The 72089-nt window shown below is 46.5% G+C and overlaps 1 protein-coding gene and 2 pseudogenes across 1 annotated transcript; all 3 read right to left on the bottom strand.

Annotated features, from left to right (window-relative positions):
- Window positions 1-15437: 15437 nt before the first annotated feature.
- LOC115328142 lies at window positions 15438-16353 on the bottom strand (annotated as a pseudogene).
- A 21155-nt stretch (window positions 16354-37508) lies between these two features.
- Window positions 37509-39323, bottom strand: LOC120842873. Its single transcript, XM_040214060.1, has 2 exons — window positions 38879-39323; window positions 37509-38257 (listed from the first exon to the last, which is right to left on the bottom strand). Exons 1-2 carry the CDS (start codon window positions 39321-39323, stop codon window positions 37509-37511), a joined length of 1194 nt encoding a protein of 397 aa, XP_040069994.1.
- Window positions 39324-58071: 18748 nt separating this feature from the next.
- On the bottom strand, window positions 58072-71555 carry LOC120842880 (annotated as a pseudogene).
- Window positions 71556-72089: the final 534 nt, after the last annotated feature.

Below are 72089 nucleotides of genomic sequence, written 5' to 3'. Positions count from 1 at the left end.
CGCACTTGGCATTCCGATCGCCGGTGTTTTGGCGCTTTGCACTGGCGCTTGTGAGGCTGCCGTGGATCGGGAGATCCAATCGAACGTTCAGTCATCACGCACGGGCGGCATCCCCATGGCATTGCCTTCAGCGGTAACTTTTAGGGAGTCGATACTGACGTGACGTTCGGCAAAGGAGGCGATGGTCCGGTATCGCGTAACAAGCGTAGCTACCAAGACATGTACAACTAACTGAATCTGTGCTTACGTCTGTACAAGTGTCACCTCTGAATAAACAATACCTACACAGAATGAAATGTACATATTAAATGATCCGACGGTGATTTCGACCGTGTTTATTTGAGTTGTACGCCAAAAAAGTAGCAAATCGAATCGACGAGTGTGTCGCTGCGACGAGAGCGTTCGTAACCTCCGCACAACACTTCGAAATTAACGAAGGGACAACGAAGAAATGACTCACTTTTTATCCGGAAATTCAAAGTCAAGCTTCAAGCTCTTCATACGAACGGGGTCCAGTTTAGAAAGAGGGGGTCACGCGAACATTTTCGTTTTACAAGGAAGCCGGTCGTAGGCAGCGGGCGACGAGTGCCATGCCTTGCACGTTGAGTTCGCCTTCGGACCCACAAGTCAATTGAATTATTGTGGCTCCTTCTGGAATCTGTCAATCGATCAGTCTTCATCGAACAGTGTATAGGGTCCGATCGAAGAAAGGTAAACCCAGCTTTTTAACCCGCATAAATAAACTACGCTTAGCAGAAAGCTGAAACTCTGGGAGAAAATGACACTACAAAATGACTCTGGATCAAAACATCTCTTAATATATATCAAAACATGTCTTAATATATATTATTGACCTGGCAGCCTATTTACTAAAAGATTGTGTTCTTTATGCCGACGATACAAATATTTTTATATCTAATGCAAGCGTGACAGAACTATACATGGAAGCTAATAACACTTTAGAAAAGCTAGCTAAATGGCTAACCCATAACAAATCAGTTCCCAATATTGCGAAAACAAACTACATAATTTTTGCCCCGAAAAACAAACTAATTTTAAACACACCTCAGCTTTCGTTTGCAAGTATTAACCTAACTCGAGTGTACCATACTAAATTTTTAGCGCTAACACTTGACCATCAGTTAACATGGCACCAACACGTAAAAGACACAGCTAATAAGATATATCGAAATATACCAATTCTATATAAACTACGGCACATATTTTCCTTACGAACTCTCCAAATGCTTTATCATAGCTTCATTCATACTCACATTTCGTACGGGTTATCCATTTATGGATTGACATATAAAACAACACTAAAACCCATAGAAATCGCCCAGAATACGGCACTACGAGCAATGCTGTTTGTGAATAGGCGCGAAAGTGCTCAATTTGCATACCGCTTCCTCAACATTTTAACAGTTCATCAATGCCTCGATTATCGTGTAGCATTATTAACATTTAAGTTCATCACCAATCAGATAACATGCTCTTCAATTAGTTTTACTCATCAAGATGTCATGTATCCTCTGCGTTCACATTCACAAGCGTCACTGTTTGTACCATGCATACGAACTAATTATGGTGCGTTCACCTTCATTTACATTGCTACTAAAACGTGGAACTCTCTACCACCCTGCCTAACTGCCGTGTCATCATTCTATATCTTTAAACAAGCCATACGTGCACACATACTATCTGCATGATTCATCAACCATTTCTATGCCCCTCCCCCCCCCCCCCCCCCCCCCTCCCCGATTCACTCTTCTCTCCTAGGAACACCTTTCACACAATCACACACACACACACAAACACACTGATATTGTCCTTTTTTCTCGATTTTCTAGCTTTTCTGCTCTCTCTTTTCACTTGGTTTAATATTTTGAATATGTAGATACCACAATTGTGTTTCTTTATTTTTTCTTGTTTTTTTATTTTATATATAATGGTGTTAACTTGATCGCTGACTAACCCTTTATTACCAAGGGGTCCCTTCAACAGTTTTCTTTTGAAAACTTTGGGACCCCCGTCTGAATAAGTGTAATTATCTAACATCTTGTGTACAAATAAAAACACATTTTGACTTGACTTGACTTGACTTGAAATTCTCCATGAGCCAACGTCCAACCCAGCCCAATTTTGTGTATATCGATATGGTAGCTTGTGGGCGCCTGTAACATTTATTCCAGTGAAAAAAGAAATTGCACTGTGATAATAATTGGACAGTTTCCGCGCTGTAACTACCCGTTGCGCTGAGTACTCCAGTTGTACCGCCTTTATCGCGAGCGTCTTACCTTCGAGGACGCTCAAGCGCCTCGGGCGCATCGCCATCAGAGCGCGGCAAAAGGCTCGGAGCCCGTCCAGGAGGCCGGGCGTTCCAAAGACACGCCCTGCCGCTCCCATACGGGCAGTGACTATGTGGAGCGGAAGTTCGTCTGCTTCGTTTCTACGGGTTTGGGTAACATCAGAACGCCGAGCTCTGATTGGCTCCGATTGAAGGATAGCGGGTAGACCTCAAGGCAGCTTGCTGACAAGTCTACCCACTATCTTTCAATCAAAGCCAATCAGAGCTTGGCGTTTTGACGTCACCACACCCTCTGCAAAAGAAGCAGACGAACTTGTGCCCCGCATGGGCAACGCCAACAAGAAGGCCTGCAACCCCGGGAACCAAAGCTAGAAGGCGCTCTGTTAATCCACTGAATATGACGTATAGGGGGGGGGGGGGGGGGGGGGAGAGTAGGACTTGTTTTCCAGGTAGTGTTCACCTGGAGATCGAACCGTGTCGCCACCGTGCGGCCAAAATTGGTAACGTACGGAAAAAGGGGGGGTATAACGTCGGGCGTCGCCTGCTACGGGCGCACGTTCAGACGCATAAATCTCGGCGACGCAAGCCAGTCTCCAGCTGAGCTGTTCCCTCCCGATTAAATGCTCGCTGTTTTTGCTCGTTTATTCTTACTTAATATTGTGCTGTGTTGTTTCACACGGCTGGAAATTCTGCAATTCGGTAAGTACGAAGTTGGATGCTTCCCTAATAATAGTGCTATTGGTTTTTAGAACCGTCCGTACTACATATTTTCTTATCTCGAACAATATACAACTTGCATAACACATTGATTGAAGCTGGGGATTGGTTAAAGAATTAACAGGACTGATCGCCACTATGGCTAACGATAAATCTGTTAGCCATAGCGGAACAACTCTTTTCCAAAAAGCCACAGCAAGCGGCCTCTTTCTGTGTGCTTGCAGGGGACGGGTGAGGGTTAGACCCTTGTCAAGCTGCCTCATATTGCATCCCAGAATTTGAAACGCCATCTATCAGTTAGACAAACTTGAGGCTGCTGAAGACTGTTTATCTGGTTTCAAGTTTACTTGCTGAATGGCGCAGGAGTAAAACTTCAGTTGTAAGTCAGTGCTGTGTCTGTGTGTTTCCTTTGACTGGTCCTTCGTCTTTTTGTGGCTTTAACCGATTCAATATGACCATCAACCAACTCACCCAACTTTAGACCTTGTTGATAGAGAAACCCTGGAACGTTCCCTTCCTACCGCGAGAGGACGGGGAAGACACAGACCATCGGTCACTCCTCAAAAGCGATCCAACCAAGGAACAGAGCCGGGGGCGCCAGACTGCATTCAGATAGGGGTAAGAACAGGCAACGGGCAATTAAATACTCTCCACAGACGCTTCAAAGACCCTAATATCCCCTGAATCAGCTTAGTACCGACTGTAAAAACGAGTTGTGGATGGAAGCTCCACCGGAAAATACGTCAGTCCTAAACGCCAAGTTCAGCGCAATCCTTATGAGCCAAAGACATCCAGAGCAACTCAGTGACAGCAAAGGTAATGAAAACATTTGTGTTATTCCAGGTGATTATCATCGCGACCAGGAACAGCAGACTCGAAAGCTGTATGACCATGACCAATAGGATCAATAATATTGCGACTGGGCATCGAGCACAAGGTACACTCCTGTACATAGCATGGCTTCACGATAAAGCAAAATCATTGAGAATAAGAGAGCACACAGGGCCATAACGGAGACAGCAAAGCCCACCCCATTATATATGGTGTGCAAGTTCGTCTGCTGTATGCGCGCCTCAGAAGTTTCGGTGCCCTCCAGATGAGCCCATATGCTTTTGCTTCCTTCCGGCTTCACCCAAGGATGACGTACGCTTGTTTGCCTTATCTTCCCGCGTGGGCCTTCTTTATGTTTCCCATTGAACGATGTCGGGCGCAGCGCCAAGAGGGCACCGTCCTAGTGCTCTTCGCCTTTGTGTCTTTGCAATCCCGGGTTAAGCAAAACACGCACCCTGAATGCGCTGCATCCCTGCGATTTCTTCCCTGCGTGATTGCTTGAGCCGCTTCTAGCAAACCCACAAGGAAAATGTGTGCCATCACAATGCATTTTTGTCACTCATCAATTGGCTATAACCCGTTGTAGCGTCAGCTGAGATCGAATTAAAACGGAAACAGAGTATAGAATTAACACCTCCTAAATAGCAAGCTCAAGGAGCTCATTTTTATCGGCATCACTTACAAAATTTAGACTCGGGGCAGAGTCTGGACACTTGTGTTGCGCTAGTGTTCGGCGCATTGACTGACCAACAATTTAAGCCGAACGATGACGCGGCGCTCGGGCCCAAACCATGTTCCACCTTTGTCTCCCGTGCGTCAAGCCGAAGGTTCAACGCTTCAACCCTGCTTTCTCGGTAGTGTTGATCTAGTGCGATCGGAGGTGCGCTGATACAGCCTACAGACACGCTCTTGAGGGTCCCTCTCGGAACCTTTTTCGGCCCTTTGTGTACCTAACACCATAGTGCTCCCCAACGCCGGCAAGCGATTCTTGCATTCTCAAAACGGGTTTTGCTATTTCAGAAATCGCAACGTCATTCTCATCCCTCGTGTGCTCGGGTCCTCTTTCAATTAAGCAACGTTTCAATTGCTCGACGTAGGAGATCCTACAGCGGCCGTCGGAATGACATACACAACGCCAACCTGGCATTCTTCGGCGGCTTCCCTGTTGGTGTGGGTTGTTGCAGAATACCTAGAAAACGAGGACTGCGCCTCTCCTCCTCAAGCATCATCTTTAGAGGACCCATGTTGCAGCGCCTAGCATGGGTCACCATCACTGCCGATGCGTCACGCAACGTCTCAGAAAGCGCTACGCTAACACGCGGCGACGCCAAGACGAATGACGCTGTTGCTTCACGGCAACAATGGCCGAGCTTCACCGTGTTCATCACTTGGCGAGGGTCGAGGATCCAACCATCATGGCGTCGAGCGCAAACCTTCCTTTTTTTTTTGGACGGTGTTGGTTTGTCAGTTGTTCATTATCGCGCCTAGACTAAGGAGAGCAGCCAACAACACAACGATCAGCTCTCATTTCTCACGTCCAGGACTCTAGCTAGCTCAAAACTCTAACAAAAATAACATACTGGGGTAATAGTTCACCACCACTATGTCAGTATTTTACGCAATGCCAGCGGATATTTCATATTCCTAAAATAGCGCCATAACTGCACTGAAGAGTATTTGGTTCGCACGGAGATGCAATGCAGAGCCATATATAGAGAGAAAGAAAGAGTCTACACCTCTATTGTCCTCGGTGACCTCTCGCCGTAGCTTCGCTTCCCCTGACTCCTCCCCTAGAAATGACGTCAGACCCAGCAGCCGCCTAGCAACGGAACGTGCCGGGGAACGGCGTGGGCCTACCTCCACCGCCGACCCCAGGCCAACACACGCGTATGCAGGGCCGAAAGGTATCCTCCGTGCAGACGCGTGTTCCTTTAAGTTTTCTGCTGAGAAAATGGTGGGTTTTTGTGCGGTTCGATGTTCCAATCACAGTCGTTAGGGTTTTCGTGTTTTTTTTTTATCTTTTTAAAAGAAATAAAACTTCGCAATATATGATTGATTAAAATCAAGCGCGACAATTGTGGACGCCCACTAAAGGTTCACATCTTTCTGAGGTAAAAATTCTTGCTTCATTTTAAAGCTTTTTTTTACAACGTAGAGTTTTTCTCGCTGTAGCGAGAAAAAGTAGCCAATTAGCTGCTACACAAAGCTCTCATGCAATGTGTACTATGAATAATGGCAGCACGAGGCAGGATAGTCCCATGAAAGTAAAGCTTTTTCCTCTGCCTTCTTCTCCAAAGTGAATGCATTCATTATTGAATTCATGCAATCCAATATATGTTATTTACATGTTCATAAAAAAAAAGCTAGTTTTGTTGTCTGCCTAGAATTAATTTTTATGTAATGATACGACGTTCCATGCTAAGGTCTCAGCGCAATTAGAAACGGCCCATCAATTGAGATTAAATTTATTAAAACGAAGAAGCTAACCATTCGCGAAGAGCCGCATGACGCTGATTCGCTCGATGTTTATTTTGTAACCTTGACGAAAAAGACGGCTCTAACGTTACGACAGATATTAGTACCGGCGGCGTTTTTCATGACATCAAACTTTCACAACCTTGATCTATTTTCTTTCTCTCTTCGACACCTTCCCGCTTCATTAGATGTTCGGAGCACAAGATCACTGTTACATCGCTGAAAGCGTTATGTGACCATCCCACATCAGGAGTACACTCTTAGAAAAAAGGGTATGGATAGTCCTCCCTTAGGGGAGGAACGGTCTTGTAACCTATGTTCCTTTAGAAAGGGAGAAACTTTCGTCCCTGAAGCAGGGGAGCAAAGTTCCTCCGTCGCCTGCATCTCAATATGGCGGCCCCGAATCGAGCAAATCGAGCCCAATAAGGCTTGGCGAGAACGCTACGTCTCTTGTACGGGACGAGAGCAGCAGCAAATGAAAGCGTAACACGAGCTTTCCGCAAACTGTGTTTATTTCCGAAGCCAGATTCCCCCCACAGGTACAAAACTTGCGTTTCGAAAGCAGTTACTCAGTTTTATCGTCGACAGCACTGCGATGTTAAACGGAAACAATTGAGACCCAGTTACTTCCTGCACTTTGCGTCTTACCTTTGGTGTTCCTCGAGTCACAATTCCTTCGTCAACCGCACATCACGGAGAAGGGCAAACTCAATCCGCGAAACCAAAAGCCGCTCTCGAAAGAACGAACTCGAAGCCGCTGTTTATCGCGTAGCGTGAAAGAAGGTTAAATCGCTAACCACCAGATGGCGGGGTCAAGCAGAGTAATTGCAAGTAGCTAGGCTAGGTGGCGCTAGGTACCGCCCAATTCCTGTTGTATAAAAAATAATTTGCTTTTCTCAGCTACTACTGCGCTTGGAGATCCTCTACAGTACATATATTACGCTTATTACAACATCAGGTGAACATACATTGAGCACATACACGGCACACACAAATATCAATACAACCTGAACACCACACTAACCCGAACACTACACCTGTGCTCTGCGTTTCCGTCTTTTATACTGGTCGTTTTGAACGTACGGAACTTTTCGGTGACTCCCTAAGCAATAAAAACTATTCCTAGCACGTTGATATTTTCCCAGCGATGTCATACCTCTGAGAGTATTTTGAATGGCTCAGGGGATGAATCTCTTATTAAAAAGTAAACGCTCCATCATGCCGTAATTATTTGAAAGCCAATAAATCAAGCCGCTCCAATGCAGTTCGAAGCCATGGGTTTGTTTCCCCACACGGCACGTCGTAGCCTGTATTTCTATTGGTTTTTCTATTTGTGCTGTTCGCGCAAAGCTGCAATTGCCGTCTTGACCTAATCTCTGTAGAGCGGATATTCACTCAGCTGGAAGTGATGCTTCACGGACTGAGAAATCGCTTTTCGATCAACTTGAATGCAGTCAAAGCCGCGACTTGCGGCAGGTGTTAAGTGTACGGAGGTACGCCGCGGCGAGCCCGAAAACTTCTAGCGCTCATCCCAGCGCGCCACGGAGGGCAGTTTCTCCAGGAACCGTAGTATATTGAAACAGCAAAATAAAGGGTAGCTTTTTTTTTTCGGTTTTACCTGCTATTGTTTTTTAATGCCGAAATTCCAGGCTGTAAATATACGTACTTTCCGTCACGATTTCGCACTGTTCTGTCCTTGCCCCAGAGCTCAATCGCTCTCGGAGACGAGACAATTCCGACAGTCACATTGGCCACTGTACGATAGGAGCTTCTACTGTTCAGACCAGCGTTTCAACATGACTATCCGCACGTTGATCGATTGCACGTAATCCTTCAACTGTCATTAAACCTTTTAATGTAAAGCGGAATGTCAATCTGCGACGCCCCGCCCCTTCCGATCACGGCCCGTCCAGCGGCATCAATGCCCAACAGTTTACGATCTCATCTTCTTGTTACACCACTGATACGCGAACACACGGTCACATCAGCGATAATTCCAGTCTTCTGTTCACAACCCACAACACTGCCATCACGATGTTGCAGCTATGTTGCTGACACGCACAAACGCAGAACCACGTTGAACGCCTGTTGCACTCGGCATCGGAAAACAGAACCGAACTCAGCACGGAAGGCACCCAGGCAGCCGGCAGCAAAACCTGCCTGTCTCGGACGCAGTTCCTGCGGTTTTAATAAAGTCGAAAGCGTCGACACAGTTCCGCGTGGTTTCGCTACTGTAGTTCCGTGCCGCGCGAGTCCTGCGAGTTCCGCAATCCGGAGACAGCCATCCCCCAGTGTACGTGGCGCTGCTGGCACTGCTCCGGAACTTCGCTGTTTCTAGCGGCTTAGTTTGCTCGTTTGATAAAATTAGTGATAAAAACGTCAATGCAACCGAAATGTTCTGCACGTTTAGACTAGAAGACGGAATTACAGACGGCCTTCGCTGCCGCTGAAGCTCAATCAACTCAACAGCTATTTATTAAACAACGTGCGCGACCTGCTCGAAAAACGAAACCGAAAGAAGATGAGTCGGGAGGGCGAAAGCTTTCTCCCGTCTGCCTGGAGAAGGAGAAAAACGTTTCGTCCCTCCCCTTTTCTCGTGTCCGCTTGGGGGCGCGTCGGTTGAAGGGAGGAAGACGCGCCGTTGCTACTTTTTTCCTCCATTTTTTTTTAGAGTGTAGTGATCGAGTCGCTCAAGCCATCTCGTTTGACACGCTGACGCACGGTCCAGGGCAAACGCAATTAGGAAAAAACAAAGCTCCGGGAAACGTTCCGACGAATGACTTTATCTCACTTTCCAAGCTAACAAGCAATGTTCTTCGAAAACACGAGCAACGATGGCATTCTCTACGCTCTCTCATCAAAACACTCTAAGGAAAGCCCCTCAGTTGCGAATTAGAAGTTGCTATCGTTGCGCACCGCTAAAATAACAAACGACGTCACCTAGAACTGAAAAGTTTAAAATTTACGCTTGTGCCATTTGCGCTACGCACCGAACGTCCGCCAAGCGTATGAAAAGGCTGGCGTCGCGGCGCGTAAGGACGGAGATTAGACAAGGCAACCGGAAACTAACTAAATATATACGTGTCTTCAGAATAGACACGACACAGTCCAAATACTGCTCGCAGATGTTTGAAAACAGTTATACGTCCGACGAAACAGTCAAAGGTCCCCGGCGTCGGCTGGGATCGAAGATGGCGAAATGGGAGCGGCCATGGCGTTTGCGAGGCGTGTCGGTGAGGTATGGATCACGAGCTGTCAACGAGGCCACGCCAGCTGGCCAAACTCTCTCCAATACATGGCTCTGAGGCAGTGTAGACCAGGGATCTCGCTTGTTTCAGTTTTCGACATCATCAACCTGACGCCGTGGCCACATACCTAGTCAAGCATGCCCCACTTGCTACACAAGAAGAGTTTAAACATGTAAAAGACTGCACAAAACCGGTGATATCATGATTCGTCTTGCAACTATGGCCTAAGTGATTGCATATATCGCATTAACTCGTTAAACTTGCATGGGAATGCTTGAGAACGTTCATTTATAACATAGTTTTTTGTTATACTCCTTTCACTGCTAAGTTAAAACTGCAGTGGGGGCTACGTGATCGGCGGACCAATCAGCCGCCTCCCTCTTATCACGTGACCCGGCTCTCTTTGCGCATGAGCGGGGGCGTGGTGACGGGGCGAAAGAGGGGCCCACGACTGATCCAACGAGGACGTAGCTTCCACCGCAGTCTCAGCTTAAGGGTGAACGGCGCATAGTAAGAACAAACTCATTCAAATTTTTTTGCGCTGCATTTAGGCCTTTGGTAGCTATTAACGACCAGTAGTATTATCTCGCTATGCGATATTTTAACTGAAACTTAGATAAAAGTGAACCGCTTTGTAATGCCGACATATTACTTTTTTCCATTTAGTATCAATGTCGACTAACACCTCAGCGTCTCCTTACTTCTCCACTTTCCAACTCCTCTTGAACTAATCTGCAAGCATTATAAATATTTAAAAAGAAATTTTAAAAACAAATATTTACATTATTTCTAGGTCGAACATTGGAGGTACCGAGTGAGAGGGCCTGACAATGGCTTTGCCGAATCCTTCAGCCACTCTCCCGACTACGACGGATTCGTTCGTAAGCGCTCGACTCCGAGTTCCCGCAGACTCCGACGCCCGCGACGCATTTTTCTTCACCTACCCATTTTGGTATTTAGTTTATTCTAAAACAAATTTGCCGATTAAAAGTGTTTCTTTCGGTTTACGCTAGCCGAAACTTTTTGCACCCGCGACAATGTTACAGCTGTCGCTGTATAATACGACCTCGGTCAGCATATTGGCAACCGTTCAATAGAGGATGATGCACAACAGAATGTTGGCTCCCTTAGAGAATACGAAAGTTCGGATCACGTCTGCGAAGAACGTGACACAACCCTTGACTATAAAATCTTCTGGATAATATTTAAGCATAGCGATGATGCAGCGTTTCGTTTGCGAGAGATAAAAACAAGGAAGAAAATAAGGAAAGTGTGGGTCACTGATCTCTATTGTAGTAGGCTGAATCGCGGATCGGGAGCCCGTCGATGTCGCCACCAGCGGCCATTGCTTGACACCAGGCAATTCACGCAAGTTTATGGGAGAAACGCACAAAAGTAAGCATATTGAAGCATGTACGCTGTGCTCGGAGGCGAGTATTTTATGGTGTGCTGTGATCCTTATGTTGGGTGTTTGGAGATCTAATCGGTATTTGCCAAATGTTCGGTCGCCGAATAAAAAAACATCAAACGTACCGGAGCACCTACGGCTGAGCTGGCAAGCTTGCTCTCGTAGTGGAGGAAACAAAAGAACTTGCCGTCAATGAGACCGTCCTCCGGGAAGCCCAGAAGTTGATGAATGACAAAGAAGCTCCATCTCGACAGCGGCTTTCCGGGAGTGAGCGAATTCCGCGTAACAAAGCCTTCGAGCCTGTCGTCTGCTAAACCCAACTCGCCGAAACCGCCACTGACTCCGCGGTAACTCTAGGTAACTCTCGCCTCATTCAGCTGCACTACAGGGGAGTCACTCTCGACCACAAAATATTTATTTACAAGAACTGCGAGGGCTGCCAGTCTTAATGCTTGTACGCAAGCTATTTGACGGCCTTATCGAAAAGCATCCAAAATGTTTCAGTGCCGACAGCTTAGAAACAGGGGAAAACGTCACTTTTTCTCGTTCTTCGCATAGAGTCCCGTGCATTGGCTGGTGTCAATCAATGGCCGCCGGTGGCGACACTCGGCCCCAGCTGCCGAGGCCGCGGTCCGCGGTCCAGCCTACTACAATAGAGATCAGTGGTGTGGGTGTCTGGCATAATGTATAAAGTAATAAAGATAAAACGCAAATATCGTGTTTTAATTATTAGTCGGAATCTCTCTCTCGCTCCTTAACTGAATTCAAAACGTATACGAACAAATTGAACTCCGATTCGAAGAGCTCGAATCGGATTATCTACTTTAATTAATCCTGCGCCCAGGATTAATTAAAGTAGGCGTCACTTTCTTAAATTTGCAAAATGTTGATCCTACTTTATGTTTGAACAACGTGCACCAACTTATTTTTCTAAAAAAAAATAAACTCGTTCGCTCGTTGTTGAGAGCACTTCATCAAGTACCGTAAAAGCATTGACAAGTGCCGCGTCGATATTTTTCATCTAGCATGTTTCATTTCGGCACGATGCCGAAAAACCTCGTCAAAGGTTCTGGTGCGGGCAGAGGGTGTGTCTTTATACACGTGATCAGTTTACCCGAGAGATTGTTTTTAAATTAGAAAATAAAAATACACGTAATACAAACCTTTTCGTGTGAGAGAAATGCTCCGTAAATGTACGAAATAATGACTCTTTTCTCAATTTATAATCTCCGTCCGGCCATATGAACTTTTTTCATTACCCTCAAATTTGTCTGTCAGATTGGCGAGGTTTTGCTTTCTGTGAGGTAATGTGATGAAATCTAATGAGATTTCCCCATCCCCCCCAAATCAGTAGGCACAGACCAGCTCACACTCAGAAAGTCGGCCTACTTTTGCGTTTGGCTGTTTGGATTTTCTGCCGTTTGCCGTTCTCGTACAAACAATGCTGGGTTCGTATGATCCTGCATTGTAGCTTTTGAGCTCTCACGTTGACTACGCTGTCTAAATATACCGAGAGCTTGGGATAAAACGTGTACATTTCTATTGTTCTTGCAAAACTTGGAGCGTCGGCTTTCGTCACCGTACAAGGAGCTTCAGTCGTACCGCCTCCAGCGCCAGCTTCCTACCTTCGACAACGGTCCGGTGTCTCGCTAACCTGGAGTGCGCACGCGCCACTAGAAGCACGGCGGAAGGCTCGGAGTACATGCTGAAGGTCGGGCGCTCGAAAGACAGGCCCTGCTGTTCTTATACTGCCAAAAGCTATAGCTAACACATACAACATAAGCAGCTGTGGATACACGCAGCGACATCTGACTCGCGTTTGTGTCCTTGCCAGCGCGTCTTGCTACGGAGCCTGATGACGCGGGGGGGGGGGGGGGGGGGGGGGGAGGGAGGCAAGGGGAGCAGGACTTGTTTTCCAGGTGGCATGGCGCTCGCACAAGCCCTACATGCTTCCGTCGAGCTTAAGTCGGTTGGCCGCTTGGAGCGAATTAAGGTCCACTAATGATGACGTCAAGCGCAGGAGGCCATCTCTTACAGGTCGTAATGCTGTAGCAGCGCATCGTAGATACGCTTGTCAACGTCTATTCAGCGGAAATAGGCTTTTTTTCTCGTAACGCCCGAAATACAACTGGGGACGTTTCCTGGCGTCGGGCGATAAATATATCTGCGACCACTAGAAACAGCTGCTCCTAACAGCTTGCTTGAATTCAGATTTTTTTTTTTTTTTAGCTTACCTGAGATTGGTTTTCATCGAGGAAGGCACATAGGAATATAGAAATATGCGTGTCTATGAGCTGAAGGAATAACCAAAAAGATTACAAGTTGCGAGCAGTATTTAGATATAGATAGGCAAAGCTCAACTATAATATCTTATGGCACAAGAACGTCTTAAGGAAAACCAGGCAGCAGAAGGGATGTGTTTATTCGTTGCCTTATATGACAAATAATCAAAATCCAGTAAATCATTCTGTTGTAAGATACTTGACCCTTTTGTGAACATTCACTCGAGATACAAATATCGAGCCCTGCCAGGGTGAGGTGCGAGTAATCACACGAATGCACAAATGACAAGGTCTCCTTTATGGGACACTAAAAACAGCCACCATTACAAATAACTACGCGAAAACGCAACTTCGAAAGAACACGCTGACTATTATGTGCAAAATGTTAACACACGCGAGGAGTGCGCAAAATGTTAACACTCGCGTGGAAGAGGGGTCCGTGGACATATAATTGTGTTCCCAAACGAGAAAAACGTCCCCTTAAACATAACAAAAACTAAAATGTGCTTAAAAACAAGGCAATAAGAGAAACATAAGTAACACACCGTTTCTTTTTTTCTTATGAGCAGTAGCATTTAGATTGCATGTGTCTGTTTTAATTAAACGTTAAATTAAAAAAAATGTTCATTCGATGGATTTAGTTAAAATGCGTATAAGAGCAAGGCATCCACTCACTTCGCGCCAAGGCTCAAGCTGGTAAATTTGGGATGAAATAGTTTTAACTAAAATTCATCATCTATAACGTTTCAGCGTGCGGTGTTGTTTCGAGCCACTTAAAGTGTGCTTATTATATAGATAAGCAATAACTCAAAATATCAACAAACATGAAACTTCAAGCAAGCTGAAAGCTTCTAAAGGTGACCTGCCAGTTCGTGCCTTATCTTCCTTCTCTCGTGAAGTATCGCCGACCTTATCTATATACATGTTTCCCAAACATCTCACGTATATTTCATGCGGACATGCTTTGCATCGATTATTTTTATTAGTCGAAAACCTGAAGAGTGCGGGACACCGGTGAGGTACCAAGATATTACGCTTCGTCGATTTCTTTTTGACATTGGAGGACAGTGCCGCATACAGGGACCACCCGAAAAATGTGGCGTTATGTTCAAAATCACTGCAGTTTTAAAAGTGGAAATGTTACACACAGTGATCCGCGAATAAGTAGACACTGCTGTTGGTGTGTGCTGAAGAAAAATCGGAATCTTCAAAGTGACTCTTGTTTTGGAGCGAATAACAGCTGGTCCGTGGCCCAAGCCATTGCAATTCGATCACTGCAAAGGTGTACCTGCCCCAGCAGCGTATTTGTAAACGGTAGGCGATGCCCGGCATGGCTTCGCCGCTCGCGTCGAACGGGCCACTCCCCCCTTCCCGTTGACAGTCTGCGGAGGCTCCTTCACGCGCCCTGCGTTGAACCGGGGGTGGGGATGTAAAGACGCGTCCCAGTGACATGCGAGCAACGCCGAAGCGACGCGAAATTGAAGCCCAGCCAATCCGGTGGGAGCGGCGTTGCCATGCCGCGTATCGACTACCATTTACATGCACACGTCCCGACATCAACTCAACTCAGGGTGCACTTAACACGCTGGAACCTACCGACAAACCTTATCTCTTCAACGTAATATGCGAGGATGATGGCTTCATGACACAAGCTGTTACGTTATCATTTGGGACTTCTTTCCACCTGTCACACGCAAGAAAATACTTCAAGAATTTCTTGCTTGCCCGACATTTTGTCTGCACTCTCAGAAAGAAAGAAGGAGTATGTTATTTCACCCGTTATCCCACATCAGAGACCCTAAAACTTCGGTTCGCTGTTCAACGCACTGACGTCGTAACGACGGAACCAACTTGCGCAAGCGCCTTGAGAGCCGAGCGGTACAACTAATTAAAATAGCTAATGGACGCATCAAAGACTACCAAAAAAAAATATCGGGGCTTTCTTGGCCCTATTGCAAAACCTCAGTGTTTTTTTTGTTTTTTCTTTTTTTTTTGTAGTTTCCGATTCGTTGTTTAGATGTTTAGTAGGTCATCTCGCCCAAGCCCCTCGTAAAAGTTGGGATCGTGTGTTGAAATCCAATGGGCGTTTTGTTGAACTGAATTTCAATTCTGTATATTATGTCACAAAAGGGTGTAAGACTATACACCCTTTTCTTAGGGTGTGGGTATCAACGATGAAGAACCCTACGCCTATTCCTAAGTAAGGCGAGGCCTTGAGCTATCTCTGCTATCTTCTCGAGAATAAAAACTGCGCTAGATAGAAGGATTCCACCCAGCCATAAAACGAAACACGGACGCAGATCATTCAATGTGACTGGTTCTTCGTTAGTCAGAGCTCTAGGCATTTTGAGTTCGCGTGTGCCAAACCGTTTATGATTGGCGAGTGATACAAAGCGTTTAAAAATGCCAGCTTCGAACGCTCGTGAAAAAAGAGTACTTGTGTCGGTAAGGAGAGTTTGTCCCTATCTGAGGTCCAGTAAGAGCCTCCAACCAAACAGACTCTCTGTAGTTCCTGCCGAGAAGTTGGTCCTTGAAGTTGTCGGCTTCTTCATATCCAGAACCAAAGATCAGATAGACGTCCTTGCCGTCATTTTCTTTCTTGATTCTGCCGGATGCTTCGAAACACTCCTTGGACTTCAGGGTTAAATCACCTTCAACCTCTTCGGCTAAAAGTTCACTGAGAATACAAAGCCTAAAACCAGTCCTATGGTTCTTATATGTTGTAGCTGTGATTGCCTCACCCGCAAGAGGGACATTTGAGAAAAGTGAAACAAGAACCCCTTTGTATCCCGTGGCAAGTACAGCCGCAGAAAGAGCGCATGTTCCAAGAATGAATCGCAGCGAAAGAAACCTTTCATTCTCTCGAGAAGTTGGAGGCCCCTGCTGCAACAGCAAAGCTGCAAAGGGTAAAGCCAGGATATGAATATTGGCTCGTTTTTTGTTCAGAAGCTTGGTAATTATGTAGCCAGTGATAAATAAAAACGAAAAAGAAACCAAAATGGCAAGCCAGATGAACCAATCGAACGGCAAAAAGAGAACAGCTTCTTTCAACACGGGCTCACTGTCCTTTCCGTAAAAAATCATATTGACGCTGTCATACGGGAAAGTAGTCGACATTGACGGAAAAAAATCAGTTCTTCTGTCTAAAATGGAAAAGTAAAAAAGAGAACATGGATCACTATAACTTTGCATAAGACTCAGAAATAGTTGGTTAAAAGTAGTTATCTTAGTGACATGAAACGAAGCGTTCCTTTGTTTGACTATGCTATCCAGAGCTTCGAATTGCGCTTTATCACAAAAGTTAGGGTGCTGGCAATTCATTTTGACTGCGATTCCGTGGATAGAGCGATCTTTAAGAAAGTTCATAGAACTAACAATCTGTGAGATTTTTGAGCAATTTAGGCACTGGTATTCTAAATATTTGACAGCGATGATAAGCTTCCTGTGCACAGCAAAAACGAAAGCAACTCCACTCCAAATCATTATAGAGTCACGTTGCATTACTTCGCTTAAATGTCTTAAATCAGTGTGGCTATGTTGGTACCCCCAAATGTTATCAGCAATGACGTATAAATGCATTACGTGTGGATTATGAAAAAAGAGAGAATAAAGATTCCACGCTGTTGATTTACACAATACAAGCACAAGGGCATAATGGTCCTGCTGCACGGTGCTGGTGTATAGCTGTTGACGAAGCACTGATGTTCCCCTTAAAACACGAACACTAATCGGCAGCTTCCTCAGCAATTGGACCAAGACAAAGCTTTCATCCACGCCGAACTCCGGCGGCAAACCAATGTCTAGATGGGCCTGTTCACTTGCTGCGACGATGTGCTGCTGGAATCCTTCAGAAGACGCAATGTCTTTCCATAAGGGACACTCTTCGGGATTCGCCTGATGCCCGCCGAGGGACAGCACCGTCAGGCTTAATAGCACCAACAACCTAACGAATGACGGTTTCCTAATCTCCATGTGAAGAAACAGATCTTGATCAGCACTTCCAAATATTAATCAGCCTTGAAGTTTACTTCGTCTGCCGAGAAAGCGTTCCACTGATGAAGAGATCTGCTGGTCGTGTCTTTGTCTTAGAGGCACCTTCGTTTGTACCTAACACCACAGAAAGCAGCATGTTCTTGTGGAACAAACAAAAAAAAAACAGCGCCCAAAAATAATATAATGTAGCCGTCACTCCTTTACATTGGAAAAATGTTGTTTGGATTTTGTGTTTGAACAATATGCACCATCTTACTTTTCGGAGGATATGTTCGCTCGTTGTTGAGACAGAGATGGAGCACACAATTCAATACCGTAGACACTTCACAAGGGCGACATTGATTTTTGTCCAGTAGCGTGTCTCATCCCGGCACTATGCCGAGAAACCTTGATTAATGTTTTGAAGTGGGACTCAGGGTGTGTCCCAAAACACATGAAGAGTTTACCGTACAAATGGTCTTGATATTTGAAAAAAAAAAAAAATACATGTAAAAAGAATATGTCGCAGATTGCTCCGCGATAGTGTTGCTATGTTAAACTTTTCTCGGTTTAGCGCTAGTGGTGCTAAACAACTAGCCCTAAACCTAGTGTTTAATGGGTTTAGTGGAGTCCGTATTGAGTTCGTATTAGTGTAAGAGTTGGAGCTAGAGTTACAGCAATAGTCCAAGTTAGAGTTAGAGGAAGTTTTAGTAGGTCTTAGAGTTAGTTGAGTTATTTAGAACTAGTATTGGAGTTTGTTGAGTTATCTGTGCCAAATCTACTTTTCACGAGTCAATTTGCGCGATTACATTAAGTTACATTTAAGTGTAGATCCCGTGACGTCAATTCCACCGTTAAATCTAAAGGGAAAAATGAATTTGCGTATATTTCACGTGACGTCATGGCTCGGAACGTCAATTCTTTCGTTAAATCTAGTGGGGTTCATATCTCATGAGCGAATGACGCTTTAGCGAACAGCGGTCACTTGAGTGAATGTACGCTTCAGCGAATGACAAGGGCGCGTGTTAAGCATTCCCCGCCTCACCGCCGCCGTCCCCTCCTTCCCCCCTTCCCCTTCCTGCGTTCACGCACGGAAGTGTTAACCCACCTGGGCCATCCGTAAGCTACGCTTCGCAGTGACCTAGCTTTCGCTAAAGTGTGTTCTGATGAAACCTCGGCATTCGCTAAACCTTCGATCAGCCAATTAAGTGCCACCCCGTTTGCTCATATAGAAGGCATTGTTTTTCAGCGCCCTCAAATTTGTCTATTGGATTGAAGGTGTTTAGATTCCTGCGAGGTAACCCCCCCCCCCCCTTCCCCTCGAACACACATTGAGAGTTGGCTTGCTCATGCTTTAAGGAGAAAACTAGTTTCCCTTTCCCGTTCCGGTATAAACAATACTGTGTTCTAATGCTCTTGCTTAAAAGTAAACAGACTTCACAGTGACTGAATTCTTAATAGGTACTGAGAGTTCGGCATAAAGTAAATCTGTCTTGTCCTGACCCATAGCTGAACCCAGAGTGTCGAACCGGAACCGAACCGAGCCGAAAACCGGAACCGAACCGTTATTTTTATCCGAGCTGGAACTGAACCTAACCAAAATCTTCGCTGCCATCTTGAAACTGAACCGGAATTGAACCGGAAAAAACATAACGGTAACCGGTTCAAAACGGTTCACGGATTTTTTTTTTCTATTAATAAAAACTGAGTATTTGAGAAGTAAAAATTAGCAGCTGTATTTCTATGTAGTGATCGAATTGTCATATACAGAATTACAATGATTGAAAAAAATTTTATTCTCGTGGCGCTTTTGTATTGGCACTACGATTAATCGTGTGTCACGTGGTCACGTGACGTCATGGTGCCAAGACATGCTGCCAAGTAACGTCAAGTCACGTGGCCCCGTGACGTAGTCGCGAGACTCATCGCGTCAAGTCGACTTAAATTGAGAACGTCACCACATGTATTAGCGTTGTTGACACCGTGACGTCACATGCCATCCCATCTTCTCATCGCGAGTCACGTGATACCGTGACGTGCGCGATTATCATGAGCCCGAGTCCAGTGCTCGGGTCTATGACAATCAGCGTCGCCAATCATTCGTGTTGGATCGTGCCCAATCAAAGATGAGAATAGCCGAACTTTATCAATGTCTAAAACTCAACTCATGCTTTATTCTTTGCCAACCCCAGAGCATGACTGATGAACACTGGCGGTATAAAATTAGCGTCAGATCACATCGCTGCTTCTTTTAATAGCGAGTTGAGGAGGCGAAAGCTGTTTCTTTCCTTTATTTTTCTACATCTACCATTGAGCGGAGAGGAAAACTAATTAGTGTTTATGCAAGTTATCAAGTTGAGGGATGAGCTCTTAGCGGTATTTAGTCAAAGTAGAAAAAATGAAAGCCGTTTACAACTCCCTGTAACGCCGAATTAGAGCGCAGCTCTTGAGGAGGAGGAGGGAAGGGTACTGAGGTTCACGTGTTTTCAGGGGGGGAGTCAAGTGACCTCGAGGGGGGAGTGGTCACGTGACCTTGGTGGGGTCACATCCCCTCCCCAAGGTTACATGGGGGTCACGTGACCTGGGGGTGTCACGTGACCACGGAGGTCACGTGACCCCCAGAAAAAGTTTCCGCTAGATTTACCGGGGAAATTTTTTCCGCTAAATTTAGCGGGGAAATTTTTTCCGCTTGATTTAGCGGGGAAATTTTTTCCGCTGAATTTAGCGGGGAAATTTTATCCGCTAGATTTAGCGGGGAAATTTTTTCCGCTAGATTTAGCGGGGAAATTTTTTCCACTAGCTTAAGCGGGGAAATTTTTTCCGCTAAATTTAGCGGGGAAATTGTTTTCGCTAGATTTAGCGGGGAAATTTTTTCCGCTAAATTTAGCGGGGAAATTTTTTCCGCTAGATTTAGCGAGGAAATTTTTTCCGCTAAATTTAGCGGGGAAATTTTTTCCGCTAGATTTAGCGGGTAAATTTTTCCGCTAGATTTAGCGGGTAAATTTTTCCGTTAAATTTAGCGGAGAAATTTTTCCGCTAGATTTAGTGGGGGAATTTTTCAGCTAAATTTAGCGGAGAAATTTTTCCGCTAGATTTAGCGGGGAAGTTTTTCCGCTAGATCTAGCGGGGAAATTTTTATGCTAGATTTAGCAGGGAAGTTTTTCCGCTAGATCTAGCGGGGAAATTTTTCCGCCAAATTAAGCGGGGAAATTTTTCCGCTAGATTTAGCGGGGAAGTTTTTCCGCTAGATCTAGCGGGGAAATTTTTCCGCTAGATTTAGCGGGGAAGTTTTTCCGGTAGATCTAGCGGGGAAATTTTTCCGCCAAATTAAGCGGGGAAATTTTTCCGCTAGATTTAGCGGGGAAATTTACCCATAATGCACCGCGCGGTTACGCCGACGCCAACGGCGACGCCGACGGCGACGCCGACGCCGCTCAAGCCGGGAACGGGCGCCTAAGAGCTGCGCTCTAAAATTGTTGCACGGCCCATTTTACATGAAGCACCGAAACATGTTTTCTTCGTTGCCGAACTGTCACCCAAAGTTTTCCGCGCGAATAGAAAGAAGCATTGAAAGGAACCGACAGTAAGTGTGTACGGCAGGGATACCGGAAAATAAAGACTCTTGTGGCCTCAGAGGGACAGCCGAACGTTGGCAGTCGCTCGAATTCTCGCAGTTTGGTTGAAACTTCACAGGTTTTGGGTGCAAAATAAAAGAATTGGAGGATTACTGCTAACAAATGACACAAATGTAATTGCTGAACCCCAAAAAAAAGGATGGATTCTTTCAGAAATAAAAGTATTCTCTAGAGGAGCATCGTAAAAAGAAAAACGAAAAAAAAAAGGGGGGAGGGTTCACTAACATAGTGTAAAGGTTCCTTTGCTCGGCATCCTGTGCACAGACCAAAGAGCGTGATCCCGCAAAACTACTTCATTTGCAAAATCACTCCTGCCACAAAGTGCGTTTTCGTGGTGCCAGACGCTTGCACCTGTACTCACAACACTGCACCAGGCAAAAACAATCTTTGTTTCTGAATACGTGAGTTGCACTAAGCGCAAACCTTCTGCAGCGTGAATTTTGCACCACGGAATTTGCTTTTCTCAGCGAAAAAACAAAAAAATCTCAATGAGCAGTAGCATATAGTGCGATGATGCCAGGTGTAAACCATGTTAAACAGTTCAGTTTTCTGGAGAAACGGGATGTTTTCAAGGCAATCCTCCCTTTCTCTTAAGGTGTGAGCGTAGCAGAAGCTACAAGAGCGAGCTCCGGGCTTTCAGCGCCCTCGCCAAGCACGCGCGGTCCTGCAGTGCAACCACTGTTCAGGACCACATGCTCGCGCTTGTATGCCATCCGCCGCGTCTGAACTTAAAGGGGCCCTACAACACGTTTCTGCCCTTTTTTTAAATTTGTATCGCGTTTACTCAAACTAGTGAGGACTCTAGGAACACGTTAACCATAAAATAAGGAACAAATCTGCACTATTTTGAACATAGTGAAAAAAGTTAAGGGTTTTGAGCAGATTTCTATTTGTTGATGACGCCCTTGTTGTGAACCAATAGAGAACCGAAGCGACAAAAGCGTGGAACAACCATGCGCGATCTTTCCAAGTATTGGAAATTAACATCCAGTTATGAAGATGTGTCCACCCCAGCAATGTACGGGTGTTCCAAGCGAAATGTTGAGTGAGAGTCACGTGCTTGAAAGGAAGAGAGCGGGTCACTGGCGCCTATTCAACCTGTCCTACCTCTAGAATTCTAAGCCGTCATTAACCGACGCTCTAGACCAATGTCGTCACTGAACGCTCGTGTTTGACACTGAGAGGCACGCCGTTCGAAGCAGCATTTGGTTTAGCGTAGCAAAATGGGATGCCCAAATCGTAAAGTTGTGCAGTGTACATAGGCGTCTCGCGACGATATGCGGCAGCCTAATCAAATGTTAGATCGCGCATGAGGGATAAAGCACAGAGTCGTAAAATGAGGCCCGAAAGGAAGTGAACGTAAAACCGAATGTAACTTCAGCCTCCTAAGACAGTATTCTGCGACGATTCGAGCTCGTGCAAGCCGATTTCCGAATGTGCTTTAAGTTAGAAATATGTTGTCTGTCCTTCGCGCTATGTATGTGTAATCAGGAACATCATTGCATACATCTTTATCGGAGAAATATGGACCATAACCAACAAAATCCTAAACAGTAGGGGGCCCGACGTTTTAAACCGACTGGTTTTTTTTCATCAAAGGCGACAATTTGCACGTGAAGAACAGCAGCTTCTTTACCATCTACGGTGTGGCGTTTGCTTCACTCACTTTGTTTTCTTCAAGCGCCCTAGTCCATTGACATACGCCGATGGTTAAATGCCTGTCGACCTATTTAGCCCAACCTATTGAAACGTCGGGCTCCTATCTGTTTAGGATGTGGTTGGTGAAGGTCTGTATTTCCCACATTTTTGAGTCAAACAGACGGAGTTCCGTCAAACGTGTTCACGTTTAAAACGGGTAGAGACTCCTTTTTGGCACGCCCCGCGACCCGATGTTTCGCACTGCCAAACAGCGAACAAAAAAGCGCATTTCCGCAGACTCAAAAGATGGCGTATTTTCGACTATCATCATCCCGTGTTGATCTCAAGCGGTTATGTGAACTTCATACAGTCAAATTTATTGACGACAATAAAAATATTTTATTACTGCCTGAAGACCTGACAACATAAAAGAACGGCCGACCACCCTAAATATATAAATCATAAGTAACTGCACCCCAAATTATCTTAAATAGGCTCTGTACATCTTTTCCGTCGTTTTTATGCTCGATGGGCACGTCTAGAACTGATTCGGATGAACCTTAAAGACATTTTTTTAAGCTGATTTAAATAACGTATATGTTCCTTAAACTTCTCAGACATATAGAAGTCTTCTTTTGCGTTTTTTATGTGATGAACAACAATTTTATGTGTCTGTGGGCTGGATGAAAACAAAGCACAAAGTGGCGCGTGGCGGAACTGTGACGATTTGCACGCAGACCGTCAGAAAGGGACCAATTAAGTAGATGCAATGTCAAGTAGAGTATGAAATACAACTTTGCTCCATTTATCAAAAAAAATTAGCAAGGCTGATGCTTACTTGCAAATTGAATTGAACTGCATATTGTCAAGAACAAACATCAAACGCCAAGTTTTGTCGAAAATGTTCACTTTTGTACGCCCTATTTTAGGCCAGATCTGATCTAAGTACGCAGGCCACACTTTTCTGCATGATTATTTGCATGCGTAACGGTGCTGAGTGTAAACAATATTGGTCAGGAAAGCGAGTGTTTTGATTGCCGCTCAGTGTTTCAACAAAGGGTTGACTGAAAGGGTTTGTCCTAAAGCGTCCCTGGCATTTTCAAAATATTTTTGATTTGAGCTCAGCTGCGTCGTCATCCTATATATTGTGAAGCGTATTTTGTAAACTAGATTTCGGGATATATAATCGCGAGGACGAGTTCATTTCATGATTTTATGCCCTCTAATTAATTCCTAAGTTCAAGAGCACAGCAGGATTCTTCCTTTAATACTGCGACGCAGATTTGTACCAATCACGGGTATTTTAGGCGACTTAACAGACTTATAAGCTTTCGATTCAGATAATATATATGCGACTAAAGTAAAAAAAAAATGCTGAGTCATACACGTTAATTTAGCTGTTATTTTACTGTTCCAACGAATTTAAGTAATGCAATTTATTTTTGGTTCTTTAAAATAAAAGTAGATTCTACGAATGATCAAAAGCTATATACAGGGTGTCACAAAAGAAAACTTACACTTTTTTTTATCGCAAAAATAAACTAGTCATCGACGAACGCTCATTCTGCGCCCAAAGGTAGCGCTAGAGGTCGCAACCAGATGTCAAAGTTTCAGCCCGATCCGATAACTTAATCAAAAGTTATAAGTGATTTTCTGAAAATTTCAATGGGAAAATGGCGGCCGACGGAGTTTTCGAACATATGGGGCTCTATGGCACCAGAAACCGGAAAGGAACAAAAATGGGCTCCATTTTCCCATTGAAATTTTCAGAAAATCACTTATAACTTCTGATTAAGTTATCGGATCGGACTGAAACTTTGGCATTTGGTTGTGACCTCTAGCTCTACCTTTGGGCGGAGAATGAGAGTTCGGCGATGCCTAGTTTATTTTTGTCGTAAAAAAGCGTAAATTTTCTTTGGTGACACCCTGTAGTTACGCGTTCCACTGTTGAAATAGTGTTTATTGCCAAAAGTACGCGGAAAATGTATTCTCAATTAAGCGGCTTAAACCGGTTCGAACCGCTTCGAACCGTTTTTTTTTTTTGCCCCCCGGAACTGAACCGGAACTGAACCAAAAGCCGTTAACCCGAACCAGAACTGAACCGATAAAAAGTTCTGTTCGACACTCTGGCTAAACCACGCATCGTCGAACGTCCAGTTTCCGTCCAAATGTAGCGCTTCCGGTTGGGGACCAGATGTCAACACTTCACAACTGGGTGTTATTTCGCGGAGAACAACGGAGCCCTCGCGAACACATGGAGATGAATGGTGAACACCACCGAAAACGCAACCTCCTATCTTAGTGATATTTACGGAAATCGCTAATAAAGTTTGGGTAGAGTGGTTTCGTTCGAATTCGAACAACCATGTTGGGGGGAAGGGGTGGGGGGTCATATTTGGTTAAACAGATATATGTTATAATTATGTTCCTGTGATGAGCAAAATGGCCCTTCCAAAAATTTAGAAGTAATCCGTTCAATAGCAGACAAACCTGAATTGCCACGGAGTGAAACACGACAAAGACTCAGTTTGAATATCTGTCGAGTTTGTTTATTTGTTATAAAATATTTGACTTCAATATGCCGCTAATATATTTTTGTGAGAAGGACAATATTGCGGAACATGTTCAAACAATTTTAACTACATGTGTTAGATATTCTATTTATACAAAATCGTAAGCTTGCTACCCCGAGCAATTGAGCTTAAAATTTGGATTGCTCTAGCAGACTAACCATTAATGCCAGCGACATAAAAAAAAAACTATCGGTGCGTAGCTATTAATATCGACTAAAATGTGATGTACGTTTTATGCGAGTGATATTTACAAAAAAGTTAATATTTGGCTCCGAATAAATTAAAGACCTTACATTTTTATATACTTGAACTCGGTTGTCGCAAAAAAAAAACAATTTTTATTTTGTTCAATCATTGTTTCTAGATTCCCTCTAATGCGGCTAACAATGGAAAAAAGTTAATCGTTCAGTTTTCTCGTTTTCGCTTTTGTTATATTCTCGGGACAGCCAGCTAAATAACCCCATTTTCGACGACTTCTAAACGTTTGGCTAAAGTATGGTTTTTCGTCGCCACTACGACAGTAACGCTTTCAACAATGTTCGTACTAAAAATAAAAATATGAAATCATGCCCCTCTTTTTGGTAATCACCATTATAACATGCATTTATTTTCGAAAAATACAATTTTCAAGAAAAACATAGCGTGGTCGTGAAGGAAATTGTCTGTGTAAACACATCTGAGAGGACTTTGAATTGAATAGTTTCAACGATAAACAATTATAATCAGTTGGATTAAAGCTTGTGCTTGGGAGAGTCGGTTGATACTGATTTAAAGGATTAAAAAGCGCAAACAAAACAAGGACAATGAAGACACAAAGACGACAGGACAGGCGTTGCCCCGCCGTCCCGTCCTGTCGTCTTTGTGTCTTTATTGTCCTTGTTTTGTTTGCGCTTTTTAACCTTTTAAAAAAATATAATCACCGTTAACCTATTTGTTCTTAGCCCGAGACTTAGGCAGGAAAAGAGGAAAGTTTCAAAGTAGAAAGAAAATGAACAGTCGAGGACACGTCTTTATTAGAGACGTGTCCTCGACTGTTCATTATCTTTCAACTTTGAAACTTCCCTCTCTTCCAGCCTTAGTCTCGGGCTAAGAACAAATAGGTTAACATCCACCAGCTCGCCTGCGCACTCACTACATTATAATCACCGTGATTTTTTGAGGTAAAGTGACGCGTTTTAAGGTAACTTTGGCCAAGTGAAGAATGAGTTTGATGTTATGCAAGAAGTTGAGAGGCGCTCTTGAGGGGCCTTGTATCTCCCAGCCAGGAGTGTAAAAACCTTTCGTGGGACCCCGCCCGTAAAAACGGCGGTGTCGGGGGATCATCATCGGGTTCGGGAGTCTGCACTCACAGCTCGTACGAAAACACGTAAGTATCGTCGTGTGAGAACTAGTACGAAGACATGTACGTAAGTAGTGCTCAAATGACGAGTGTCGGCATGTCACTACAATAGTAAAAAGGAAATATTTATGGTGCATCTCTTTACGTTTGTCCCTTCGTACAAATTTCTCCGTAAATTATGCTTGTTCTCCAGCAGCCCCAGATCTTGGTCCTTTTCGTTCCGCTTTCTTATTTACCTTTCTTCTTTATTGAACAAAGCACAGTTAGCTATTTTCAGCACCCTTTGTCGTTAACGTATATCGGTGTTCATAATTTACGAAATAATCTCGACAAAACTAGTATGCGATCGGAAAGAGTGTGAAGTTTTGCTTGCTACTAAAAGAGGTATTAATAGAGAGACCAAAAGGTTATCTCACCAGCGGAGGCGATCTCAATGGAGAGTGGTTACCACGCTTGACTGTCGCGCGGAAGGTTCGATTGCAGTCAGCGGACTGTCATTTTATTTGTTCTTTGAACTTGGACTTCTCGCAAGTTCGAGAACATTCTCGCCTGATTCCGATTGTTCTACGCACCGAAAGTTCTACGCCGGATGATCCAAAAACCAACGAGGGTACATAAGGGACTCCGGAAGGCGAGCGGAGTCAGTTTCGCCCCAGCGTTCGACCCTGCTGTCACGCCGACTTCGACGCCCGAGACGCTCCGCTTTATTCTGCTCCCTTTTTTATTTTTGGGCACAAGTTCGCCCCATTAAACGTTTAGTTTCTCCAGTTATTATCGCCTCATCGCTCGTCATTCGTGACATTATAGTCTGCTCGTGTGACGTAGTAGATGGCGCTGGCTCGAACGATGACTCGTAGGTGGTCGGTGGTTCAGCAGAAATCCTGGCATTGGCGGAGTCGTTCCATGCATCGTCGTAGAAGCTGGCAGTTTTTTTGCGGCTGAATTACTGCGGGACTTGCCAAGTGTGCCTCTGTGCAGGAACTGTGAACGAGCAGAGCCTGCAAAGCAAAGACGAGGGGGTTCTGAGCGTACCGCATTGTAGCGTAGCAACCAAGCCCAAAACCCAGTTCCCAGTTCGAGCATATGACCGAACGCTCCTTTGGCGGTCCGGCAGTTTTTGGGCGGAAGCCTTCGAGGTCGGGCATAAATGGGATGTCCTGTCGCCTCGATGTAATGCTTGACGTCATGCCTCACTTGCATGGTTGGCGAATGTACAGGGTCGTACGAGAGACGGAACCTCTAGCACGATGTCAATGTAGGGAGAACCTGGCGGAAGGAGCAGTGGAGAAAGCCTGCATGATTGTAACTTTATGCGCATGCCTGAGACTGACAGCGATGTAGTGCCATCGATGAGGCGGTGGTTGCGGGTATCTACTAGGAAGTTGAAGTGTTACAGAAGATCTGCACTGAGGATAGGGAGAACCTGGCGGAAGGAGCAGTGGAGAAAGCCTGCATGATTGTAACTTTATGCGCATGCCTGAGACTGACAGCAATGTAGTGCCATCAATGAGGCGATGGTTGCGGGTATCTACTAGGAAGTTGAAGTGTTACAGAAGATCTGCACTGAGGATAGGGAGAACCTGGCGGAAGGAGCAGTGGAGAAAGCCTGCATGATTGTAACTTTATGCGCATGCCTGAGACTGACAGCAATGTAGTGCCACCAATGAGGCGGTGGTAGCGGGTATCTACTAGGAAGTTGAAGTGTTACAGAAGATCTGCACTGAGGATAGGGAGAACCTGGCGGAAGGAGCAGTGGAGAAAGCCTGCATGATTGTAACTTTATGCGCATGCCTGAGACTGACAGCAATGTAGTGCCATCAATGAGGCGATGGTTGCGGGTATCTGCTAGGAAGTTGAAGTGTTACAGAAGATCTGCACTGAGGATAGGATGCTGGGTATCTGCAATAATGAAGATCCAGCGAAAGACTAGACGCAGTCGTAAGTTTATCATGAGTGTGCGGACTCCGTAGGTGGGAATGACGGTGCCGCTAGCTGCTCTAAGATGCAAGAGTGTCTGTTTACGACGATCTTGAGTTTTGGAGACAATACTGACACGTCGGCACCGGTGTCAACGAAGAAACGCATCTTTGTGTTTTTTTTCTGGAAGGAAGGACTGGCAAGGACGACGTTTCAACTGGCCAGGCGCACTCGTCGTCCCCAGTAGCTGGCGTTGGTGTTTCTCGGAGTAGAACAAGTGCATTTCCCGGCGCGGGAGCCGAATGTACGATAATACCAACACTGTCGGTTAAAAGGACTGTGAGATCTGCTACTTCTGCGAGCTGGCGAGTTGTTTCTGCTGCGTGACGGCGGTCGTGAAAGACAAAGGGCAGCCATCATTTCCGTCAACTGATCCATGCGATGCTCCATGGCGACGCACAACTCCGAGTAATGTTGAGAATAGTGCGTTGTTCGGCCGATCTCTGAACTGCGCGTCTTTGATGCATCACCGATGTGCTCTGTCACCTTTGCGAGGTCATCTAAGGCGGCGCTGTCTGCCGGCGCGAGCATCATACGGACGTCATTGGGTCTGCATGAACAGCTGCCGAAGGAGTGAGTCTTCAATGGCGGATTTTCCAACGAATGCCTAATACGGCGCAGCGCAGTATGTGAGATGGCGTATCCCCGCTCTTCTGCAGTCAGCAGCTTTTGTAGGCGTTGTTGTTCGGATAGGTTCGTGCTTCGAACCAGTTCTGCCAGAAGGATATCGTAGGGCGTTGCCGGGGATGCTGCGATGATAATGTCGCGGACCTCCGCGGCATCGGTTCAAGACGCTTACCACGTGATGAAATCCTGTTTGTTGGTTTGTGTCGCAAAGCGAACTGGTAATGAACTTGTGCATAGCACACTTGCGTATCCGCGGGCCAGCAGGCTAGAATGCGTACAACGAGGGACTTCGGGTTGGTCAGCTGCAGAAAAGCCACTCGTCGCCCTTGCTGCTCACTCGGGTGTTTTCTCGGCTCGTCTGGGTCATCATTACTTAGCGACGTTTCTTTATACGATGTACAACTGAGCTGAGCCGCTGGCTTAGTCTTAGAAATTCTATATGCCTAAAAAGCACGAGGGTTATCCTTGTTTCTTTACCGGTCACCGGCTGGTGGGATAGCCGCTACACTTTCATTGCATGAGTGATCATTTAAGCTATAACTAGCAGTCGTCAAATTAAAGTAGTTCGTGAAAATTGTATGTACGGCTGTTTTAAAGCGCAGCTCTTAGGCGCCCGTTTCCGGTTTGAGCGGTGTCGCCGTTGGCGTCGGCATCGCCGTCGCAGTCGCCGTCACTGTCGCTCGGCGTAACCGCGCGGTGCATTATTACACACGTCCCATAATGCACCGCACCGAAAGGTCACGCGATGTTTCGGCACCGTGCCAAAGCGTCACCGCGCCGAAACGTCAGGTGACGTTTCGGCGCGAGTCATGTGACCGTGCCGAAACGTCGCGAGTGACGTTTCGGCACTGTGACGTCACTCGCGCCGAAACGTCACGCGACCTTTCGGCGCTTGACGTTTCTGACAACGTTTTCTTGTCAGCTGTTCATTACCGCGCGTTGAGTAGGGAGAACAGCGAACAACCCCACTAACCGTTCTTACTACACTTGTTGTGGACCCGTGGCTTCACAAGATGAGCTAAGCTATAATGTTCAAAAGCGAGTCATACTAAAGGCAACTATGGTTTAATATCTATTCACGTCGACGTTCCTACTGCACTCACTCGCGGAGAGAAAAATCAGAGGTAAGATTCGTACTAAGATTCCCGTATTTTGAGAAACAATCTACTTGCAAAAAAAAATTTTGTCACCAGTTCTTCCGGAACTTTGGTGGAATTATGACGAACAAAACTTACGGTAGTACTTATTCACCAATATTATGGAGGGCTGCGCGAAATGGCAATGTCTGAGGGAAGGAAAGGGGAGGGAACAAAATAAAAGCCATGTCGACGTGATGTAAGAGGCTTCCAAATTCCGAAGCGGCGGCGGTGGGCGGGGGGGGGGGGGGGGGGGGGGTTAGAAGGAGTGAGTGAGAGTGGGGTCTAACAGACCGTGCAGCGTTGTTATCACTCCTCTCCCGCGATCATCTGGGTTTTTGCGCAGGAACAGCACGTACCAGACTTTACCCGAAAGTAGCACTACCATGCTACCGCTGTAGGAAAAATATACGAGGAAGGCCATTATCTTTTTTTTTTCGCTTCTTACAGATATGTTTGTCCGACGGTAACACGCCTCTCACGACATCAACGGCGTCAAGTTTACAGTGGGATGCAGGGCAGACGATGTAAGCGAAGCCCTCAGCTACATGCCTAAAGGCGGCGATATTGTCCTCGTATTGCACCAAAAACTCAGAAACAACTGGCTAGAACCCTTCATAAAGCTTATTCTTTGGGAGTAAGAGAACAACGCATGTTTGAACTCGGAAACGATGGACACGCCTCAAAGGAAGGGGCAAGAAATGCTTGCCAGATGAAAGGTCACCGCAAAAACGACGGATGCGTTTCCCTCATCCGGGCACCTCGTTGCCAAAACTCTTTCCGGAATCGGAATGAACGTGTTTTTGTTTATGGGATATTACTCTTTGTCAAATGTTTTTTGGTGTTGTTGTGGAAAAGTGAATTCATCCAAAACGTGTGGTACTGTGCTTACATATGCATTAAACGATTACGAGAGGCTCTGAAGCACCCTCAAAAGTAATTTCGTTTTGGTTCCCGCATAATAGAGATCGCTGTCGTGACCGCCGTACATGAACGGTGATGCGATCGTGTCAACCCTGTCGATAAAGCGTCACTGGAGATCACGTATCACACGTGTTGATGAGCCTTTTACCGAGAAAATGGGACGCCGTACGCATTATAAGCATAGTAAATTATTTAATTACAATTAACATATCAATTAAGAACCGCCTTCCAAGTCTATTTTATTATTGGCTCTATTATTGCTGCAATATACGCGCTTTGCAATGATTGGCTGTTGTAAAATATAAGAAAATGAAAATGTTTAAAGGTGACTGTTCCGCGAGAAGACTTTCTCCGCATGTCTTGATTGCCGTGCCGTCGTCTTCCATACGAAGCAAGAATAAAGGCCCATCTACATGCATTACTGACGTCCGAATACGTTCTGACAACTTGTCTCGGGTGACGACCACGAGCGGCATGTCGCAGTCAAAAGTTGCGCCGTCTCGGGCTGGTCACATACGGGTATACGAACACTCCTCTTCGCTAATATCCTCGCATTTATTGGGTCGAATGAGCTGACGAGTTTAGAAGCGATTAGGCAGGTTGATTCCTGCCTGTAAAAAGTTCAAATATTCACGGAGAAACTTCAATAATACGCGCGCCGCGTCTAATGGAGCGAGCCCCAAAGGAAAATACGCAGACCACCTATCAACCGAAACTAAATATGGCAACCCGAAACGGGCATCTTTATTGTTCTTCTTTATCTCGAGCATGGGTCTTTAAGAAAGCCAAAGAACAAATCGCGAAGCAAAGAGCTGAAAAAAATTAAAGCTCATTGTCTCTGGGTTGTTCTACTATGAACCAAAGAGCGTTTCATGCCGTAGCTGCAGGCACTCCATTATTACGGAGCGAGGGCTGCAGCAAAGCGCCCTGTGCTGTGTTACGAGATTTGTGTTAGCGTTGCTCTGAGAGTGTAAAAAGCCCTTTAATTTTTCAGGTTGTGACTATAGTGTACCCGTACTGAATAAGTGCACATGGCGCATTATCCTCCACAAAGAGCAATCTAGGAGCAATGTGAGAGACTTAAACCGGAATACCTCGTATCTCGGTTTACTAGAGCTGCGAACCTCATGACGCAAACTTGCTTCATAAAGACGCAATTTCCTTACGGACAGCAGCTCATGAATCCAAAGGCCAGATTTGTTTACCTTACCAGAAACCCCCTAGACGTCAGCACTTCTTTTTATCTTTATTCGTAGCTCCAGCCTGCCGCTCACTATGTTGAGGACGAACGGAGACTCCAGAGAAAGGGGACGGCAGCGGCAACGGCGGTGACATGGAGTGCCGGCCTTTATGCTGCTACTACCGCATGGTTCTTGTCGGCGTGTTCGTGCATGAAGCCCGTGTGCAAGTTCCAAAACGGTACCTTCGATTATTTATTTCGGCCCTTTGTGACAGGCGAAAACGTCCGCGGAGAGTTCTTGGACCATTTCATGCCCTGGTATGAGCACAAGGGCGACGTGAACGTCCTCTTAGCAACTTACGAGGAACTAAAGAGGGCGGAAGCTTATTGTAAAACACGCACAAAACCTAGAAACCGAAAACCGGCATCTGTTTGTTGTAGTTAACCGTAACAATGCTTATATAAGAATGCCAAAGATCGAATCGCGAAGCAAGAAGTGTTTCATGGGGTAGCTCACAGCACTAAAGAAGAGCGAGGTATGCAGCAAAGCGCACTGTGCTGTTTCGATAGCACAGTGTTGGCGATGCTTTGTACGTGTGAACAGCCCTTTAATTTTTCAGTCCATGACTATGGCGTACCAAAGCTGAGTAAGTGTACAAGGTGTTTTATCTTCCACAAAGCGCAACCTGCCAGCAACCTTACCGAGTTAAGCCGGAGAACCTCGTATGCCAGGCGCATCACCAGTGAAGCGCATTGCGCCACCTTCCTTTCTGAACACGCACTTTTTTTTACGGGTAGCGACTCATGAACACAAGTGCCAGATACCTCGCCCTTACCAAAAACCCTCTGAACGTATGCACTCTCTTCCATCATTACCCTAGTTCTATGCCCGTGTACAAGTTCGAAATCGGTACCTTCGATGATTTCTTCGAGCTCTTTGTGACCAGCGGGAACATCCGCGGCGACTTCGGCCATCTTGTGTCCTAGTGTGAAAACAATTTCGAAGGCAGCGTCTTCTTAGGAACTTACGAGGAGCTCAAGAGGGACTTCCAAAACACTGACGTGAAACTGGCTTACTTTCTTGGGGAAGAGTATGCACAACAATTGGAAACCGATAAAAAAAAGCGCATCAAATGGTCGTGGAGAAAAGCAGCATCCCGTTTATGGCCAAGCGCATCGCCCTAAGGGATGACATGGCGAGCTCTTCAGAAGAACATGTGAATGATGGCTATTTAAAGGCTATACAAAGATGTTTGTGCGATAATTCTGGTGGATTGCGCTATACTAATACTGTCATGAAAGTCACCGTGGGCGATTGGAAGACGCATTTCAAGCGGCTTTCAAGTGGCCTGGAACGTCTTCGGCGTGGGGTCCACGAAGAGGTAACCCTCTTTCTTAAACGGTTTGGGCGTCCCAAGGTTCGGGAGGCATTGTGTAGAACAAATTCTACCTGAATTTGTACAGCAATGTAAACTGTGAATACTAAAGTAATGTAAGGTTACAATGATAATAAACAACTTTTCCTGTGTCTAATGTCTGCAAGCGCCCTTTGCTACAACTACGTCAAAATTTACCTTGAGTTGTGTATAATGGAATAAAAAAACAGTTTGAGTCTTAAATTCAGGTCCGAAGGTTTTCCCAACAGAAAAGACACCTTTCAGTAAAGCCGGCTTGCGCATTTGCACAATCTACTGTAGCGCCAAATTTAATTTCCCCTGACCGATACTACAGCGATAGGGGTTTAACAGACTTGGAGTTCGAACGAACCGGATGCGCCGAAAAGCAGAATATCGCGAAGCTTCCAGCTGACTACGCGATGGCTTCATGCGCAGAACGGCTGCGAGACAACATTTAGAACATTTAGTATATGGCTAGTTAAGAACTGCAGGACGTCTCTTTCGAACTCAACACCAGCACCCGGCCATCAGCTTCCGCCCCGCTCTGACAGCGTGTGTACGCTCCAGCTTCACGGGGCGCTGATGGGTTATTGAACTTAGCTAGTGCGCGCATATATTTCTCTGTGGTACTCCCTGGAATCAGGGCCGGCTTGAGCGTCTCGGCTGAGACCGGGCGAAAGAAGGCACCCCAACGTCTGGGGCAAGCAAGTGTCTCGAGACGCGGTTGGAGTCCTGCTCAGCTCGTGCGCTGGCTCTGGAAGTGCTTTCTTTCCCCTCACCAGGGACGCTGCTTCTAGCAAGCTGGCCCAGGATAACCGTAGCCTTAGCCTGCTCTATACTGAAAAAGCCTGGCAGATCGCCACGAGACGCGGCCGCCGAAATTAAAAAAGGTACAGTTGCAGACTATGGATGAGAGGAGAGTCGGATGACGGGCTCCCCACTGCAGTGAGACGCCGAAACGTGTACTTCTCCCGAGCGATGGAACGTCCGCTCGTGCTCCTCGCGTTCCTCGTGCTACCGCTTCCTTTTTCGTCGGGTTTGAAAACCATGTTTTGGGCGCTCGCCACTGCAAAAGGTGCGCACTGACGACCAGGTTCCCCGAGAATTGCTCTGTACTTACCGGATCCTCGCGCTCCAAATGTGCGACCGAGCACTCTACGGCTCCGTCGTCAAACCGCTAGGCATTGTGTGTATAGAGGAGGCTGTGCCATAGCGGAAAACGGAAACTCGACCGTGTAGATTTTATTTAGTCAGTCACTTTTGGAGTGACACCTAATTAAAAATTGTTCTGCGCTTTTCAACCTTTACTAAGCGGAAGCGCGAATTCTCTCCGTTGTCACCGAAAATTACGATGGTGCAAGAGAAAACGTGTGCCATAGCCAATTGGTGTGTCGTGACGTCAAAGGAATAACATGTTTACAACTTGAAGCAGATGCACAAGACTTTTTGCTTCTCTTTATTCAAGCCCAGTTCAAGTGCGATTCACGCTGCTCCGGGAAGGCGCAAGGAAATGTGTGGGTTTATAAGCTGGGGTAAACATTAAAAGGCCACATTTTGAAAGAAGCGCCTGAAAGTAGATCAACAAAGCACAGCTAGAAATTATTATAACATCGGCTTAAAATACACCAGGCAGCAGAAATATGTTTTATTCGTTAGCTTCAACGACACGTAACAAAAACAGATTAAATATTTCAGTTGTAAGGATCGTTACTCTAAACTGAACATTCGAAATGGGCAAAAGGGCCACTGCAAGGCTGTGAATAATTGCATGAATGAACGAACATCAAGATCTTCCGCACGGCACACCAAGTGCAACAACCATTCCAAATCACCTCCCACAAAACCCGAGTGCATTGAGCTCTTGCGCGAGTGTCATAGCAACAGCGGTCTCAGAGTTTCGCGTAATTCACTATCCTTCTGACGCCGTTGGACTTTCTGCGTCACCTCCTGACCTTGAGCACGACCACGGACTTACCCTCTCGGTTCCTCAACCGTACCTCATCGCTACTTTCTCTACAACCAGCCTCACTCAGCGCACACCATCCCAAGTTCTCCCGGACCCGCTACGAACTTTGCAAGGTCTAAAAATACGTTTTGCAAGTTTATCTGATTTGTTGATCAGATAAACATGCACAGGAGTGACGGAATGTCGATCACAGCCCAACATATAAAAGAGTCAATCACGGGGTCATAATCAAGGTTCGTGAGAACTGAAGCCCCTTCATAAAGCCTTGCGTTCATAGAAATTATTCTCGTCAATGGATCAGTTGGTAGAGTGGTTTATATCGGGGAAAATGACTGCTATCATTCATAGGTCGCTGGTTTGTATCCGAATTGTCGGGTGTAGGTCTTGTTTTCTTGTAAACACAGCTGTGGCCGCAAGGGTTGGAGTGCTCATGTGATTGGTGACGTCACCAGGAGCTGTCGCGAAGTACGATCCCAGAATTTCTTCGGGGGGTCCCGACTAACAGCCGTAACACGTCACATCGAAATAACTCTGACTGTCCTGGACAGAGCGTTGACACACGTATGAAGTTTGCTTCCGGAGTGCCATGTCCACACGATGGAGTAACCGCCGGACAAAGCTGCGTGACGACAATCGGCGGGGCGTCTCTCACCGCAACTCCGCGAGAAACGTTTGTACCATCTGGGCATTTCCTCCGCGCCTCCGACCAGGAGCAAGTGGAGTTCGACGTCACCGCGCCGCCTCAGAAAGCCGTGATGTCAGCATCACTCAATGCGCGCTCGTGGGGGGAAAGTCGAATTTCCTTCTCGTGTAAATAGCGGATAAGCAAGAATGCCAGCAAAAAGTGTCAACACGCCTAACTCGGAACTGTGGCACCAGACAGGTAACAAACGTTCAGATCAAATAGTATCATTACACATAACAAATCACAACTTGGGCAAAGACAAGACAAAAAGGTGAACACACACTACGAAAGGCTATTGCTTCGCACAAGCACAGCCGCATTGAAATTACATTTAACGCGAATTTCATAAATCTTTTAATGATAGAAATAGTCTGAAATAATGTAAATAATAATGAGTGAAACAATTTGAACTGAAAGTCTCCATGTGAAACTTTCCACCAAGTCACATTTCTTTGAGCATTTAAATCGTGCTCAAGACGTATTCAAGAAAGCAAAATTCTCCACAAGCATGCATAGAAGGGCCAGGTAATATTTTTCAAAGCTGTCCTACCAGTTCGCACCTACAGCTCTTTCTCTTTTGGAGATAAAGGTATCGTAGACCTTGATCAGCTTTGTGCCCCGAATATCCAACGTAATCCAAGTAGATGCGTATGTCATCCTGTATTCTACTCAGTCGAAAAGCTAAAAACTTCGGGGCACCGGTCAGGTACCTAGACATTGTGCTACGACGATTGACCTTCGATATTGGCGGAAAGTTCGATATACAGGCAAAACTTTAAAAACGTGGCAGTTTTATACTGAATCACTCCAATTTCAAAGTTCACGAAGTTACAAACTTTGGCCTATGAATCCACGGACGATACCATCGAATTTCCCTGAAGCTGGATCGAAAAGACTTAAAATGTTCTAATTGCGATTTGTCTGGCATAAACAGCAGCTGGTTTGTTGACTCCATTGAATAAAGAATTTTAAAAGCGTAGATAAAGAGAGTCCACTTTCTCCAAACGTAAACTGCAGGATGTCTAGTCGGTGTTCCCTTGGCACACTGAAACCTACCGCCAAACCTCATATCATCTCTCCGACAAGATATGCAAGTATTATTGCATCACAGCATTAAATTTTTACGTGAGAGCTCGTGATCTCTTTACGCCTGGTGTACAGGATGAACACTACAAGGATTACTTGAGGGTTCATTGATGCACAACAATTTGTCTGGATCTCAAAGTTTGTGAACCAACCCTACACCGATTCCAAGGTAAGGTGAGGCCTTGCGTTATCTGTACTATGCTCTGAATAATAAAAACTACGACAGAAAGAATTATTCCAACACACCATAGAACGAAACATGGTCGAAGGTCGCTCAATGTGACGGGTTTTTCGTTAGTCATACCTTTATGTGTCTTGAATTTACGTGTGCGAAACCGTTTATGATTAGAGAGAGACACAAAACGTTTAAAAATGCCAGCTTCAAAGGCTCGCGAGAAAAGATTACTCATGGCATTTCGGTAAGGAGAGATGGTCCTTATTTCAGGTCCAGTAAGTACCTGAAACGCAACAGACTCTATATAGTTCCTGTCGATTAGTTGGTCCTTGAATTCGTCGTATCCAGAGCCAACGATCATAAACTGATCCTTTCCGTCATTTCCTATTTTAATTTCGCCAGATGACTTGATACACTTTTTGAGCTCATGGCTTTTAATACCTTCAACCTCTTGGGTGAAAACATTACTGAGAACACACAACCTAAAATCTCTCACTGGTGTTGTTACTGTGATTGACTCACCCGCAAGAGGGACGTTTGAAAAAAGTGAAACAATAACGCCTTTGTACCCGGTGGCAAGTACAGTCGCGCATAGAGCGCATGTCCCAAGAATGAATCGCAGCGAAAGGTACCTTTCACTACCTCGAGTCGCGGGACAGCCCTGTTGCAAGAAGAAAGCTGCAAAGGGTAAAGCCAGAATATGAACATTTGCTTGTTTTTTGTTGAGAATCTTGGTGATTATGAAGCAAGTAATAAATAAAAAGAAAAAAGTTGCCAAAATGGCCAGCCAAACGAATGAATCGAGCGGCAAAAATAGAAGAGTTTCTTTCAACACTGGCTCCCTGTCTCTTGCGTAAAATAACACATCGAGGCTGTCATAAGGGTAAGTAGTGGAGAATGACGGAAACAAGCGACCTGTAAACTCTAAAAAAGAAAAGTAAAGAAGAGAAGATTGGTTCACATAACTTTCCAGAGCACGCTGATAATAATCACCTAAAGTAGTGATGTGTGTGGCATGAAACGAAACGTTCTTTTGTTTGAATATACTGCCCAACGCTTCCAATTTCGCTTTATCGCAAAAGTAATGGTGCTGACAATACATTTTTATCGCGATTCCATGGATAGAACGATTTTTAAGAAAGTTGACAAAACTAACATTATGGGCGGTTTTTAAACAGTTTAGACACCGAAGTTTAGAATTTTCAAAAGCATAGACAAACCTTTTGTGCACCATAAAAGCCAAAGAAACTCCAGCACTAATTAATGATGCGTCCCTTCGCCTTGCTTCATTTAAATTACTGTAAGCATTACTGTACCCCCAGGGGTCATCAGAAATCACGTACAAATGCATTACGTACGGATTTAATAAAATGATTGAAAGAATGTCCCACGCTGTTGATTTGCAAAACACGAGCACAAGAGCGTGGCGGTCCTGATCCACGGTGCCACGCTGTTGCAGGTAAAAAAGCGCTGATGTTCCTCTTAGAACTCGAACACTTATCGGCGCCTTCCTCAGCAATTGGGCCAATGCAGAACTTTCGTCCACGCCGAACTCCGGTGGCACAGCAATGTCTAGATGGGCCAGTTCACTTGCTGCGACGATGTACTGATGGAAACCTTCAGAAGACGCAATGTCTTTCCAGAAGGGACAGTCTTCGGGATTCACCTGATGCACGCCGAAGGACAGCACCGTCAGGCTTAATAGCGCCACAAAACTTACGAATGACTGCTTCCTAATCGCCATGTGAAGAATCAAATATTGGCAAGCACTTTGACTTTTATCAAAGAGGTATTGCATTCGACTCTGGCATCCGAGGAAGCGTTTCACGAATCAAGAGGTCTGTTCTTCCCGTGTCTTCAGCATCGCGTCTCTGCCTTAGAGGCATAAAAGGATCAGAACTAAAGCACCTTCGTTTGTACTTGAGACTACAGACAGCAGCATGTTTTTTTTTGTTGTTGTTGTTGTGTCTTGTATTTTTTAACACAAAATTGTGCTGGGCGACAAAAGATTAAAGTAGGCGTCACTTTTTTTTTAACTTGGCGAAATGTGGATTGCACTTTGTTTTTGAGCCAAATGCCTCTACTTACTTTTCGGAATGAAACTTTCGCTCGTTGTTGAGAGCACACAGATCAATAGCGTACAAGCCGACAAGTGCTACATTGATTTTTCTCCAGTAGCCTGCCTCATCTAGGTACTATGCCGAGAATTCTAGAGAAATATTATGAAGCGCGACGCAGGCTGTGTACATCTAAAGCACATTTCTGCTTGTAATTGTTTTTTGGAAAATCGATAATATATTTACTTTACACGCATTTCATTATGTGCATTTGCTCATACAGAAGGCATTATGACTTCAGCATCTTCAACTTGGTCTATCGGATCGATGTAACGTGAGGGAACTTCATAAGGTTCCTTGCCCTCCTCCCCTGCACACACACAAAGAGAGGCGGCTTGCTGTTACTTTCTGGAGAAACGCTTTTCTCCTTTCCCTGTGCTGGAAAAAAGATGTGTTTGAGTGCTCTTACGTTGAACTACACAGCCCTCATTTTGACTGCGTTCTTCATATGTGCCGAGAGTTTGGGATAAAATAAATGTGCATTTCTCTCGCCAAAGTCAACTTACGCATCGTCGAACATCCAGTCTCCACCCAAATGTAGCGCTGGCGTTTGGGGACCAGATGTCAAAATTTCAGAAATAGCCGTTACCCAGTGGCGTTAAACGGAACTCCCGCGAACACATAGAGATGAATAGCGAACTCCACCGCGAATGCGCCCTATTCTCTTAGTGATAATCTCCGAAAATATCTAATATTTTTTTTTAATTACATAACCTTTAGTTCCCAAACTTTGGCATATCTTTTACTTTTTTTGTCTTCCGCCTTCGTTTGCAAGGTGAAAAAAATCTTTGATGGGCGTCACAGTCACGGTCGATTCCCTCTTCAAAGTAATGTGAAAGGTTCGAAACTCTAGGGAACATGTAAATAAAACCCACTAAAAGCAATAAGAAATCGATGATTTGTATTATAAAAAAGTAAGAAAGGAACTAAATGCAAAGCAAAATAGAAAATAAACAAGAACTGTGCATATTTACAAAGTCCGGATCAGTTCGAAGATTCCGAGAGATTGGGTGTCGATGCCAGTCTGAGGGTCGGGGTATTTTTTCGGGAGAGGCGATGACGGAAGGAGTATCGGAATGCTGGCGGTTCTGGATTCTTTTCGGTCTTGAATACGGAGCTCGCCTAGCGTACCGATGATGGAATCAGCTTTCTGATAACGTAGATAAGGCGGCACCCTTGTAACCCACAACCTCGCAGCCCAGTCCTGGTCTGGGGCGTGTCCCAAGCGCCCGGTCCCGGTTGCCGGCCGTGCGTTTTTCTGCACTGACCCTCTCGAGCTCTTCTTTACGTCATCTTCTTCTCTTTCTTTCCCTCTTCTTCTTTTAACAATGTCCACACCATCACACCTGTCAACATTCGCCGCCCCTCGAGGTATTCTTTACGAAAAGAGCTTTGGGGACAGAATGCCGACGTATCTCCTGGTAATCTCTTCTAGTCTTCGAGAAGAGATTTTCCAAGCCTGCCACGACGACCCGACATCTGTCCACCCTGGCTAGAGCAGGACTCTTCCAAGGATTTGAGAAAAGTACTACTGGCCCAAGCTCCCGAAGACTGCCAACCTCTGCGCACGATCATGCCACGAGTGCCAGTGACTGAAGAATTCGCCGACCAAGCCGGCAGGCACCCTGCAACCGATCGCGCTCCCGACTGCCCCGTTTCAGCAGATTGGGATGGATCTGACTGAACCTTTTCCGCCGTCAACGGAGGAATTCCGTTAGATAATTGGGGCCATTCTGATTATCTTACCCGGTACGCCGAAACAAATGCACTGCCGTCGGGAACCGCGGTGGAAGTAGCCAAGTTCCTCGTCGAGTTCATCGTCCTCCGGCCCAGCGCTCCCCAAAGCCTGGTTACGAACCTAGGCTAATCGTTCATGGCGCGGTTTTATAATTCCCACCCTCTACTTTCCGAAAAACTAAAATGGTCTTCAAAAGTTGCAGGGAAATTCATTGGTGAACTCTTAAGGCCTACGTCAGCATGACCCTTGGAACTGCCAAACGCGTTCCCAATCAAGAAAAGCTAACGCTGACGGCATCAGTTTTTTTCCGTTTGCTTTTGACTTTTGCTTCCTCTTTTGCTTCGTGTATTTTTGGCACCACTTTTTGATCTTGTTACGAGTTCAGTGTTAGAGTTTCCAAAACGGGGACGTGTGTTGCGTTTGCGAAGAGTCACGTTAACGGATTCCAAAAGAATTCCCCAATGGAATCATTTGTAATTCTTTTCATCCCTTTTCTGTACTCTCCATGTCAGACCACGTCAACTTCCATGGATACGATCATCCATATCATTCGTGAAAAGAACCAAATCTTTACTACCCGCGGAGAGAGCCGCATCCATCGTTTTAAGTACGCACACACATCAAAACCCACGCACAGCTACTACGGAAACCCAGAGCGAAAACAACCGGCGACGGCATAAGGGCAACTGAGCACACTCGCATTCCGCCGCGTCGCTGAGCAACACCTTCTGGATAACAAAGTCGTAGAGCTGAATGAGATGGCGCCATCACAGAGGGCCAACGCTAAGCACAGGTTGGACACGCCGATCGCGTAAACGTTTGGCTCAAACTTGACTCAAAGCTGAGCGCTGACGCGACACTCGTTTTCAATCTGTGTCCAGCGTTGGCCTTCTCTCATAACGCCATCTCATTCATGCCTACGGCTTTGTTGTCTTGGAGGTGTTTCGCGGTGCCTCCTCCTCTCTGAATCCGTGACAGCTGCGCGCGCGACTTTAATGAAAAGAAAAGGGCTCGTTTTCACGAAAATCCGGCGGTGTCTGTCAGTTTGTCAGCGCCGAGGAGAAAGGGAGAGGTTGACGCGTGTGACCGACTCCGAGCTTAGGTGAAAACGTTCTCTTTAATCCACGTGCCGTCGGGCTCGTGCCAACGAGTAGCGTCGTCATCCTTGTTGGTGGCGACGCTGGATGTATTGACAGCTACACCTGGCATGAAGGGCAGCCCACAAACCCTTTGTTGTTAAGAAGTCTAATGTCAAGACTATGCCGGCGTATCCGTTGGAGCCATTCATGACAGCGCCTTATCCCGGTATCTACTCATTTGCCGGAACTGTAAACAAACCAATACTGCTGGCCGTAGCTCCATTATGGTCGCCGAGTTTCACGGCTGGAACAATTAATTACGGCACAACTGACGGTCTTAAACCTCGAGTGAGCGGTGAAGCATTGTGCAAACACGGCCCCAAAGAACACAAAAGATGGCATAGCAGCAAGGAATCTCTCTAACATAAATTCCGCCGGGTCCTGTTGAGATTCCCGAACCGGCAGTAGCGTTGCATCGTGGTCTCTTGCAAGACCCCAATAGATATGTCCTTTATTTGCATTACTTCGGCATAGATCTCCAATCAATAGCTCCTATAAAAACAGACCTGCACCTTTTTTGTCTTGTAACGATATCACCAGTGGATCTGCATACAGGTGATTCATAAAACTCTCCAATCGCTGCACTCTAAGAAATGCTTGCGCGTCTATTCACCCGCAAAACACTCAAAGAGCCAACCTCTGCAATCTAGGAAATCAGCTAGGCGAACAATGAGGCGGAACATCCGTTCAGACCTAAAATTAAAGTCTGCGCCGAGGCATTACGCAATGCAAAGCGTCATGCTTCCATTGCGTAATGCCACATTGTAGACTTTATTTTGAGGTGTAAACAGATATTCCTCAATATCATTCGCTGAGCTGATTTCGTAGATAGCAGAGATTGGCTCTTCGAGTGTTTTGCGAGTAAGTAAAGGTGCACGCATTTTTTTTTTCCATAGTGCGCCTGTATAGCATTTTATGACTTTTCGCACTTTTACTTTTCTGCTGTGCCACCATCGGTAACTCGGATTTCAGGCTGGCGATTATGAGTTGTTTTTTTCTTAAACATGTTAGTGATAAACCCGAGAGTTTTTTATGTCCTTCCTGCCAGCCTCGAATTCTGCCTGCGTGTTGCAGAATCGGTAACAGACACCGTGCCTTATGCTCAATCACGTGTAGGCAATTCATCTGCGAAATACAATTTATGACCTATCTAGCACCAAAAAAAAATACAGAATACTTTCTCCGAAGTAGTTGCTATGGGACCGTGGTCATAAATGACAGCACCATTTCTGTCACTGAATCCACAGAGCGATTCCTAGAGATACAAAATATGTTTCCCGTGGAAGGGATATAAACGTAACTTTGTTTTATTCTCAAAAGGCTCATAATTTTTCATTATTATTATTAAATATTGTACGTCTCATTATTTACCAGTTTCCTTGAATGAGTATGAAAAGGGGGGGGGGGGGGCGCTTTTGTCTCTAGCTGCGAGAAAGAAGGCGATAAATCTCAGACATCGTAGCTGTTTTCACCCCTTTTGCATTGCCACGAACTTAAGAATGTCGTGTTCGTGTGTTTGTTCGGCTGAGACTCGTGCTCCGTCAGTGAGAGCACGACCTCAAGCCGAACGCTCGCGACGCACTCTCATTCAATCGCGGCCCCGCCTTGTCCCGCTGTATATTGTCACGGATGACAAGTGACGAGGCGGCGAAGAACTGAGTAGACTGAACGTTTAATGGGGCGAACTTGTGCCCAAAAATAAAAGGAGAAAGATAACAACAGAGCGTCGCGGGCATCGAAGGCGGCGAAGCAGCACGATCGAACGCTGAGGCGAAACTGAGGCCTGGTTCACACTTGCGAATCGGCGGGCGAATCTGCAAGAATTCGGCCGCCGGGCGTAGCGTCCACTGTGCATTGCCGCGGTCGATTTCGCTTCGGCGGCAGCGGATTAGCTGTAAGTGTGAACCAGGCCTGACTCCGCTCGCCTCGCGGAATCCCTTATGTACCCTCGTGGGTTTCTGGATCGTTCGGCGTAGAAGGTTCGGCGCGTAGAACATTCTAACCTCGAATCGGCAAGACGGTTCTCGAATTCACCAGAACATCACATTACAGTGTCAACAAAAATGCTTAGCCGCGGCCAGGATTCGAACCCTGGCCTTCTGCGTGGAAGGCAAGCGCGATAACCGTTAGGCCAGCTGCGCGCGCTGTTTACTCGGCCAGCTGCGCGCGCTGCATTACTCCCCCCTTGAAAAAGTGCATCGTCCCGATGCAACCCAAAAACAAAACAAAGCAAATAAAAAGAACGGTAAACTAAAGAGTCATTTGGAACACATGAGTTCCACAGTCCTACCGAGCGCTTCAGTCGCACGACGTGGACGACTTCCGGTCGTGGAGGGCGGCGTGACGAAGTCCGTGTTCCGTCGGGCATCACCTCGTAGTTCAGCTCGCCGAGGCGATGAAGTACCTTGTATGGTCCAAAGTACCGCTTCAGCAGTTTCTCACTGAGGCCGTGGCGACGGATGGGCGTCCACACCCACACCCTGTCTCCGGGCTGGAAGTGGACATTCCTGCGATGAAGGTTGTAGCGGCCGGCGTCGACGTCTTGAATCATGAGTCGGGCGAGCTGGCGGACTTCGGCGCGTTGAGCAACCGCCTGGGCGTCATCGCTCTCGTTGTCAGATGGCTCATGGGGCAGCATTGCGTCCAGCATCGTCGTTACCTTCCGACCATGTACCAGCTGGAAAGGGGTGAATCCAGTGGTTTCCTGAACCGCCGTATTGTAGGCAAATGTGACGTAGGGCAACACCTTGTCCTACGTCTTGTGCTCTACGCCGACGTACATAGAGATCGAATCGGCGATTATCTTGTTGAGTCGCTCGGTCAGCCCGTTGGTCTGCGGGTGGTATGCAGTGGTACGGCGATGGCTGGTCTGACTGAGCCGGAGAATTTCTTAGGTCAGCTGTGCCATGAACGATGATCCGCGATCTGTAATCAGAAATTCGGGAGCGCCGTGGCGGAGGACAATGCACTCGAGGAAAAACTTGGCGACTTCAACCGCAGTCCCCGAAGGAAGGGCTTCGTTTCTGCGTACCGCGTGAGATAATCTGTGGCGACGATTATCCAACGGTTTCCCAGGGTCGACGGCAGAAAAGGACCAAGTAGATCCATTCCGATCTGCTGGAACGGTACTGTTGGCGGAGGAATTGGCTGCAGGAGACCGGCCGGCTTCGTCGGCGGTTTTTTGCGTCGCTGGCACTCGTGACAGGATCGGGTGTAGAGGTGGACGGTTTTGGGGAGCTTAGGCCAGTAATACTTTTCACAAATACGGGCCAGTGTCCGGCTGTATCCAAGGTGTCCGGACGTCGGGTCGTCGTGACATGCTTGATGATGATGGTTGGGGGTTTAATGGCGCAAGAGCAACTTAGGCCATATTGCGCCAAAACAGAGGTTTTTATAAGGAGCTTAGAAATGCAATCTAAAATAACTGCAAGCTACAGCTGGTGTAAAAGGCCAGTTTTATGCAGACATTTTATAACTCGATTGAACGGTACCAAGGGTTGATCACCAAGTAGAAAATATGGATGAAAAGGAAGGTGATCCCGGAACAGTTCTGGGAAACATGATTGGCGCTGTTGATTTAAAGATTTACAATGCCACAGGATGTGCAGGACAGTCATAGCTTTACCACAGTTGTCGCAGAGCTTAACATCCTCATTACAAAGAAGGTGCAGGTGAGTCAAACGGGTATGCCCAATTCTTAAGCGGCAAAGAAGAACTTCAACGTGACGGTCTTTATGAAAAGAGCTCTCCCATACCCCCAGAAGGGGCTTGATGACGTGGAGTTTGTTATCTTCTTCCATATCCCAATCCAGCTGCCATGACTTCATAATCAATTTCTGTATGAACGGTTTCAGGTCTTGGTGTGGCAGGCCAAGGGGCAGTTTTGGGCACTCTTTCGCAGAGGCAGCAAGCAAGTCTGCTTTCTCATTGCCCGGAATACCCACGTGGCTTGGAACCCAGCAGAATTTGATAAGGTGTCCTTGCTGAAGAGCTCGATTTAACTGAACCCGAAGACGTTGCACAAGAGGGTTCTTGCTGTCTGTTAAGGACGAAATTGCTAGAAGAACGCTCTGGGAATCGACAAACAGAATTGCTTTCGTGATATTGTTCTCTAATAAATACTCCACAGCCATTAAAATGGCATACAATTCAGCTGTAAAAATACTTGCAAGAGTGTTGAGCTGTCGAACTTTCCTGAAAGCATTGGAATAAACCGCACATCCCGCAAAAGTTTAGGTTTTAGACCCATCAGTGTATAAATGCAAATAGTCCTTGTATTTCTGTTGTAAATCGAAAAACTCCTGTTGAAGAACAAATGGTGAAACAGCTCTCTTTCTGTACTTGGACAGTAACCAGTCACAGGAGATTGGTAGAAGGTCCCAGGGTGCAACTCTCTCATTGCTCTTCAGCAAAGCAGCGTCACTAAAGGGAAGATGGAGCGATGTTGTCATCCTTTGAACTCTGAAACTCAGAGGCCGAACAATACTAGGCTTGTTTTCAAAGAGTCGAAAGGATCTAGAAAGTTGGAGGGCACCAAAAGTGGGATGTTGAGGATAGCTGAGTATTTTGTAAGCATAGCAAAGACTCAAATATTGCCTTCGTCTTTCCAGGGACATTTGATGTGTATCAGCATACAAGCTCAGCACAGGTGATGTTCGAAATGCCCCCGTGGCAAGTCGGAGCCCCAGATGATGGACGGGGTCCAACATCTTTAGGGCAGACGGACGCGCCGACCCATAAACAATCGCGCCATAGTCCAGGCAGGACCGCACCAAGGAGTTATAGAGTCGTAAGAGGCACCGTCTGTCAGAACCCCAGGACGTATGCGACAGGACTTTGAGGATGTTTGATGAACGTAAGCATTTATGTTTCAACTCTTTCAAGTGGGGTATAAAAGTGAGCTTTTTATCAAATATTATTCCTAAAAACTTGTGTTCCTCCTTTACAGATATAGCAACATTATTCAAGTGCAACACTGGATCTGGAAACAGACCACGGCGGAGAGAAAAGGAAACACAGATTGTCTTTTCGGGGAGAACCTAAAGCCAGTTTGATCAGCCCACCTGCTCATCTTATTGATTGTGAGCTGCAGTTGCCGTTCACAGCTGGACAAGTTACAAGAGGAAAACAATATTTGCACATCGTCTAGATACATTGAATAGGATACAGATGGTGGTATAACCTTAGCCAGACTATTAATTTTCACGGCAAAGGGTGTAACGCTTAATACTCCGCCCTGAGGGACGCCATTCTCCTGGGGAAAAACATCCGACAAGATGGAGCCCAACCGCACTTGGAAGGTCCAACCCGTCAAGAAACTTTGAATGCAGCGAAGCATGCGACCTCGGACACCATATGAATACAAGTCTCGAAGGATCCCATATCTCCAAGTCGTGTCGTAAGCCTTTTCTAGGTCAAAGAAGACAGAAACACAATGCTGGCGATGGACAAATGCTTCCCGAATAGAAGTTTCCAGGTGGACAAGGTGGTCAACCGTGGAGCGGCCCGCTCGGAAGCCGCACTGATTTCTATCCAACACTCCCTCTGCCTCTAAAAAGTGGACAAGACGGCGATTAATAAGTCTCTCATAGGTTTTGCCCAGGCAGCTTGTCAATGCAATCGGGCGATAGCTCGTCGGTAAGGAGGGGTCTTTGCTGGGTTTCAGTAGAGGAATTATGTGCGCCATTTTCCAGCAGTCAGGAAAACAAGCAGCATCCCACAATAAATTAAAAAAGGTGAGCAACCTGTTTAAACATTCAGGCGATAGTCTCCTTAACATCTCGTATTGAATCCTATCTGGCCCAGCCGCAGAGTCTTTTTTGACGCCGAGAGCCAGTTCAAGCTCACACCGTGTAAATGGCTTGTTATAAGGAGCACCCTGACCACCAGACAAAGGAATAGTTTGTTTTTCTGCTACTGATCGAAACTTTTTAAAAGATTCACTATAATTGGCCGAGTTAGACACTTCCTGGAAGTGTTTACCAAGAACATTTGCTTGTTCTTTAAGCGATGTTGCTGATGGAAAAAGAGGTATCCTGAAAGACCGATAGTCTCCCCTGATCTTCCTAAGATGATCCCACACTTCCTTTGAAGAAACAAAACTACTCAAAGAGGTTACATACTTTCTCCACGAACTGCCTTTAGCTTGCCTTCGTGTCCAGCGAGCTTTGGCTCTTCTTTTCTTGAATTCAAGTAGATTCCTTTGAGTGGGATAACGTCTGAAGATGCACCATGCCTTGTTTTGCAACTTTCGTGTTGTGGAGCAGTCCTTGTTCCAGCATGGCTTGCACCTCTTGGGGAGTCGTCCAGAGGTCTGGGGGATACTGTGTGATGCGGCATTTATAATCGCTTCAGTAACGTACAGCGTGGCATCTTCAGGGCTCATATTTACGAGAACATATGAATCAATAAAAGCCTCCAAACGAAAAAGAGACCAATCAGCTTTTTCCAATTTCCACCTTGGAAGTCGTGTCGGAATGGAAGGAATTGGCATCGTGCTTTCTAAAACAATAGGAAAATGATCGCTCCCAAAAGGGTTATTTAAAACAGTCCATGAAATGCATGAAAGTAAAATTGGTGATGCAATAGAAAGGTCAATAGATGTAAATGATTGATGTGCTGCACTAAACAATGTAGGTTCCCTCCCATTAAAAAGACACAACCCAGATGATAATAAAAACCGCTCTACGACACCTCCACCTGAATCCTGGCGAGCACTACCCCACAAAGGGTGGTGGGCATTAAAATCGCCTAAAATCAAAAAAGGTTGAGGTAGTTGTTTTACAAGTGACTCAAGTTCACTGATATGCAGTGGAGAGTTAGGTGGCAAATAGAGAGAAACAACAGTGATCAAGCGGTCAACAAGAAGGCGTACCGCTACAGCCTCCAAGGGCGTAGAAAGGGGTACCTCCGAGCAAGCAACACCACTCTGCACCACCAGTGCCACTCCTCCCGACGTATTTGGGGAGAGTCTATCTTTCCTAAAAACTTGGTGCCGACGTAAAATCTGTGTATGAGTGTCATTTAAATGTGTTTCTTGCAGGCTGAGGGCGATTGGTCTCAACTCGTCCATAAAATAATTTACATCATCTATATTTCTGATAAGGCCACGGCAGTTCCACTGCATAAAATGGAAATTGGTCATTGTTTAAAAAAGAAGATTAAAATATGGATAAAGAAGAAACACTGGGCGAATAAATGAAAGGTCTAAAGCTGCTGCATGTGGCATAAATTAATTTACAATCTCACGTTGGAGGAATCACAGGTTTTTTGCTTTTGTGTTTACTTTTAGGAGTCTGCCACTCCATGTCGTCTTGGTCAGACGCATGAGTGGAGACTTCTTCACACTCATCCATGGCCTCAGTTTCCTGAGGTGAGGCTTTTCCTGCCGGTTTCTTTAGGGTCGGGGAACGGGGCGCCATGCGCCGCCCGCGACCAGACCCAGCCAAAGGGGCAGAGGAGGTGCTGGGCGGAGCGTCACCCGAGTCCACCCGTTCCTGTCCCTTAGGCGCTGCAGGTGCGGCACGAGAGCCATGCCGCTCCTTCGATGATGCTCTCTCCAGGGAGTGTGGGCGAGAGTGTACACCCTTCTCCCTGGAAGGAGACTGCGGAGGAGGGACGGTTGCAGTAGCCACCGGCCCATCCTGGGTCTGGGAAACAGCCAGAGAGGACAAAGGCTGTTGTCCCGTTGGGGCGCGAGGGTTCGCACTCTGGCCGGGAGGGTCGGTAGACCACCCGGCCGAGATCGCACGCCCCGGAAGCTGAATCTTCAGCTGGGGCGTGGGGGACTGCCGTGGCTTCCCATAGTCCAAAAAGGACGTCTGGGTTGCCACTGCAACCTTCAGTGGTGCAGGTCCCCGCTGCACCACTTGGGCGTAGCCGCCTTTTTGCACGAATGCAAAGCGACGGCGTGCTTCAGGATAAGAAAGGTTTTCTTTGACTTTCAAGGTGAGGACCTCTTTCTCGTCTTTCCATGTCTTGCATGATCTGGAGTGTGCTGGGTGAGGTTCTGAGCAGTTTACGCAGTGTGGGTTGTTGGTACATGCATCGGCTTCGTGGTCGGTCTTGCTACACTTTGCACAGGTGCCCTTTCCACGGCAGCTTTGAGAACCATGGCCATATCTCTGGCACTTGAAGCATCTACGGGGGTTTGGCACATAAGGCCGAACCCTGCAGCGCAGGTACCCAGCCCTCACAGCTTCAGGAAGGACGGTCGATTGGAAAGTGAGTACCACATGTTTTGTCTTCAGCTCGTTCCCGTCACGACGCATGGTGATACGCCTTGCAGCTGTGACACCTTGGTCAGAGAGGCCTTCAACAATTTCACTTTCAGAGCTATCAAGGTCATCCTCGGAGATAACTCCTTGAATGCTGTTTTACGTTCGGTGGGAAGAGACAGAGACGTCATAGCCAGAAACAGACGTTAAGCCTAATAGCGCACTACTCTGCTGATTTGTTTCCGCCTCAACAAGTAAATCCCCAGAGCTCATTTTCTTTGCTTTGTAGTTTCTCCCAATTGCACCTTCAAGTACCTTTGCTACTAAGAATGGGGACATTTGTGAGAGTCGTTTATCACCTTCAGAATGTATAACTAAAAACTTGGAGAATTTCGAAGGAAGGTCAGGTGTTTTTGCAGTGGTGGCTTCGGTGCGGACCCTTTTCAGGGCCCGATCAGTGGTTTTTTGCCTAGAACCCATAAAGATGGGAGAAAAGTTCAGTGCCCGGGTGCACCGCCCACCACGGAGCCCAACAAGGGGGTAGGTAATGTGCCATAACAAGAAAGGCTTGGCTGACACAATTACACTACCAGTGCTGCCCGGGCACTATACCCTAGTGTGGTTGCAGGGACAGGACCTGTTTCCACTCAAGGTTAGCCCTTGCCACCTAAGAAGGTGAAAAAAGAAGGAAGAGAGTGCAGAAGAAAAAGTGAAAGCCGTTTACAACTCCCTGTAACACCGAATTAGAGCGCAGCTCTTGAGGAGGAGGAGGGAAGGGTACTGGGGGGGTGAAGTGACCTGGGGGGGGGGGTCGCGTGACCTTGGGGGGTCACGTGACGATGCCGATGATGTCATCAGTGACGTCACTGATGACGTCATCAGTGGCGATGACGATGCGGACTCTGATGACGTCATCAGCGATGATGACGATGACGATGCGGATGTCGGTGACGTCATCAGTGACGTCAGTGATGACGTCGTCTGTGATGATGACGATGACGATGCGGACGCCCCCCCCCCAAAGTCACGTGACACCCCCAGGTCACGTGACCACCCTCAGGGTCACGTGACCCCCGCCGAGGTCACGTGACCTCCCCGATGACGTCAACGTCACTGATGACGTCACCGGCATCCGCATCATCATCGTCATCATCACTGATGACGTCATCAGTGACGTCACTGATGACGTCATCAGTGACGTCACTGATGACCTCACCGGCATCCGCATCGTCATCGTCATCATCACTGACGACGTCATCAGTGACGTCACTGATGACGTCACCGGCATCCGCATCGTCATCGTCATCATCACTGATGACGTCATCAGTGACGTCACTGATGACCTCACCGGTTTCCGCATCGTCATCGTCATAATCACTTATGACGTCATCAGTGACGTCACTGATGACGTCATCAGTGATGATGACGATGACGATGCGGATGCCGATGACGTCGTCAGTGTAGATGTCATCGGGGAGGTCACGTGACCTCGGCGGGGGTCACGTGACCTGGGGGTGTCACGTGACTTCGGGGGGGGGGGGGGTCACGTGACCTCGGGGGAGGGGGGTCACGTGACCAGGGGGTCACGTGACTTTGGGTGCCACGTGACCTCGGGGGTCACGTGACCCTGGGGGAGGGGCCACGTGACCTTGGGATGACCTTGGTTACGCCGACGCCGCTCAAGTTGGGAACGGGCCCCTAAGAGCTGCGCTCTAAAAGAGAAAGAGGTGTAAGGAAAAGTGAAAAAAGGAAGAAGAGGGTAGAAGAGGCGACTGACTGAATCATCCTGGTCGGGCCAAGCCAGGACACCCGTCTACGAGAAGCAGGGGTTGAAGCGGCGTATTGCCTCGCCCGGGGGGCCCCGAAGGGTCCAAACATACCCCCAGTTCAGCTCAACCACCAGGGTCCCCTTTTCCCCGGACACGGGTACGCCACGCACAGCCAGACGTGGGTGGGCGAACCCACATGGCTCGGGGTTCGTAGTGACGCCACTCACCAAGCGCCTACCAAAGTAGGTGCCCCCTGCGTGCGGGTATGGTGGCCCACGTGGCTGGGGTCCTTGGTGACGCTACTCACCAAGCACCTAGCACCTAAGGTGCAGGTGCCCCCTGCGGGGCTCGGGGTCCGTGGAGACGCCACTCTCCAAACACCTGCTTTCACAGGTGCCCCCTACGGGGCGTGACATGCTTGAAAGATCTCCCCTCGAAGGTCGGGCGGGATTACCAGAAGCCACGGCGAGTTGTTGTCCCCGAAGTTCTCTTTATAGAGTACACCTTGTCGAATGGCGAAGGTCGGAAGGGCTCGTGAGAAAACACGGGGCACGGTACTGCCGCGCCCTTCCAGGCGCTCGATTAAGGCGCGCAGCTCCGGATCGTCTCGTTGACGTCGTGCCATGTCATCGGTGTTCACTGCCCCTAGGAAGCACTCGTCATCATCGTCGTCGCTGCTGCCGGAAGGTGTTTCGACAGGGGCCCTGGACAGGCAGTCAGCGTCGCTGTGCTTGTGTCCTGACTTGTAAACCACAGTCATGTTGAACTCTTGTAGCCGGAGGCTCCCTCGAGCGAGGCGTCCTGACGGGTCCTCGAGGTTCGCAAGCCAGCAGAGCGAGTGGTGGTCCGTGACTACGCGGAACGGGCTTCCGTACAAGTACGGACGAAACTTCGTGATTGCCCAGACGACCGCAAGGCATTCTTTCTCAGTCGTAGAGTAATTTCTCTCTGCCTTGGACAGTGTCCGACTTGCGTAGGCAATGACTCGCACGGTACTTTCTTGTACTTGAACTAGTACTGCGCCCAGTCCCGCGTTACTTGCGTCCGTGTGAATTTCTGTTTCTGCATCCTGATCGAAATGTCCAAGCACAGGAGGAGTCTGGAGTCGTCGTTTTAGCTCGTCGAATGCCTGCTGCTGCTCCTCGGCCCATTCGAACTTCTCGACGTTCTTCGTGAGATTTGTAAGTGGTGCGGAAATCCTTGTGAAATCCCGAACGAAGCGTCGATAATAGGTACAAAGTCCAAGGAATCGTCGCACTGCCTTCTTGTCTGTCGTCGCTGGAAATGCCGCGACGGCGCGAGTCTTCTCGGGGTTTGGGCGGACGCCTTCGTTACTAACCACGTGGCCTAGGAACTTCAGTTCGTCATAGGCGAACCGGCACTTTGACGGCTTGAGTGTGAGTCCGGCGGTCTGACTGGCTTGAAGAACAGCTCGGAGCCGTCTCAAGTGCTCGTCGAAGTCACTTGAAAACACTACGACGTCATCGAGGCAGACCAGACAGCTCTGGCACTTCAGTCCTGCCAGTACGGTCTCCACAACACGCTGGAAAGTTGCTGGCGCCGTGCATAGTCCGAAGGGCATTACTTTGAATTCGTACAGCCCATCCGGCGTGACGAAAGCTGTCTTCTCTCGGTCCCGTTCGTCGATTTCGACCTGCCAGTAGCCGCTCTTCAGGTCCATCGATGAGAAGTATCGAGAGTGGCGCCCGGTCTAACGTGTCGTCGATGCGGGGGAGTGGGTAGACGTCTTTCTTCGTCACCGCGTTCAGCTGCCGGTAGTCCACGCAGAACCGAAGCGTTCCGTCCTTCTTCTTAACCAGTACGACTGGAGAGGCCCAAGGACTGCTTGAGGGCTGGATTATGTCGTCGTTCGGCATCTCTTGGACTTGCTCCTGGATCACCTCCCTTTCTTTAAAGGAGACTATGTACGGCGATCGATGCACAAGGCGCGCGTCGTCCTCGGTAACGATTCGGTGCTTGGCAACGGCAGTTTGGCGCACCTTCGACGACGTCGCAAAGCAGTCGCGGTATTCGGTGAGGAGGTCACTCAGCTGCTGTCGTTTTAGGTCCGGAAGCTTAGGGTCAATGTCGAGCTGCACTGGCGACGTAAAGTCTTGCTGAGCGGGCGATGATTCTTCAACAATCGCGGCGACTTCGGCGGAGTTTCGGAGTTCTTCGACATGGCCCACAGCTGCACCTTTAGTGAGGTGTTGCGTTTCTTGTCGGAAATTCGTCACGAGGACTACAGTGCGCCCATCCTGAAGTTCAGCTACTCCTCTTGCGACGCCTATTCCTCTTCCCAGGAGAAACTGGAGGTTACCTTCCAGAAGAACTTCGCCACGCGTAGCTGCATCGGTCACGACGGGTACGTCGTGACCGATGCAGCTACGGCGGCAGATTCACGTGGTCGGCAGCGACTCGGACGGCGGCTGACGCAGTTTGGAGTTTCTCTGAAGGTGGAACGGGTGTCCGCAGCGTCGATCTGTTTTCTCCAAGGTCGATGACGGCGCCATATTCACACAAAAAGTTCATGCCGAGAATTACGTCTCTGGAACAGTCTTGTAGAATGACGAATTTCACAGGACACGTCTTGCCGTGAATTTCGACGCGAGCGGTGCACCTTCCGACCGGCGTGATGAGGTGTCCTCCGGCGGTTCATATCTGCGGTCCATCCCACGGCGTCGTGACTTTTCGAAGGTGGCGAGAGAGCCTCCCACTCAATACTGAGTAGTCTGCCCCGGTGTCCACGAGTGCTGATGCGTCGAGGCCGTCGATAACAACGTTTAATTAGGCTGTTGGACACCGTTGCGGGGGCGTCGGTACGATGCGGGGCGTCGGGAGAGTGGGAGCGCTCCGGCGTTCTTGGAGGCTGTTTGCTTCCGTCGTTTTCGGCAACGTCACCTCCAGGCGTTGCCGCACTCAGTTTTCCCGGCGACGCAGGGGAGACAGGCTCTCTCGGCGGGGTCGTGGCGCTGGGGACGCTGAACGTCGTGGCGATGGGGAGCAGGCCTCACGGCGGAGAGACGACGCTGGGAAGGCCAAGCGTCGGAGGTACTCCTCGATGTCGCGAGGGCGTTCGTCGTACCTTGGGCGCGGGTCGTTCGGGTGGAACCCGCGCAGCCCCAGTTGTCTGTAGGGGCATCGACGGTAAATGTGGTTGGCTTCCCCGCAGTGATAGCACAGCGGGTGTCGGTCGGCCGTCCTCCAAACATCTGTCTTCCTCGGCGTCGGTTGCTCTGGGCGAACGTGCGCCTGATCTTCCTGTCGTCGGGGGTACTGCGGCGCTGGGGCGTCTTTTCGGGGTGGCGCCGTGGCTTGGCGGGGAACTTGCGGCGGGCGTCGGACCATGGCGGCGTAGCTCAACGTTGGTTCGTCCGGTGCCACCGTGGTGAAGGGAACCTCTGGTTGGAGCACCCGATGCACTTCTTCTCGGACAGCCTCGGCGATGGAAAGGGTTGGCGGACGACTGGCGGTTGGCAGCAACCTTCGCAGTTCTTCCCGGACGACCTCCCGGATAATTTCCCGGATGTCCGGCGTACCCGGAGTGTTCTCGCCGTTAAGAAGCTTGGGTGCAGCGACGCCTGGATGCCGCTGGTAGTGGGAAGCGCGCGCTGAAGCGCGCGCCCGATGTTGGTCGCCTCCGTGACGATCGCTTCGACGGTGGTCGGCGGGTTACGGACGAGGCCTCCGAAGATGTCGTCCTTCACGCCACGCATCAAAATGCGCAGTTTCTTTCCCTCGGTGGCCTGAGGGTCGGCGCGGGAGCTCAGGCGAAGCACGTCTTCCACAAAGCTCGTGACGCTTTCATTGGGGCCCTGGGTCCTCGACTGCAGCAGGTCTTCGGCCCTCTCCGTTCGGTGTTGATTGGCGAATATTCGGGTGAGCTCGTTCTTGCAAAGATCCCACGAGGTCAACGAAGCTTCGTGGTTTTCGAACCAGCGCCTTGCAGCTCCTTCAAGCGAGAAATGGAGGTTTTGCAGGCGCTGTTCGTCACTCCACCCGTTGTGGCGAGCAACGCGTTCGTACTGGTTGATCCAGTCTTCGACGTCCTCGTAGATCTCGCCAAGGAAGGGAGCAGGTGTCCGCGGAGCGACGGGCAGGACGACGACTGGCGGGGTGGTCATGGTCGGGGGTCTTTTTCTTCCGTTGCTCGGGCAAGAGACCAAGTTCGGGGGACTGACCTCTGGTACGACGGCTCCTTCGGGCTTCGGCGTCTTCGACGAAAGGTAGCCTTCCGGGGCTGAGCCCGTCGCTTGGCCGGGATGTCTTTGGCGGAGTACGATTAAGGGGCACAGAATGCACTACCCAGCACCTCCCCCAACAATGTCATGAATGACAAGTGATGAGGCGAAGAAAACTGAAGCAAACTAAACGTTTAATGGGACGAACTTGTGCCCAAATTAATAAAAGCAAACGGAAACAAAAGAAAGCAGGAGAGCGTCGCAGGCGTCGATGTCGGCGAAACCGCAGGACCGAGCGCTGGGGCGAGACTGCCTGTGGCTCGCCACGTGGAGCCCCTTATGTACTACATGCGTGGGCTTCTGGAATAATCGGCGTAGAACGTTCGACGCGTAGAACCATTCAGACCTCGAACAAGCAACAGGATTCTCGAATTTACCAGAATACTAGTCTGCAGGAATAAACAAAAAGATCCGTCGCTCCCAGGAATCGAACCCTGGCCTTCTACGTGAAAGGCAAGTGCAATAACCGTTAGGCCACGGGCGCGCTGTCTTTTCGGTCAGCTGCGCTCGCGGCATTAATGCCGCGAGCGCAGCTGACCGAAAAGATAGCGCGCTCGAGCGTCACTTGTCATCCGTGACAATATGACGCAAAAACTCTAGCTCTGCGGCCTTGCTAACTTGAAGGCGTTTAAAATAGGTGTCAGTAGATGACTTTCCCTGTAATTTGTTGCCCGTTTTGGAGCGCGGACTTCTACGAACTTTGCAAAAGGTCTATTGTTTCAGGAACTTCTGTTATTTGCTTTAAGGCAAACAACAAGTAGGCGACTTAAGGGAAACAAATAGTATACCATGACGTGGCCTAAAAATATCGATTCAATTTTGATCCATTTACAGAAGCATGTTTTTGCTTTATTAAATCTGATTACCACCTTTCGCAATGAAGTCAACGTAAAGTTATTTAAAAATAATGCGTACTGAGAAGATAAATAGGCCTTGAGGTCCCGGATTCACAAGGCAGAGTTTGATTATCTTTGAGTGTTCGTCGTAGAAATCCGAAATAGACACACCGGAGCACCTAATTAAATTGAATATTAATTGGCAGAAGCATACGAAACAGAAACGTCCGGGTAACTCAAATTTGTATCCCGAGGTAACTCACTCAAATGCTTCTGTTCATAAACCTCAATATTGCAAGCATCATTGCAAAAAGCAACAGCAACGTTGGTGACACACTTAGAAAAATATTTAATTCTGCAAGAATTATCGGGAATAACGCTGAAGCCAGTCTTAAGCCATTGACACAGAATGATGCTTTCTTAAAAAGCGGAAAATCTAAACGACTCCTCCCAAGTCCTCGGAGCTCCACAGAGCCTTAAGGGCAGGGGCCACATTCTTCTCGTGTATTCTAAGGCACAGTTGCTCCAGGTGTTCTTCCTTGAAGGGCGTTTTCCAATCGCCTACCATTCCTTTACAAACGAGTACACTTTTCTAAATCCTTCAGAACCAACATAGGCAAACCTGTTTGCGGCCTCTAACATGTCCTTATCGCCTTTTTCAACCAATTTTCTCATTTTCTCTTCCGTAAACATCACAAACTGGGACATGAAGGAAAGGCTGCTCTGTTAAACAACCTTTTGGAAGCAATCTTTCGACTCCAGCGCCTTGGCGTACTCTTCTCCCAGAAAACGAGCAAGTCTCAAGACAGTGTCTCCGAAGTTCCTCTTGAGTTCCTCATAGGAGACAAAGAAGACTTTGGCGCCATCCTTATGAGGGTACCGGGACATCAAGTGATTAAAGAAGTCGCAACGATCGTTCTGGCCTGTCACGGAGAGCTCAAAGAAATCGTCGAACGTTCCATCCCTGAATCTGTACACCGCCACGGAGCGAGTGAAGTGTTAGAAGGAAACGCACACGTCCAGGGGGTTCCTTGTCAAGTACATGTACTTGGGGTTCATGGGCTGGCGTTCGTAATTTAAATGAGTCATGAAAAAGCGAGGAAGGTGCATGTCCTTCAAAGGGCCCGTACCTTTGAAGTACGTACGCCATACATTTCGATGTACGGCGTACGTTGGTAGTACTCCGTTAGTTCGTTGACGGACTGGCCTCTACATATTTCCTTTCGCACGTCCTTTCCGTGCGCCATCATTGCTGCGCATGATGGCGCACGCAAAGGACGTGTGCGAGTCCTGCTCCGCCCCCATCAGGCGCCAGCCGTTCATCATCTGCTCTGGTCCTTGCTCACGGACGTTTCACTGCTTATGTGTTGGCGTCAGGAATGAAGACTACGATCTCCTTGTTGCTGAGGGAGTCAGCACGTTCAAGTGTTCCGCTTGTACGAAGCGGCACGGCCCGGAAAGTGTTGTCCTCGAGACCGACACCCCAAGTAACGACTCGGCTGTGACCAACGGGATGCCGCAGGAGATGCAGCAAGAACCCACATCGTACGAACAACTCGAGCTACGACAACTGGTACGACTTATGTGCCAAAAAATGGACACTCTTACAACCGACGTACGCTCTCTGAAGAGCGAGAACGAGTCTCTCCGAGTGCATCTTGCCAAGAACACGGAATTACTGCGAAACAGTCTGCTGCAGAAACCAGCCTGGCCTTCCTACGCAGCAACTCTGCAAAGCAACGCCGACAATTCCGTCGGCGAGATAATCGCAAAGACAACCCCCGTGCTCGCGCGAGGGGCAACGGCCGCATCGGTGAACGGTCACTCAGGTGCTTTGCCGTCTTCCGGACAGCCGAATGAACCACATCTGCAAGACAACGATTCCGCTGTAACTTCGCTCGGCCCGGCTGCACAGGGCAACCAAAACGGCTCCGATGGCTTCATTACCGTTCAACGCAAGCGCAGGCCTCAGCCTTCTGTGGGAACTGGCGCAAACAGTAAGCTGTCTGCCGCTCCTAGGCCTCCTAGGCGTCGAGCACTCTTTGTTTCACGTCTGCATCCGTCGACTACATGTGACGACGTTGCTGACATTGTGAACAGTGCAGTTCGTCCACAGTTCTCTGTTTGTACGAAGTTAACCACGAAGCACGAGAGCTACTCTTCCTTTCATGTGTCAGTAGGTGAAAATGATTTCGATAACATTCTAAATGCTGAGTTGTGGCCCGCAGGCTCGTTGTTCAGGCCATTTATTGGCATTCTAAAACCGAACAGTGACACCCCAGGCCGTGATAGTATGCCTCCGCAGTCAAATGAAGCATCCTCCCCTTTAGGCTCCTAAATTTGAATGCTCGTAGTCTGCTAAAGAAAGCAACGGCGCTAGAGGCCGTTTTTCTGAAATACGAACCAGAAGTGGTCGTCGTCACACAGACTTGGCTTAATGAGCAAGTGACGAATGATGAAGTGTTTACTGCTGGTTACAAAATTTTTCGAAAAGATCGTTGTTCGAGAGGCGGGGGTGTGGCTATCGCTGTGAAAGATAGCATATCATGCTCTATTGTGAGCTGTACCTTCGATGCTGAAATGATTTGGCTAAACTTCTTTTTTCAACGACGTCAATCTTTGTAGGTGCTTTTTATCGGCCGCCTCATGCCGACGTTTCACACCTGCTGGCACTACAAGACTTTATATCTGCATCTTACCATCGTTACACTCATGTTATACTAGCGGGTGACCTTAATTTGCCACATATTGATTGGGATCATATGCAACTACGGCGGGAGTGTCAGCACTCTCATTTGTTGGTTGACATTGTTTTTTCATGAATATGACTCAAGCCGTTCGTAGTTCGACAAGTGTTACTAATGCCAGTGAAAGCCTTTTTGACATGGTTTTTGTTTCCTCTAAGATTGCCTCTACAAGGTGCCCAGTGCGAAATAGTCGAAGGTATCTCTGATCACTATTTAGTAGTATGCACTCTAACGTTGGCTTGTCAGTTATCAACTACTATCAACATTAAGCGGTACCGTGACTTTAACAATGCAGATGATGTCGATATTTTAGACGTTCTGCAGGAAAGTTATTCGCTTTTTTACAATATGTATGATCCTGTTACAAGTACTACCAATGAATTGTGGTTACGGTTTAGGGGTGCAGTTCAGCACTGCATTCAGAAGTTTGTTCCATTGCGTATTAGGAGAGTGAAAAAGTTCAACCCATGGATTACACGTGACATTCTACATTTGAAGCGTAAAATACGGCGAGTTCGTAAATTTGATAACGGGAATAACATTTCGTCTTTACCGTTTTTGCGCAGACAGATGAGGTCGTCTGTTAAAAATGCTAAGACCGTTTTTTTAACGTCACCTTGCATAACTATCTGCTTAGTGATCCCCGAAAGTTTTGGAGGTTTTTGAAACGAAAGAAATGTTCTTTCTCGGACATGAGACTGTGCAATATCCTAACAAATAACAAACAGTTAATTTCAAATGCTTTCGGCGAGTACTTCACGTCTATATTTACTGTGGAAATGGGAATAGTTCCAAGTAATGAGAGTTCTAGAATAGTGATTACGGACATCAGCATTACTGAAGAAGGAGTTTTTGCGGCCCTCCTTAACCTTGACGTTAGGAAGAGCCACGGTCCCGACGACATTCCGAATGTTTTTTTGTTTAGATATGCTGAATGGTCGGCAAAATTTTTGCATTTGATTTATTGCCACAGTCTCAATACGGGAGACGTGCCTGATGAATGGAAAAAGGCTAGGGAGATACCAGTATTTAAATCGGGTGACAGTCAATGCGTCGAAAACTACAGACCTGTTTCACTTTTGTGTACAGCCAGTAAAGTTCTTGAACACTTCGTATTCAAACATCTTATAACATTTTTTGAGGACAGTATGTTTTTTCAGGACGAACAGCATGGATTCAGACGGGGTTTTTCCACTGTAGCACAACTTGTTCATACGATACATGAACTTGCGGCTGTCATTGATATCGGCGGACAGACAGATCTTATCTTTTTAGATTTTGCGAAAGCATTCGATCGCGTCTCCCATGACAAACTACTCTATATGTTACGCTTCATCATCAGTAACGAGAACATATTACGATGGCTCGATTCCTATCTTACTAACCGTGCGCAGTGTGTTAGTGTTGAAGAGGGTGTCGAACCGGAACCGAACCGAACCGAAAACCGGAACAGAACCGTTATTTTTAGCCGAACCGGAACTGAACCGAACCGAAATCTTCGCCGCCGTCTTGGAACTGAACCGGAACCGAACCGAAAAAAAAAATATAACAGTAACCGGTTCAAAACGGTTCAAGGTAATATTTTTTTGTTAGTATCACTAAATGAACATATGGGAATAAAACATTTGCGGCTGTATTTCTATCTATGGATCAAATCGTCATATACAGAATTGAAAAGTATAGTAAGTTGTGGGTTTTCATGGCACTATGATTAATCATGTGTCACGTTGTCAGGTAATGTCATGGTGTCAATACATGTTGTCATGTGACCTCGTGACGTCACGTGAATCACTGCGTCAGCTCGATTTGAGGAAGTCACTAGATGTATTAACCTTGTTGACAGCATGACGTAACATGACATCACGATTTCGCACCGAGAGTCACGTGACACCGTGACGTAAGCGATTTTCATAACCCCTAGTCGAGTGCTCGGGTTCATGACGATCAGCATGGCCAAACATTCAGGTAACGGCTCATGTCAATTAGATATGATAATCAATAGCCCAACACTAACAATATCTGAAGCTCAGCCCAAGCTTTTGCTTTGCAAACCCTTGCAGCCTAGGGCATGACTGTGATGAACACTGGCGGTATCAGATCACGTGGCCGCTTGTTTAAATTGCGAGTTGAGGCGATATCGACAGCTGTCTCTTTCCTTTATTTTTTCTGCATCTTCTATTAGGGTAAAACTAATGGATGTTTCCGCAAGCTATCAACGTTAGGGGTTATTTCTTAAAACTATTTACTGAAAGTACAAGAAAAAAATGTTGCAAGACCCATTTTACATTATTGAGGCACCCAAATATTTTTTCGTTGTTGCTGAACTGCGTCCGAAAGATGTCCCTGAGAATAGAAGTACTGAAATTACTAAATGCGCTCGTGGAAATGGAGCGTGCTGGTTAAGTTACGGTGTTTGTGGAGAGTAACATAGAGGACAAAACCGGACGACACGTTCCTCTTATATATGACATTACATAGATGTACACGTGTGTACGGAATGAATACTAAAAGAAGGATATTTTAGTGACCTCAGAGAGACAGCCGAACGTTGGCAGTCGCTCTAAGTCTCACACGAGCGTCGTTCTCAAGTTATTGCCCAAGTTTCGACTCCCTCTGTACTTTGCTTAAAAGAGCTATAAAAATATTTCTATGCATCACTAAATTCTACTCAGGATCATTCCCTAACGTTAATAACTGATTGAACTTGGCCTTGTTTTTTTTTTTTCTAGGTAATCGCAGTCCCCGAGAAATTCGAGAAATATGAGCATCGTTCATCCCCTCAACTCGGAGCCAGAAGCGGCCACGTGGCCTGGCGCCTATCTTATGACAACAACGTTAATCATAACCCCGCGCTGGGGTTGGAAAGGGGAAAACGCGTGCTCAGCACCAGGCATTGTTAGAGTTCGACTATTCTCATTACCACAGTGGTTGGACACGAGCCACTACCCAAGCGTCTGCCAATGCATTGACTGTTACGAGCCGAAGTCGGGTGCTCACGCAGTTTTCGTGTCCAATCCATGAGCCGTGCTCGAATGTCGTCAGACGGGTGGTTTCGATCCCGCAGTTACGTCATCAATCTTTGCGAAGGCAAAACTAAAAGGTATACACTTATTTTATCCTCGCAATTTCACCGCAACAAAGAAGCTTCTGAATTAGTGGCGGCCTGTGCGAGTATACTTGGGTCAGGGGACCAGTACGTCTCGGAAAAGTCATGAACATTCCAACCCGAAGTCGTTTTATGACGCATTTAAACTTCACGGGGTGCAAAATAAAAGCAATGAAGGGTTGAGGTTAACAAGTGTCAAATAAAATTGTCGATTGAACACACACCAACGGAGGAGGCAATTCCTCAGGAATACTTTCAGCCTTGCCACTCTGGTGAAGAAGGAAGACCAGCGAAGCTGTACTGTGCTGGGAATGAAGTAATGGCCGGCCCCAAGTGGGCAAGCCAGAGTGTAAAGGCTGCAGGGGTTGCCGCCATCTACGCGCGACGGCGGCAACCAGACAACCGGCAAGCCGGTTGTCTGGTTGCCGTCGTCATTTATAGATGGCGGTAGCTGTCCAGAGTTTAGTGTCATCATTTGTTTGCTGACGGACAGGACACTTGAGAAACTAGCCCTTAACAGCTCCGCTGTATAAAGAAGTGCGTGTGTGTGGGGAAGGGGGGGGTGGGGAGGGGGGAGTTTAAAAAAAAGATACTCTGTTGTAAAGGTTCCGGTTCCCAGCATCGTTGGCGCAGACCAAAAAGCGTGACTCCGGAAGCTACTTTGCTCGCGAAAACGCTCTTACCAAAAAACACGTTTTTGTCGTACCAGACGCTCACGCCGTTCCTAGTGAAAAACGTCTCACTCGCAACATAAAGGGTCGTGGGTTTGAATCCCGCCTAAAATTCTTTATTTTTTTTCTTTAAGGCAAAATAATTACTTTCAAAACTGAAATCATTTCAGACATACGGCAACCTTTAATTCGCATTACATGTCATGTTTTAATCACTCTCATTCCACGCGGGATGTCACGTTTCACGTGAGCATTGTGGGTTGGTTGAAGTTATTGCGCGAGGGTATGTAGCTCTGAGGTCTGAACCTATCGACCAATCAAGATTTTCCAGTCACGCCATTGACATCGGCTTTTCTGCGACATGAGCTTTTTAACGCTGTCGAGATAAAATCATCAGTTAGCAAAGGTGATGCTCATTTGCAAATTAAATTGACCGGCATCTTTTGATGAACAAACCTCAACAAGCGGGCTATGCCAGCTTATTCTGCATAAGAAAATATTCAATTGGGCAAGCGCTATTTTGGGCCAGATTCGATCTGAGTGCGAAGGTGTGTATAGATTAGAGTGAAAAATTGCGATTACTTCTCGCTGCATGATTAGTGGCAGGCATGCAGTGCTGACTGTGAACAATGTTTGGTTAGAACAACAAGCATTTGGATTGCCGCTCGGTGTTTCTATAAAAAATAGACTGAAAGGAATTATCCTAAAACTTTTGTTACATTTTGAAAGTTTCATTGCTTTTAGCTCAGTTGTGTCGTCATCATATACATATATATTGTGAAGTGTATTTCGTAAACCTTATTTCATTTCATTTCATTTCATCTATTATTCCTTGAGGGCCCGTTAGGGCATTATACAAGGGGGGTCAATAACACACTAATAATCATAGTTTAAAATAAATTAACACTCACAGAGAGGAAGTCAGCAATACAGATGAATCAAAGAACAACAAAATACAAGTAGTCATCAACATTACACAATATTATTAATATTTTAACGGTATGCACTGTGAACTGTAAAAAGGAAGAAAAAAATTAGCAGATAGACATGTTTGTAAGTTCCAGGTAATTGATCAGTTCTTCGGCAAATCTATCGGAGTTAGTCTCGGTTACAACACTATCGGGTAATTTATTCCGGTCCTTGATTGTCATGGGCAGATAGGAATTATAAAATGATATAGTTGAACTAAAAATCGGGCGAACTTTGCGGGAGTTATCATGGCGGAGAGATATGCTGTGGGGTGGAAGGAAGAGGGATGCTCTAATAGAGCCATTGTTATAGTATAATTTATGAAACAGGGCTAGTCGAGAAAGAGTGCGCCTAAATGAAAGTGTGTGAAGGTTAGCTTTGCTTCTTAGGCCTGTTACGCTAGTGAAACGAGAGTAGTCTGAGGAAATGAACCTTAAAGCTCGGTTTTGAATTGCCTCTAACTTCATAACTAGGTAATGCTGCCATGGGGACCATACAGAAGACGCATACTCTAGACGAGATCTAACAAATGTTATGTATGACAATTGTCTAATTTCAGGTGAGGCCAGTTTGAGGTTGCGCCGAAGATATCCTAATGATGAATTAGCCGTAGATAAAATAAAATTAATGTTAGTTGCCCAAGATAGATCACAAGTTAAATGAACGCCGAGGTATTTATAAGATGTGCAGGGGTCAATTATTGTGTCGCTGAGTTGATATGAAAAGAGTGATGGGGACTGTGATCTGGTGAAAGACACTAGTTTCGTTTTATTTACATTAACTGTCATTTGCCATGTCTGACACCATTCTTCTATTATTAGTAAGTCAGCCTGTAAGAGTAGGTGATCATTATTATTACTTATCGGTCTGTATAGAGCACAATCGTCAGCAAAGAGGCGAATTTCAGATGTTAGGTTAGCAGGAAGGTCGTTAACATAGATTAAAAACAGCAAGGGGCCAAGAACACTACCTTGGGGTACGCCGGACGTTACACGAGAAAGAGGTGAACGGGACTCGTTTACAACAGTATATTGTGTACGATCGGATAGGAAATTTTTGATCCAAGTGATTACTGAATTATGAATACGCAGTTGGGTTAGTTTTTGTAGCAGACGTTGGTGGGGAACTTTATCGAGTGCTTTAGAAAAGTCTATGAAAATGACATCGGTCTGTAATCTCTTGTCAAAGTTACTGTGAAGCTCATGAATGAAATGCATTAACTGGGTATCACACGAATATGTCTTACGAAAACCATGCTCATTTTTAAAAAGCAGATCGTAATTTTCCAGATATTTTATGATAGAAGAGAAAATAACGTGCTCTAGTAATTTACATGAGATGCTGGTGAGAGATATTGGGCGATAGTTCGATACAACATTACGATCCCCACTTTTAAAAATAGGGATGACTCTACCAATTTTCCAATCAGACGGAAGCTTGCCGACATCAAGTGACTGTTGAAAAATAAGGGTTAAAAATTGGGATGAGATATGTTTTGTGTTTTTCAGCAATTTAGAATTTATTTGGTCATCACCGGAGCTGGCAGAATTTTTGAGATTTTCTATCGCTTTCACGATACCCAAATATGTTATTTCGATTAAAGGCATAGCAGAATGAGAAAGGTGATTTAGGAGAGGAATATTGTCACAGTTTTCTAGTGTAAATACTGAGCTAAAGTAGGTATTTATTAGTGAGGCGCTTTCGCTATTAGACGCGGGAGTTCCATTCATATTAGTCAGGTGGATGGATTTATGCTCTTTAGGATGAATGATCTCCCAGAACTTATTAGGCTTATTCTTCAAAATGTTAAGAAGGTCGAACTTAATTTGTTCTTTGCATTTTTCACTTCTCTTTTATATTCCTTAGCAGACGCGTTGTAATTATCCCATGCAATAGTATTGTCCTTTTCTTTAGCTTGCTTGAAATGTCGTTTCTTCCGAGCACTTAATTTGGAGATTTTCTTGTTGTACCAAGGCTTTGCATTGTTTGTTTTAATTCTGATGGTTGGAACGTACATGTCAGTCAGAGTTGTTACCTTGTTTTTAAAGAGATTCCAATTTTCCTCAACTGTTCTTTGATAAAAGTTGATATGAAAAGTATCATAAAACTGTTGAAGATTTCTATTAATTGTATCATAGTCAGCTTTATTGTAGTCTTTAATAAATTTATAATGGCATGATCTGATGACGACGTCAAACTGCAGGTTTAAGTGTATAACATTGTGGTCACTAATAGCGGGAAGATGAGTGATGTTATTCACATGTGAGGGGTTAGTAGTAAGACACAGGTTAAGAATGTTGCTAGAGTGATGGCTAACTCTTGTTGGTTTAGTTATCATTTGGGAGAGGTTAAACGTAAGAGCTAGGTCGATGAACTCATTATCAAACTGATGACCTGATGAAAGGGAGTTCCAATCAATATTCGGAAAGTTGAAGTCGCCAAAGAGGATGACCGACGCATTTGGTTTAAGGGTACTAAAGATGGACGAGAGGGAGTCCTGAAGTTCGCTAATGAAACTAGCGTGATGATCGGGTGCTCTGTAACATACACCAATCAAGATATCGGAACACTGAGAGTGAAGTTGAAGCCATACCACCTCGAGGTTACCTGGAACGTTAACTTGTGACGCACTAATATGATATCGGATAGCGATTAGGACACCGCCACCCCTCTTTGTTAGTCTGTCGCATCTGTGTAAGGTGTAATTCATATTGGGGGGGAACACTTCTGAGTCAGCAATTTCGGGTTTCAGCCACGTTTCTGCAAGAATGACGAGGTCGGCAGTGCATGATTCAATTAGTGATAATAGGTCGTCGCGGTTTGTTAAAACACTTCTTATATTTGTAAAAACGACCGAACATGACTTTGTGTTTCTGCGTACTCGGGAAGACTGGGGTGGGCGGCGGCGTGTACAAATCTCCTATGGCTTTTTTTCTTCATATATACTGTTTTGTGCAGAGTCGAAGCAAAATGTTTTGTTATCAATGACTGATCTGTTCGAGCGCAGCTTGTACTGCTTTCCTTGTTGTTTCGCAAACTCAATCAGTTTTCGCCGTGCCTCGCGTACTGCTGGTGAAAAATCCTCGCTGACGGCAAAACCGGTATTTTTTTAATTTGTAACACGCGCTCAAGATACTATCTTTATGCTTGGTAGAAGAAAGCTTGACAATGATAGGGCGTGTTTTATTATTGTTAAAGCGACCTAGCCTGTGCGCTCTTTCTACGAAACTAGATTGTAGCGAAAGATCCAAGTTGCGAGAGCACATGTCAAGAACCAGTTTTTCTGATTGGGCCCACGTTTCATTTTGTTTGTCAGCGTGACCATAGAACACAAGATTGGAACGTCGCATTCTATTCTCCGCGTCCTCACACCGTGATTCCAAAGTATGAATTTGTTCTGTCATGCTTTTTAAAGATATTTTTGTGTTTTCTGCATCTTTGCGTATCTCGTCCAAACTAGACACGCATGCTTCCACATTCGCTACTCTTTTAGTCAGGGCAGTCACGGCTGATTCAGTACGAGACTGATCTTCTCTCAGTTTTCTTAGTTCGCTTAAAACTTCATTTTGCCCTTCTTTAAGGCTTCGTACAATGGCCAGGACAGATTCTAATTGGGCTTCCTGAGCCTTAGTCATTCCAGGGTTAGTCTCTACATCACCGGATAATAAGAGAAGTAATTGGTTACAACAGCCACCGGCGTAAGTAATGCTATCAATGATGAACAGATACCAATGGGTCGGGCACGACACCGCTATTAACAAGAGGTCATCGTTTCTGTAACAATCAAGGTGAATTACACCAACCTGAACGAGAGCGGGCGGTAAGCCTTCCATTCCTAGAGCGGTGACGTGCCCGAAGTGCCGGTCCGGAGCTTGTTGTTTAAGTAGTCGCGGGCTTATCGTAGTAGAGCAGTGTTGCCAGCCAAGGTCTGCGCTGAGTTCCGTGATTGGCGGGAAAGGCGTTCCGATGGTTTCAAGTTGAAGAAATGGCAGGGCTGTTCTGTTGTCGATCATCCAGCCAAGCCGTTGAGGGTCGTTAGTCAGTCCGGTAGCTGTAGCTGGTGCAGGCAGGCAGGAGAACCAGACAGGCAGCCACGCTTGGATGAGCACCTGAACGAGAGCGAGCGGTAAGCCTTCCATTCCTAGAGCGGTGGCGTGCCCCAATAATTAGCAGGAGCACCGCGGTGCTCATTTCATAATTTTATGTGATGTAATTAATTCCTTAGTTCAACGACACAATCACGATTTCATTTTTAACACTGCGACACAAAGTTGTACCAATCACGGGTATTTTAGGCGACCTATCACACTTTGCGACATTTTATGCCGTGTAAACAGATGAGCTTGAGCTTTAGAATTTTACTTAAACACGAAGAAAGCACAATAAATACAGAATAGTTCTAAATATGAAACTGATCTATTTACAGGTATGTACCAACCAGCTCACCTCTTTAGTCTTGTACTTAAACATTTTGATTCAGGTAAAATATATGTTACTGGTAAACAAAGGGATGTGGAGTCGTATGAACACGACGTTATGTATGTTAATGTAGATTTTTTTCTACTCTCGCGTCGAAATTATATAACTGAATTTAATATTTTTGGTACCTAAAAACAAAAGTAAATTGCACGGACGATCGAAGAAACTATATAGTTAACCGTTTCACGGCGTAAATAGTGTATATTGCCAGAACAACGCGGAAAATATATTCTCAATTTAGCGGTTCAAACCGGTTCGAACCGGTTTGAACCGTTATTTTTTGCTCCCCGGAACTGAACCGGAACCGAACCGAAAGCCGTGAACCCGTACCGGAACCGAACCGATAAAAATTTCGGTTTGACACTCTGGTGTTGACTCTGTTTTTTCCCCCGAGGTCACCCGTTTTCTCGGGCGTGCCCCAGGGCTCGGTCTTTGGGCCGCTTTTGTTTTGAATTTTTATTAATGATTTAAAGGTACAACACCCCAATATACAAAGCCGATTCTTTGCTGACGATTATGTTTTATTTGCTAAAGTAAACAACCCGTCTGATCAAGAAGAATTAAATTATTGTCTATCTTTGGTTCATGCATGGTGCATAAAATGGAATAGGGTTCTGAACTGTAAAAAGTGCGTTCAATTGACCGTGACGCGGAATAACAACCCTTTGCTTTTTACAGATTCTATCAATGGAGTACCGCTCGAGTCTGTTAAACAATATCAATACCTCGGAGTTTTAATTACCTCTGATTTGTCACGGGGTGCACACATTGAGTTTATAGCTCGTAAAGCAATGCGGAAGCTCTGGTTTTTAAGACGAAATATTAACCTGTGTTCACCTGAAACGAAACTGACTGCTTATAAGACCATCATAAGACCAATGCTAGAATATGCACGTATTGTATGGGATCCTCATACAAAGAATCGATATGTTAGAAACTGTGCAAAAAAAAAGCATTGCGGTTTGTGTACAACCGTTATGATTTTGTGTCATCCGTTTCAGATTTGTATCCAAGATCGGGATTGAGTGATTTAGCAACCCGGAGAAAAACAGAGCGGCTGAAGTATCTTTATAATATGATACAAGGTAATTTGCGACTGCATCTCTGTGATTACACTTCGTTTAACGAAACAAGGCCCACGAGAGGCAAACACCAATTAACACTTGTCGAACCATTGTGTCGAACCACTTTGTTTAAAGCATCCTTTTTTCCTAGAACCACGTGTGAGTGGAATAGGCTTCCTGAAAGTGTTGTAAATTTGAGATCAATAGATACTTTTAGTGAAGCCCTACTCTCGCACTTTGTTGTGTAGTGGCTCTATCTGTTTGTTTGTACTGCTTCCGCTTGTTCTTGAATATTGGTTTTGTACACCTCCTGCCTGGGCGTTCTACAGAATGCTGGCAGTATCACCAAATAAATAAATAAATAAATAAGGTGGCGTGTGGTTAGTAGTCAAGAAATCATCAAACATCGCATGCTTTAAGCTTACTAACCCTCTTGAGAAAAGAAACAAACAAAACAGTTTACGCCAATCATGATGTGTCTCACCATAAGCTTCGTAAAAACACAGCTGCGCTTCTGTTTCTCACAGCTCCCTCCATTCTCCATTGGTGCAATAGCTCTTCCTTGATATAGGATCTGCTCCCAGTAACGTCAGAAGGGACTCGAACCACTCATCTGTTGATTCGTGGGCCGGCACTTTGCCGAGTCACCGAGGCAGCTTTAGTTCCAGTAGAAAGAGCGGTGCATCAGACCTTGCTTACCTGTATAAAATAAGTTTCATGATTTGTTCAAGCCGGTTGTTTCCGCATTTTAGAGGCGAAACCATGACGATGTCGCCATTGTGGGGCACGAAGCTGAGTGCCTCGTTGTCCAGGTCAACCTTGTATGCCGAGAAGTCCCTGACTCCGTCGATATCCTGATAAACAGGAACGTGCTTCGAAGACATTCCTACAAAATAAAAGTAGACTTGAAAATCTTTGTACCAGCGATACCTTAAACTGTTGCGTATTGCTGATTTTTATCATTTTGCGATTAAGGAGTTGATGACTTGCCCATGGAACTATTATCGCTGCGATTAAGAGGGGACAGGGCCTGGTGATGTGTATCTTATAGAAGTCTCGAGTATTTAGGCAGTAAATCCCAAATAGTGCAATTACACTAACGCTTAGATCCCACATTGGGCAGTCCGCAAAAATCGGTTTCTCAACGTATCACGCTAAGATTTACAGCAGAGGTGCGTCTAGGTAGTGCAAGAATGAAGTTAAAATAGCAACGAATAAGCTTACATTGTTCGAAAAAGAAAGAAAATCGCCTGCTTCGGGCTATCTGCCGCGCCATTCACAGACGACGTCATGAGCGAGCTCGCAAAGTTATTCGCAACTCCAACGTTCTATAGGTGGCGGGGCGGTAGTTCCAAGATAGCGGAAGAGATGGAAATAGATTTTTCAGGATATCCCGCGCGCCTAATCGCTGACGCTGC

This window comes from Ixodes scapularis, unplaced genomic scaffold (genome assembly GCF_016920785.2).
Source record: "Ixodes scapularis isolate PalLabHiFi unplaced genomic scaffold, ASM1692078v2 PGA_scaffold11__112_contigs__length_91849675, whole genome shotgun sequence".
In the NCBI taxonomy this organism is placed as follows: Eukaryota; Metazoa; Arthropoda; class Arachnida; order Ixodida; family Ixodidae; genus Ixodes; species Ixodes scapularis.
Note: the sequence above shows the minus strand (reverse complement) of the source record. Positions and strands in the feature narration are given on the sequence as shown.

Excerpts from the sequence above, each read along its gene's own strand:
- LOC120842873 (XM_040214060.1), bottom strand. The coding sequence starts at position 39,323 with ATGGCGATTAGGAAGCAGTCATTCGTAAGTTTTGTGGCGCTATTAAGC. Across the intron at positions 38,258-38,878 it reads GGGGTACAGTAATGCTTACA|CTTTCTTCTTGCAACAGGGC; the intron begins GTAATTTAAATG and ends TACCCTTTGCAG.